The sequence below is a fragment of the Mustelus asterias genome, chromosome 14 (genome assembly GCF_964213995.1).
Source record: "Mustelus asterias chromosome 14, sMusAst1.hap1.1, whole genome shotgun sequence".
Classification (NCBI taxonomy): domain Eukaryota; kingdom Metazoa; phylum Chordata; class Chondrichthyes; order Carcharhiniformes; family Triakidae; genus Mustelus; species Mustelus asterias.
The window spans coordinates 54,591,867-54,663,955 of NC_135814.1; the positions used below are offsets into that span (position 1 = coordinate 54,591,867).

At 41.3% G+C, this 72,089-nt stretch overlaps 1 protein-coding gene across 1 annotated transcript; it reads left to right on the forward strand.

Annotated features, from left to right (window-relative positions):
* Positions 1–16,195: 16,195 nt before the first annotated feature.
* On the forward strand, positions 16,196–57,899 carry LOC144503680 (ferroportin-like). The gene is made up of 9 exons (XM_078228401.1): positions 16,196–16,229; positions 30,554–30,658; positions 30,737–30,804; positions 31,603–31,762; positions 31,883–31,998; positions 42,853–42,976; positions 45,746–45,973; positions 49,818–50,474; positions 56,799–57,899. The coding sequence occupies exons 2-9, from the start codon at positions 30,571–30,573 to the stop codon at positions 57,122–57,124; spliced, it is 1,767 nt and encodes a 588-aa protein (XP_078084527.1). The 5' UTR covers positions 16,196–16,229; positions 30,554–30,570; the 3' UTR covers positions 57,125–57,899.
* Positions 57,900–72,089: the final 14,190 nt, after the last annotated feature.

Below are 72,089 nucleotides of genomic sequence, written 5' to 3' on the forward strand. Positions count from 1 at the left end.
TTTCCCGTCTGTAATACCACCATTTTCTGAAGGCAGTTAGGGATGGGCAAAAAATGCGACCATGCCAGCAACGCCCACAGCTCATGAAAGGCTTAAAAGAAAAAGTATGTGATGGCTTCTTGGAAGGAATTTGGCTTCCGTGCTATCTGATTAAAATTGAAACGTGATTCCTGAGTTAGACTGGCAGTTTCATGTTGATCTACTTTTAAAATTCATCAATTCAGAAGTAGCAGTATAACTCCAACCTAAGCTGACTTGCCTAATGTAATAACAGATTTTAGAAAGCTATTACAACAACTGGAAATACGATGTGCTTAACACAATTCTGCAAGTATAGACCAGAAATTAATGAATTTACATGACATGCGTAAGGAATGTATAGGTGCAGCACTCACCAAGTCTAAGCATGTTATCAATTAAACATTGCTTAACTAATGTCTCATCAGCCAAGAATGAATCTAAATAATCATAAGCCATGTTTAATATGCTACTTATTGTACATACATTTAACTAAAAATCTGTACATATTTCATAGAACCCTGCAGTGCGGAACAAAGCCATTTGACCCATCAGGCCTGCACCGACAACAATCCCACATAGGCCCTATTCCCATAACCCTATATCTTTACCCTGCTAATCCCCCTGACACAGGGTCAATTTAGCATGGTCAATCAACCTAACCAGCATTTTTTCTGCCCTATTGAATCACTCTCAGTTGTCACAATTTCTTGTGAAACTTTTGTGTTATCATTTAACATTGAAAGTGCCTAGGATAATACTTTACAATTGAGATTGCTTAATTTTTTAATGTCTCAATTTTGCTGTTCGCGTTCTAATTTTGCTTTTACCTTTCTACATATTTTAAATACTTTTATGGTCATATTTTAATTTTTAAACTTTTGTCTCTTCTAGTCTCCAGCTCCTTTTCTTTGGTTCTCTTCCCCCACCTAACCCATCCCAGCTCCCTCATGACAAACTATCCTGTTATTTCAAAGTGACCTACTTACAACTCTGCCATTCTCTCACTCCCTGTCCTCACTGTTCTTTCACATTGACAAACTCATCATTCTTGTTATGCATCCAGCTTTATCTCTGCCTTGCTTTCTCTTTTCCTTGCACATGGCTGCTACTGATATAGCTCGAGTCCCATGTCCCTAGCTCTGCATGCCTCTGATTGACTGATCCATGGTCACCTGCTGCTGTTTTTCCTGCCTGTTGTTCTGCCATGTTCTCAGCCCCGAATCCTGACTCTGTCAGCCTCTGGCCATTGCATTTTTCTGGTTCTGGCTGTTTACTACTGTGGTCAAGTTAAATTGTGTTAGTGAAAAAATTGTTTTTGCCTCAGTTTTGATGTTACATTTTGATATTTACAAACAGTTTTTTGCTGTGACCTACTTTAATAAAAAAATTTCCAAAACTTATCCCATTGTCATCTCACTTTTCCTTGCTTCTTGCAATTAAAAAGATGGGCAGGCTACTGCTACTACTTGCTTACAAGTGTAGCCTTTCCCAATGTTTTGGTTCTGTCTTGATGCCACATTATTTCTTTACCCAAAATGAAAGTAGAAGAAGACAAAAAACAAATTGGTACAGAGGCACAATTGATAATAACAGCCTGCGAACAGGAATAAGGTAGTGATAGAAACAGAGCAGCAGTGGGAACACAGTACAGACATAGAGACCATGGGAATCATTTTAACTTCCAAACACATTGGGTTTGAGTCAATGGGAAGTGAAAACATGTCAAGCTCAAGCTGCCTTAAACCTTCCCACTTCCTGTTTTATGGAAGGTGGCCAACCAATCCACTCCAAGGAAATAGGTCATTCACTAAAGCTACAAAAGAAGGCTATATGCCTTTAAATTAACATGGGCTTTTAAAAAAACCTTACATCGTCTAGCTTCACAGAAAGCTTGTCAGGTTAAAAGAAGCTGGAACCATTTGCTTAGTGTTCTGGCCTCATTCTTGTGGGCTAAGAGGAACAAACTTGACCAGCCATATAAATACAGATCAAAGGCTGGGAGCTTTGTGGCAAGTAACTCACCTTAAAGCCTGTCCACCATCGACAAGGCACAAATCAGGGGTACTCACCATTTATTTGGATGAGTGGGGTTCCAACAACACTGAAGAAACCTAGCACTGCCCAGCCTGCTTGATTGTCACCCTTTCCACCATCACCACCATAAACATTCACTACCTCCACACTGACGCACAAAATGCACTGCTGCAACTCGCCAAGCTTTCTTTGGCAACACTGCAAATCCACAACCTCATAGAATGACAAGGGCAGGAGGTGCATGGAACACCACTACTTGCAAGTTTCCCTCTGAGCCACACGTTATGTTGACTTAGAACTATATTGCTGTCCCTTCACTGTCTCGGAATCAAAATCCTGGAACTGCCTTCCTAACAGTACTGTGGTGACCCTACATCAAATGGACTGCAGTTTAAGAGGGAAGCTCACCACCACTTAAGGACAATTAGGGATTGACAACAATGTTCACATCCATTGAAGAATAAAAATGTACAAGGGCGCACAAATCCCTCAGAACAACAACTTTTAGTAGTTATAATTTTAAAAATGTTTTATATTCCTACCAAAGTGAACAATCTGACATTTCCCCACGGTATACTCCATTTGGCACCTACTTGTCCATTCACTTAAGATATCTACATTTGCAGACACTATATATCCTCAGTTTTATTCCCAACCTAACCTTGCATTGTCAGCAAACTTGGATACATTACACATGCCCCTTCATCTAAGTTATTACTATACTTTGTAAATAACTGATGTCCCACCATTGACTTTTCTGGCACTCCACTGGTAACAGTTTACCAACCTGAAAACACCCTTTTTATTTTCACTCTGTTTTCTGTCCTTCAATTAGTTGCTATCCTCCAATCCTATAAGTCCTTATCTTGTGTGACAACCTTTTGAGGGCAGTTTATCAAATGCTTTTGAAAAAACAAATATACTGCATCATTGATTTCTCCTTTATCTACATGGCTAGTTACGTCCTCAAATGACTCATAAATTTCTCAAACATAACTGCCCTTTCTTTAAACTATGTTGAGTCTGCCCACTCATTATGATTTTCTCAGTGCCTATTACAACTTCTTAAATAATGAATTCTAATACCTTTCCAATAACTGATGTCAAATTAATTGACTTGTAGTCCCTGTTTTCTCTCCTTTTTGAATAATGGTAATACATTTTTTACTTTCCAATCCACCGGGACTGTTCTGGAATCCAGGGAATTTTGCAAAATCACAACCAGTGCATCCACTATATCTGCAGGTGTTTCCTTTAGAACTCCAGGTGGTCATTCATAGGAAGGAATTTGTTGTCTTTCAGTGCTATTGATTTATCTAGTCCTTTATCTTTATTACTTAATTACTTTAAGTTCTTTGCTCTTGTTAGACCTTTGGTTCTCTATGATATTTTTGTGTCATCTACTGTTTAGACAGATATACTGATAAAATAGTTGTTTAACATCTTTGTTATTTCCTTCTTCCGCATTATAATTTCTTCTGCGTCAGCCTACACATTACTTTCACTTTTTACATATTTGTGAATACCCTTAGAGTTCCTTTATATCTTTACCAACAAACCTCAGATGTAGGTTGAGTTAGATCATCCACTTGACACTTCCGGCTGAAGATTATTGCGGACGCCTCAGCCTTCTGTTTTATAGATGCACGCTGGAATTTGCCGTTGTTGAGGATGTGCATGTTTATGGGGCCTCTTCCTACCATTGTTTAATGTCCACCACGATTCATTGATGTGGTAACAGCATAGGACTTTGATCCAATCAATTTTTTCTGCCTGGAGGAATGTTGATTTGTCAACTAATCAGTGCCCTTTTCTCAGGCAGCAGAGTTGTTGTAGTAGCTTGAAATCCTGCTGACACTGGCATTAACCCAGCAGTGGTGTGGGGGTGTGCCTCATTCAAAGGCATTTAGTGCCTGATTGAGGGACCTAGCATCAGGAAGAGGAGGGGCCCTTGCTGCCAACCCCCACCGCATAAGCTCCCTGGGCCATCACTCACCTGTGGAGTGGGATCCAGCGATGATACTAGGCCTCAGAGGGGTGTCGTACTGGCAGCAACCACGGCCTCCCTGCCAGTCAATAATGCTGCCGATCTTCAGCTGAAGAGATCACTAAACTGGAGCATGAATAATAGAACATAGAACATAGAACAGTACAGCACAGAACAGGCCCTTCGGCCCATGATGTTGTGCCGAGCTTTATCTGAAACCAAGATCAAGCTATCCCACTCCCTATCATCTTGGTGTGCTCCATGTGCCTATCCAATAACTGCTTAAATGTTCCTAAAGTGTCTGACTCCACTATCACTGCAGGCAGTCCATTCCACACCCCAACCACTCTCTGCATAAAGAACCTACCTCTGATATCCTTCCTATATCTCCCACCATGAACCCTATAGTTATGCCCCCTTGTAATAGCTCCATCCACCTGAGGAAATAGTCTTTGATTTAATGGAATCTTAATAATGTCTGCTAGATAATATTTGAATAGGTGTAAATTGAGGTGGCTACTCAGCGAGACCTTGGTGTCCTCATACATCAGTCGCTGAAGGTTAGCACACAGGTACAGCAGGCAGTAAAGAAGGCATATAGTATGTTGGCCTTCATAGTGAGAGGATTTGAGTATAGGAATAGGGATGTTTTACTGCAATTGTATAGGGTGTTGGTGAGACTAGACCTGGAGTATTGTGTGCAGTTTTGGTGTCCTTATCTGAGGAAGGAGGTCTTTGTTATAGAGGGAGTACAGCAAAGATTTACCAGGCTAATCCCTGGGATGGCAGGTCTGTCATATGAGGAGAGACTAAGTTGGTTAGGATTATATTCACTGGTGTTTAGAAGATTGAGAAGGGATCTCATAGAAACTTATAAAATTCTAACAGGGTTCGACAGGGTAGATGCAGAAAGAATGTTCCCAATGGTAGAAGGGTCCAGAACGAGGGCTCACAGTTTGAGGATAAACTTTTAAAACTGGCTTTGTGAGTGGAAAATCATGTCTCACAAATTTGATTGAGTTTTTTGAAGGGGTAATCAATAAAGTAGATGAGGGCAGTGCAGTTGATGTTGTCTACATGGACTTTGGCAAGGCCTTTGACAAGGTACCGCATGGTAGGTTGTTGCATAAGGTCAAATCTCACGGGATCCAGGGTGAGGTATCTAAATGGATACAAAATTGGCTTCTTGACAGAAACCAGAGGGTGGTTGTAGAGGGTTGTTTTTCAAACTGGAGGCCTGTGACCAGCGGTGTGCCTCAGGGATCAGTGCTAGGTCCACTGTTATTTGTCATTTATATTAATGATTTGGATGAGAATATAGGAAGCATGGTTGGTAAGTTTGCAGATGACACTAAGATTGGTGGCATAGTGGACAGTGAAGAAAGTTATCTCCAATTGCAATGGGATCTTGATCAATTGGGCCAGTGGGCTGACGAATGGCAGATGGAGTTTAATTTAGATAAATGCGAGGTGATAGATTTGGTAGATTGAACCAGGGCAGGACTTACTCAGTTAATGGTAGGGCATTAGGGAGAGTTACAGAACAAAGAGATCTAGGGATACATGTTCATAGCTCCTTGAAAGTGGAGTCACAGGTGGACCAGAGTGGTGAAGAAGGCATTCGGCATGCTTGGTTTCATTGGTCAGAACATTGAATACAGGAGTTGGGACATCTTGTTGAAGTTGTACAAGACATTGGTAAGGCCACACTTGGAATACTGTGTGCAATTCTGGTCACCCTATTATAGAAAGGATATTATTAAACTAGAAAGAGTGCAGAAAAGATTTACTAGGATGCTACCGGGACTTGATGGATTGAGTTATAAGGAGAGGCTGGATAGACTAGGACTTTTTTCTCTGGAGCGTAGGAGGCTGAGGGGTGATCTTATAGAGGTCTATAAAATAATGAGAGGCACAGATCAGTTAGATAGTCAATATCTTTTCCCAAAGGTAGGGAGTCTAAAACTAGAGTGCATCGGTTTAAGGTGAGAGGGGAGAGATACAAAAGTGTCCAGAGGGGCAATTTTTTCACACAGAGGGTAGTGTCTGGAACAAGCTGCCAGAGGTAGTAGTAGAGGCGGGTACAATTTTGTCTGTTAAAAAGCATTTAGATAGTTACATGGGTATGATGGGTATAGAGGGATATGGGTCAAATGCGGGCAATTGGGATTAGCTTAGGGGTTTTAAAAAAGAAAGGGCGGCATGGACAAGTTGGGCCGAAGGGCCTATTTCCATGCTGTAAACCTCTGACTCCATAACTGAGGTGAGGAGAAATTACTTCACCCAAAGGGTGGTGAATGCGTGGAATTCACTCCCACAGAAAGTAGTTGAGGCCAAAATGTTGTCTGATTTCAAGAATAAATTAGATATAGCTCAAGGACTAAAGGGATTAAGGAATATTGGGGAAGGGGGTATCAGGATATTGAATTTGATGATTAGCCATGATCAAAATGAATGATGGAGCAAGCTCGAAGGGCCGAATGGCCTAGTCCTTCTAATTTCTATGTTTCTATAAGTGGTCAAACTTCAGGCTACAAAATTGATTCAATTTCCTGTTGAAAATTCGGTTCTTTCACTAAAGATTGACCTTCACATTATTTTAAATATAGTTAAAAGTTATTTATTTGTTGTAATAAAATCTGGGTGCAATATCTGACAGTACAATAAACCAGAAACGTTGACTGAGAATATTCTGCATGAATCAGTACACACACTGAACTGCTGTGGAACAAAGTTAATAAATTACAAGTATTAAACAACATAATTTAAGCATAATGTCAGACAATACAATTTGGAAAGGTCGAGTTCCAAAACTTTGGCACAGTCCCACGAAAACCGAAATTCTAGGACTAGGGGGCATCATCTAGAAATCAGAACTAGAGCTTTCCTAATTAAACTAGAGTGTAATTAGGAAACATTTCTACCCACAAAAGGGTGGTATAACTTTGGAACTCTTCCCCAAACAGCAATTGATGCTGTGATCAGCTGAGGAATATGCAAGGGAGGGTGATCGGCAGTGGGGAGGGGGCAGACTGGCACAAGAGGAATCAGCAGTGGGCGGGGGAGAGAACTGGCCACTGAGTGATCCGTTGGGGGTGGGGGGGGTTGGATGGGGTGCAGGGTGGGCCACAGAGGGGATCATGATGGGGGAATCATCAGGAGAATCCTGATGCCAATGAATTGTGTTGCCATGAGTGGGTTATCCTGCTGCCGATTCAGTTCACTGGAAGATCGGGATGTCTGCACAATGGCGCTCCAAGCAGTTTGTTGACAGCTTCACCAGTGAGCGTAAGGACCCCCCTACCAGCACCCCCCCCCCCACCCCCGCAGCACCCAAACTGGTGAGAATCGTGTTTCTGTCCAGAAAAGTGACAGAGTGTCATGAGAATGCATTTCCAAATTCGCCCAAAAAAGATGTCTGAAACTCTCCTGTTTTCTCATTTGGCACTTTTTTTTAATAAGATTGTGCCCATCAGATTGATAGATTTTTGTTATCCAAAGATATTAACTGATAAGAGGCAAAGACTCATATGTGGAGTTATGTCTCAGGTCAGCCATAATCTCGTTGAATGGTGGAAGGGTTAAATGATTTACTCTATTTTTAAAAAACTATATGCCACTGAAAAAGCATGCTGAATAAAGACATGTGACCAAAACCATTACATCAAAATAACTGAATAAACTGAATTATGTTTCATGTTGGATTGGATTCTTGGTAATGTTTGGGATCGCATTCTGTGAAACCTGAAACTCAATATCCTTGTGACAAACAAGTACTGTAGTTTCAGTGAGATTGCTGTGGGACATGAACTTGTCATGACTTAAGCTACAACAGATTGAATTGTAGGGAAATAACAAAATAACATAAAGCTGCACATTTTGAGGCAGTTGGTTTAAATGTTTTTGAATAAGGAAATTTGATTGCGATGGTGAAAAAAAATATTTCCTGAAACATTTGGGGTATTTTGATATTGGACATTGTTTTGGAGCACTTGCCGATCCTCAGATGCTAACAGACCTGATGAGGATTTCCATCATTTTCTGTTTTTATTATAGGTAGAAGACACAGTGGAGGAAATTATCTCCCTAACCTTCACTACTAAAGCCATAAAATTTAATATTTAAATAATATTTGAATAGTTTGCCTATATAACTCATGTCCAAAGGTATTTAATTGTGAGAAGCACTTTAATACAATACTAATGGAAGGAATACTTTTTCATTGAATGACCAATTAGCTGCACAATTACAAATGAGGCATTCTCTGACTGTGTTGGCTCCTGTAGAACTGTGGCAGCTTCAGATTCACTGAATTTGAGTACTTGAAATGTGGTGCAATTGCTCTACACTCATTTCACGTTCTGGCAAACTAAAATAAATGAGAGCCAATACTCATGCTGATTTCTGTACAGCTGGCACTATAAACTGCTGAGTTGTTTGGCCAATCCATGGGCGCAATCTTACCGGCTGTTCTTGCCACGCTCCCACTGCAGCGAGGTTGGAGAATTTGGCACCCAGCCAAATCTCCGTTCACTGCAGCGGGATTGGAAAATCCTGCCTGTGTGAATGGCTGTAACATTCCAGCCAAAATGCTCCCAGAGTGCTTTGTAATCTTACACAATAGAATCATCAACATGCTGATTCCATTAACCACAAATAATGTAAAGGTTCAAATTATGAGTTTGATTGTGCCCCAGAATGAACTGATTTCCAGATCAATGTGAATAATAACTAGAAATGCTGACTATTGAAGCAAAAGAGTGATATGGTGTCCTAAAATACCATGATACAGAGTGGCAGAACATGTTCACAGCTGGGGGAATTACATCCAGATTTCGCTCACTGTTGTCACGGAGTTAGTTGGAATTGCATGAGAATGATCAATGGTAACTTAATCTTTAATTTTTCTCTCTGCTCTACTGGACATACTCTGGAGTTAATTCACAAAGTGGATTCACTGTGCCTAGACTTGAAAAAGATGTTGGGGGCGATCTTACCAAAAACAGCTCTTTTATGTCTGACCTTTAAACTGAATTCAGATTCTCAAATTGCCTTTGTGTGACTTGAGGTGATAATATATGTAACAGAGTCCAGATATTCATCCTGTATCTTATTTTTACAGAAAGGTCACAAGTTTAGAGAAGAATCCAGTACTCAGGACTGTCACATCACATCACTTAAAGCAGGTGAAAGTTCTGAGGGCTTAACTGAATCTAATGAAGCAACACAGTGAGTTAATGAACATGGGTAAGATACGAGTAGATCTGCTGCTTGATTGTTGGCTGGTTGCTACCTTTGCAGATGTACAATATGGTATGGGCTTTGCATGGTCAGCTAATGATTCCGACAGAATGCATTCACTAATTAAATGAAGGAACCTTCATGAGTGTGAGATGATGAATAATCCAATGCCTATTTATGTAAGATGAATCAATTTGGTCTGGTTACAGACATCCATTACCATTGGGCAGTGTTGTATGACAAGAGTTACCTGTATTATAGAATGCTATTGAGAGGCACACATTAGTGGCATCTGCAGAGACTTTAGGCATACATGAGCAATATCTCGAGCACAGGTCATTTGATGTTGAGGTACACAGTACAAGATGCAATAAAAGGCTGAATTTGATCATCTTGTAAATATACTAGGAACCTTAGCCATCAAGGAGGAATTCGGCATTCTCAATCTATATCAATCTCAAACTGCACTGCACAGCTCCATTGGACTACAATGTGCTACTTAGGAAATTAAGGCCTGGGGTAAGTGTCCATGATGGCATGCAACATGCACACACTCATTCCTCTTCAGAAATAAGCTGTTTATTGTATTATATTGGGCTGCTCTAGGGATGTTCATGGTGCACAGCTGAATTATTTAAAACACACATTAAAATATTTAATAAGAGTTGTATGATTGTTGTAGGATGCTCTTGTGAAATTCACCTGTCCCAGTAGCTAATTCGACATTTTGGCTGGAATGTTACAGCCATTCACAGAGGCAGGATTTTCCAATCCCGCTGCAGTGAACGGAGATTTGGCTGGGTGCCAAATTCTCCAACCTCGCTGCAGTGGGAGCGTGGCAAGAACAGCCGGTAAGATTGCGCCCATGGATTGGCCAAAAAACTCAGCAGTTTACAGTGCCAGCTGTACAGAAATCAGCATGAGTATTGGCTCTCATTTATTTTAGTTTGCCAGAACATGAAATGAGTGTAGAGCAATTGCACCACATTTCAAGTACTCAAATTCAGTGAATCTGAAGCTGCCACAGTTCTACAGTAACTCCTGGGACTAACAGAGAGCAAAGACCTTTCAATTATGCTATTCAAAGGGCTCAGCCACAACTGACAGGTTTGTTTCTAATTTGTCCTTTTAGACTGCTGGTTAACTTCTGGTATTTTTTGGTCTACTTTCTGATTCTGATAAACATAATTCTGACTTCTGCTAACAAGTGATTGCTGGTGTTGGGTTGCTGTTATCTACCATCAAGACAGTTTCACTGCAGTCATTGGTGGTTTGGTAAGTTTGCTTCTGGGGCTAGGTAAAGAGGGTTTGCAGCCAAGAAGATTCCAGACTACAGGAGCAGCTAGGAAGAGGGAGGAGGAGGGCACTGCACAGGAGGCACAGGTGCATCTTCAGAGTGTACATCTTCTCCCTCAACTTTCCTGAGGAATATCTCAGGCACTTACCAAGTTATCTTACAAGCTTGGAACCAGGGCAATGACCAAACTGCCTGTGGCTGTCAAGGTAACTATGACTGTTAAATTTAAAGCCAAAAGCTCCTTGTAGTCTGCATCTCCCAATTTGTTATTCACTGTTCTGTCAGAGAGATCTCAGGCTGTTTACCATCAGGTAAACCAACAGCATTTCTTTTCCAATGGACAGAGAAAAGGAGGATGAGATAGCACTAGGCTTCACCCATATTAATGGCTTTTCTGGTCTGCAAGTCAATATAGCCTTGCAGCCTCACCATCAACAGCCTGGCATCTCCAGTTGATTTGTGACCACAACAGCATGTCATGGAGGTTTGTACCTGATTTTCTGATAGCATTCACAAATCACACTCACCCACTATGCCCTCATTATTCTAGTAAGAAGTTTAACAACACCAGGTTAAAGTCCAACAGATTTATTTGGTAGCAAAAGCCACACAAGCTTTCGGAGCTCCAAGCCCCTTCTTCAGGTGAGTCAAAGCTTGTGTGGCTTTTGCTACCAAATAAACCTGTTGGACTTTAACCTGGTGTTGTTAAACTTCTTACTGTGTTTACCCCAGTCCAACGCCGGCATCTCCACCTCATTATTCTAACCAGACTGTCAGGTCACACACTGGTTATCGGATAACAACAGTGACCACCGTCAGACATAGCTCATAATTCCTGTCAAAAAGCTGGGCTCAGTTGAAGACCTGGCCTGTATCAAGCGGTTTTCTACAACAAATGTAATTACACCACCTGAGTTGCAAAAAATGTAGAAGGGAAGTGAAATGAAGAAGAGAACATGAAGAGGAGGAAGAACTTGAGCAGCATCAACTATCAGTGCTCCTGGCTACCAGAGCTCTTCAAGAGCTGCTAATCCATGAGTAATTCAATTTAATGATCCCATCCATCCTAATTACAGCAACGATCCTGGAAACTTTACCATCACCTTCCTTACAATGTCCAGCTTTTCCTCTGTCTGGCTTTATGGTTCTTGCCATCATTTCACTACAAATATTAACATCGACACCAAATCCAGAACTCAAAAGAAGTAGTTGCTGAGCTGGGAGATGCATTGGTTTTAACTTTCCAAAATTCCCTAAACTTTGGAAAGGTCCCATCAGATTGGAAGATAGTGAATATTATTCCTCATTTTAAGATAGGAGAAAGATAGAAAGCAGGAAACTACAGGCCAATTAGCTTAGCATCTGTTATAGGCAGAATGCTGGAACCTATTATTAAGGTGGTTAAAGCCAGGTACTTAGAAAATCTCAATGCAGTCATGTAGGGTCAACATAGTTTGTGAAAGGAAAATTGTGTTTGACTAATTTATTCGGGTTTTTTGAGGAAGTAACAAGCAACATGGATAAAGGGGAACCTATGGATGTGGTGTACCTAGATTTCAAAAAGTATTTGACAAGGTGCCACATCAAAGGTTACTACACTAATTAAGAGCTCATAGTGTAGGGGGTAACATATTAGCATGGATAGAGGATTGATTAGCTCACAGGAGCAGAGAGTAGGTCTAAATGGGCAATTTTCAGGTTGGCAAGATGTAATGAATAAAGTGCCACAGAGATCTGTGCTGGGGCCTCAACTATTTACATTCTATATTAATGACTTGGATGATGGGACCGAATATATGATTGCTAAATTTTCTGATGTCACAAAGATAGGTAGGAAACTAAGTTGTGACAAGGCCATAAGGAGTTTGAAAAGTGATATAAATAGGTTAGGTATAATGTGAGAAAATGTGAACTTGTCCACTTGCGCAGGAAAAATAAAAAACTGCATATTATCTAAATGGAGAGATTGCTGAACTCTGAGGTACAGAGGGATCTGGGTGTCCCGATATATGAATCACAAAAAAGTTAGTATCAAAGTATAGCAAGTGATTAGGAAGGCAAATGAATGTTGTTGTTTATTGCAAAGGGAGGAATATGAAAGTCGGGATGTTTTGCTACAATTGTAAAGGGTATTGCTGAGACCACATCTAGCATACCTTGTACAGTTTTGGTCATATTTGAGAAATGACATATTTACATGCAATTCAGGGAAGGCTCACTTGACTGATTCCTGGGATGAGAAGATTAAACATAAGAAATAGGAACAGGAGTAGGCCATCTGGCCCCTCAAGCCTGCTCCGCCATTCAATAAGATCATGGCTGATCTGATAGTGGGTTCAGTTCCACTTGCCCGCCCGCTCCCCATAACCCTTAATTCCCTTATTGGCTAAAAACCTATCTATCTGTGACTTAAACACATTTAACGGGGTAGCCTCTACCGCTTCATTGGGCAGAGAATTCCAAAGATTCACTACCCTCTGGGAGAAGTTCCTCCTCAACTCTGTTCTAAATTGACTCCCCGTATTTTGAGGCTATGCCCCCTAGTTCTTGTTTCCATTGTAAGTGGAAACAATCTCAATGTTTCTACCCTGTCTAGCCCCTTCATTATCTTGTATGTCTCTATAAGATCTCCCCTCAACCTTCTAAACTCCAAAGAGTACAGGCCCAGTCTGCTCAATCTCTCCTCATAAGCCAACCCCCTCATCTCCGGAATCAACCTAGTGAACCTTCTCTGCACCCCTTCCAAAGCCAGTACATCCTTTCTTAAATAAGGGGACCAAAACTGTACACAGTACTCTAGGTGCAGCCTCACCAGCACCTTGTACAGTTGCAGCATGACCTCCCTGCTTTTATACTCCATCCCTCTCGCGATAAAGGCCAACATTCCATTTGCCTTCTTGACCACCTGCTGCACCTGCAAACTGTGTTTTTGTGATTCATGCACAAGGACCCCCAGGTCCCTCTGCACAGTAGCATGTTGTAATTTTTCACCATTTAAATAATAGTCCCTTTTCCTATTATTCCTTCCAAAGTGGATAACCTCACACTTACCAATGTTATACTCCATCTGCCAGATCCTCGCCCACTCACTTAACCTATCCAAATCTCTCTGCAGACTCTCTGTGTCTTCCACGCAATTTGCTTTCCCACCCATCTTAGTGTCATCTGCAAACTTTGTTACCCTACACTCGGTCCCCTCCTCCAGATCATCTATGTATATGGTAAATAGTTGAGGCCCCAGCATCGATCCCTGCGGCACACCACTAGTCACGGATTGCCAATCAGAAAAGCACTCATTTATACCTACTCTCTGTTTTCTGTTAGATAGCCAATCTTCAATCCACGCTAACAGTTTACCCCCAACTCCGTGCACCTTTATCTTTTGCAGTAACCTTTTGTGAGGCACCTTATCGAAAGCCTTCTGGAAATCCAAATACAATACATCCACCGGTTCCCCCCTGTCAACCGCATTCGTCAGCTCCTCAAAAAACTCCAGTAAATTAGTCAAACATGACTTTCCCTTCCTGAATCCATGCTGCGTCTGCTTGATTGAACCATTCTTATCCAGGTGTCCTACTATTTCTTCCTTTATAATAGATTCCAGCATTTTCCCAACTACGGATGTTAAGCTAACCGGCCTGTAATTACCTGCCTTTCGTCTGCCTCTTTTTTTAAACACTGGCGTTACATTAGCTGTTTTCCAATCAGCTGGCACCTCCCCAGAGTCCAGTGAATTTTGATAGATTACAACTAATGCATTTGCTACTGCCTCTGCCGTTTCTTTTAGTACCCTGGGATGCATTCCATCCGGACCAGGGGACTTTTCTACCTTTAGTCCCATTAACCTACCAAGCACTATCTCTTTAGTAATAGTGATCGTTTTAAGGTCCTCACCCCCTACAGTCCCATGACCGTCTATTTTTGGTATGCTATTTGTGTCCTCCACTGTGAAGACCGACACAAAAAACTTGTTTAAGGCCTCAGCCATTTCCTCGTTTCCCATTATTAAATCCCCCTTCTCATCTTCTAAGGGACCAACATTTACTTTAGCCAATCTTTTCCTTTTTATATATTTGTGAAAACTCTTACAATCAGTTTTTATATTTTGTGCTAGTTTACTTTTATACTCTATCTTTCCTTCCCTTATTGCTTTCTTAGTAGTTCTTTGTTGCTTTTTAAAGCCTTCCCAATCTCTAATTCCCCACTAATCTTGGCTACTCTGTATGCATTGGTTTTTAATTTGATACTCTCCTTTATCTCCTTAGTTATCCACGGCTGGTTATCCCTTTTCTTACATCCCATCTTTTTCACTGGAATATATTTTTCCTGAGTACTGAGAAAAATCTCCTTAAAAATCCTCCACTGTTCCTCAACTGTCCCACCAATTAGTCTGTGTTCCCAGTCTACATTAGCCAACTCCGCCCTCATCATATTGTAATCCCCCTTGTTCAAGCAGAGGACACTGGTTTGGGACCCGACTTTCTCACCCTCCATCTGTATTAGAAATTCAACCATATTGTGATCACTCATTCCAAGAGGATCCCTCACAAGGAGCTCATTTATTTTACCTGCCTCATTACACAGGACCAGATCCAGGATAGCTTGCTCCCTCGTAGGTTCTGTAACATACTGTTCGAGGAAACTATCGCGACAGCATTATCCTATGAAGAAAGTTTGGCTAGGTTGGGTCTGTGTCTGTTGGAGTTTAGAAGAATGAGAGGCTATCTTATTGAAACATATAAGATCCTCAGGGGCTTGACAGGGTGGGTGCTGAAAGGATGTTTCCCCTTGTGGGAGAGACTACAACTAGGGGACACATTTAAAAATAAGGGAATTCCCGTTTAAGACAGAAATAAGGAGAAATGCTTTCTGTCAGAGGGTCATGAATCTGTGGAACTTTCTTCCCAGAGAGCGGTGAAGGCTGAGGATTTGAATATTTTTAAGGCTGAGTTAGGTAGATTCTTGATTGACGATAGAAACCAAGGGTATAGGGGGTCGGCAGAAAAGTGGAGTTGAGGCCACAATGAGATCAGCCACGATCTTACTGAATGGCAGAGCAGGCTCAAGGGGCTGAATGGCCTGATTCTGTGCCTAAGTTGACTTTTCATATGCTTTATATGCTTTTTATTGTTCAAATGAACGGCAGCAATTGAAGAGGTAGCTTATCACCACCTTCTCAAGGACAATTAGGGATGGGCAATAAATGCTGGCCTATCAACGACATCCACATCTTGTGATTGAAGAAAAGGATCATTGTCTACATAACATTAATTGTCCAGAAGGCAGACTTTGTTACGCTCAGCTATTTACTAGCTAAACTCACTAAATCATTCGAGAAGTCCAAGTACTTCATTCTTAAAGACATGTATGGACTGTACTTTGATCTTTATCAAGTTAAATTTATAAAGTTAATCTGTTACTATGGAATTCTACTGCCTTGCAGTTGACATTGCTATCTTCACCGGACTTTTCCCTCTTTATGTGAGAACTACTATTTTGAGGTTTGACTTTTTGGAGGGAGCTGCTCAATTAAACTTAATCAGAACAGCATCAATAAGAGTTCCAAATGGAATTTCATGGATGGCAAACATCATAAAATTATCCAAGAAGGAAAATACAGTATAGGTTGGATTGTGAATATATGTATTGGTAAGATTTTCTTTTTAATTATCATAATGAATTGGATCTCCATTGTAGTGTATTCTGGGTAGGCAGATATGATCGTCACCATTTTTTACTTTGCAGTTTTACTGTAAAACTGTCAAGAAAATTCGACTGATAAATAAAAGTTATTTTGTGTGTCCATAGAAGATAAAATGTTCTGTAGTGCTCTGAAATTGTAGAAAGTAATAATATCCTTCCCAGAATGTGTTGCATCAAGGAGAGCCATTAATATATTCCAAGAGGTAACAAATTCAGTATTAAAAGATGGATTTCTGGACAGTGACAGCAGTGACACTTTGCTTGAGCAATGGAAATTTAATATTTTTAGTAAGATGAAGCTTCTCTGTAGGGTTTTGATAATTTTTGCCTATTTATCGTGATACTTTAATGTAGAGTTTTTGCTTACCTTTCTTATTAAAGTTCGAATACTTTTTTCAATTGCCATTCTGAAACTCATTAAGACCGGCATAAACAATACTTTTCACTGTATACTAATACTTGTAACAGTAATAAATCGAATCAAAAATAGATATAGGCCATTTTAAGAACACATTCATATGAATTAATCAGATAGAAGAAGGATTTGCCTGATGTCTAGCTTGGTAAGGCACATACTTGTCTATGGTTAGTGACTCTGTCTAATTGAAATTGGATAAAAGCAGATGAAGAAGATTTTCATATTCAAGTTGATGTTTCTATTTTTCAAGGAATCAAACCTGAGGTCACAGAAACAAAAGTCAGCAACCTAAACTCAAACTATTGGTTTACCTAATTTAACTTTTATCCCATTATATGTGCTTCAAATGAATGATTAAAGTGTAAGGGAACAATTGAGGGTTAGATACATGGGGCAGAATTTTCCCATCCGACCCACCATGGGAATCGTAACAGGCAGGACAGAACATTTGGCGGACCATGCAAAGGTCCGTTGACCTCGGGCAGGAATTTCTGGCTTTGGGGCGAGCGCAGCCAGAAAATCCCGCCCATTGTGTAGATTGACAACAGATGAGTCCACGATAAGAAGGAAATTAAGAGACTAGGATAAAAGGAAGCAAAACAACAATCAAAAAGGCAAAGAGAAACAATGAAACAAAATTATCAAGGAACTTAAAAAACAAAATAGTAAAGTATTTTACAGGCGCATCAATAAAAAGGAAGGCTGCGATGGGAATAAGACTACTATTGTTTTGGTATTTAACAGGGTGATAGAACCAGTAGGCACGACATTAAATGATGAGATGGGTTATGAGTTAGATACATTTAAAATAAAAAAGGGGTTTAATAAATGAACTAAACATGCTTAAAGAAGGTAAAGTTCCTGGATAGATTGAATCCACATATTTTGAAAGAATCTAGGGGAGAGATAGTTGAGGTATTATTACTCATACTTAATAATCCATTAGAAACAGTTATTGTGCCAGAGGATTGACAGATGGCTAATGTAATTGCTATATATTTTTTAACAATGTTTTGTTGAGAATTTTCAATTTTATATTCAATATGATACACAGCAAATTCCCAGGATTCAGCACAGATCAGAATGATCATCGTTTCACATATATACATAGAAAAAACCAGCAAAGATCAATACAAATAATTCAAAGAATCAGACATCACAAACCCTGCCATTACAGTCAGCACCTCCTCCTGTACGGATATTGAAAGGACAACAGAAAGAATGCGGGGAATCAGGACAACAGGATAAGGCCATGAAAACATGGCCCTATCGTGCACCTCCTCTCCTGGAGCAATAAAATATAAACTTGAAACTCAAAGATCTATTAACCGTGCTCAGGCGTGTACCACTAAACACCTCCCCCACACTCCCACCAACCGTGCTGAGGCGTGCACCACCACACACTTCTGCACACTCCCACCAACCAGAAGCATCAACGGCATGGAAAAGAAGTCACGTCCACTCCAGGATATTTAGTCTGTCTGCGTCACCATAGGATAAGCACAGGATTTCTTAGACTCAGAATAATGTAACAAAAAAACAAAGAAAAACATGACACCAATAGTTCTTATGGCGGGAGGGGTCTTTCTTCACCCAAAATGAGGGCTTACAACCATACCAACCATCTCTACATCTATCTGTCCACCCACCCTGTTGTGGCACTACTCTTTTCTATAACCAAAGTGAATGGGTACTGCAAAATAATGTACTTCTTCTGTACAAATGCAAGGATTATGGCACACAAAAAAAAATCAAACATGTATCGCATGACCCCCAAGACATACAACTTACTCAGAACACTCCCAGATATAAAAAGGAACAGGGCCACCAGCCAGAGAACCAAGCACACCCCCACTTCCCCAAAAGCATGATTACAAAGCATGGTAGCCAGCCCTCAAAATCACCCAGAATCTCACCGCAGCTCCTCCTCTCCCAGGGGGATTAGCTTACAGTTGGTCTTCATCTGGCCATGTCCCCCGACTTATCTAGGATGTTGGACATATCATGCAGCACCATTTCCAAGATCGAAGATGAGCCTCCACTGAGGAAACCTCCCTCTTGACTGTAAGGACCATCATCTTGGCAAATGGAGTTTAACCCTGACCATCATCTTGGCAAATGGAGTTTAACCCTGACAAATGCGAGGTGATTCATTTTGGTAGGACAAATTTAAATGTGGATTACAGGGTCAAAGGTAGGGTTCTGAAGAATGTGGAGGAACAGAGAGATCTTGGGGTTCATATCCATAGATCTCTGAAGGTTGCCATTCAAGTGGATAGAGCCGTGAAGAAGGCCTATAGTGTGTTGGCGTTCATTAACAGGGGGTTTGAGTTTAAGAGCCGTGGGGTTATGCTGCAATTGCACAGGACCTTGGTGAGACCACATTTGGAATATTGTGTGCAGTTCTGGTCACCTCACTACAAGAAGGATGTGGAGACACTGGAAAGAGTGCAAAGGAGATTTACCAGGATGCTGCCTGGTTTGGAGGGTAGGTCTTATGAGGAAAGGTTGAGGGAACTTGGGCTTTTCTCTTTGGAGCGGAGGAGGTTGAGAGGAGACTTGATAGAGGTTTATAAGATGATGAGGGGGATAGATAGAGTGAACGTTCAGAGACTATTTCCTCGGGTGAATGGAGCGGTAACTAGGGGGCATAACTATAGGGTTCATGGTGGGAGATATAGGAAGGATGTCCGAGGTAGGTTTTTTACTCAGAGAGTGGTTGGGGTGTGGAATGGACTGCCTGCAGGGATAGTGGAGTCAGAAACTTTAGGAACATTTAAGAAGCTATTGGATAGGCACATGGAGTACTTCGGGATGATAGGGAGGAAATAGCTTGATCTGGGTTTCAGACAAAGCTCGGCACAACATCGTGGGCCGAAGGGCCTGTTCTGTGCTGTACTGTTCTATGTTTATGTTCTATCTCCCATCTCCGCACCATTCATTCCTTGCAGTTCATCATGGTGAGGACTCAATCTGCGCTGGGCAGCAGAATACCTCTTGCACATTATCACTCATAAATGTGGTCTTCATCTTGGTGCCAACAGCACCACCCGAGCATGGGCCTGCTCACCAATGACATTGCCACTGCGAACTGGGCCCTACCCAGCTCTGACTGCATCACAAGGATTTCTTCAGCTTAACTCGGCTCTCCGCAGTCAAAAAGGTTAACCAGGATCTTACAAACATCGCACAGATTATTTACATCAGGACTAACTAATTACATGTTGTGCATCAGGATAAAAGGACTAAAAGATGAATGGCACCAGAGCTCACAAAGACACAGCCGTTCCCACACTTAAATCATGTGACACCCCCTAAAATCCCTATATTTAGGAAGAGGGGTAGAACATGTCCAGGGAATTATCAACCAGTTGGCTTAACATGGAAAAATAATGAAAATTTTACGAAAGGAGAATAGGAAAGCATCTAGAAATGAGAAATGTAATAATGAATAGTCAACATGGATTTCAAAAGGGAAAACCATGCTTGGCCAACCTTATTGAATTTTTGAGGAGGTAACAAAGAGAATAGACAATGGTAATGTAGCAAATGTAATTTATCTGGATTTTGAAAGGCCTTTGACCAGGTCCCTTTGACTAATGAATAAAGTCAGAGAATGTAAAATCAGGGAACAAATAGCAGAAAGGATTGCCAGTTGGCTTCAAAACCTAAAGCAGAGAGTGGAAACGAAAGATAGTTATTCAGAGTGGCAGAAGGTGGGAAGTGGTGTTACACAAGGATCAGTGCTAAGATCAGTGCTATTCATAATTTATATTAATGATTTGGACTTTGGAATCAAAAATCACAATTTCTAAGTTCGTAGGTGAGATTAAAGTGGAGGTGGGAGTGTTAGTCAATAGTAAGGAGGACTGAACAGATTACAGGAGGATATTGATAAACTTACAGAATGGGGAAATATTGACAAATGAAGCTCAGCACAGATAAATGTGAGGTAGTGCAGTTTGATAGGAAGAATAGGGAGGCCACTTATTACTTGGAAAGTACCAAGTCCTCCAGATGCCTCAAACCCTGATTTCAAACACTTAGAAGGGGAGATGGGGCACTATAAACTCTGTTAACATGTGCTGTTAGTGTTCTCGTTTTAAACACAAAATAGTTTCAAGTTGGAGTAGTTAGTTGCAACACTGCAAATTAAGTACATAAGCTTTATGACAACACAACTTGAATCAAACTGTAAGGAACTATGGTCATTCTTTGTCCAGGGATAAAAACTTTTGGGAGAGGTGTAGTAGAAGGATCAGGTATTTTAAGGGTAAACCTGGGACTGAGTACAGAAGCACCTATCCATGATAAGGAGATCTACTGATGATCCCCTATGGCCATCATAACAGAGTGGTTGTATTTAATCCTACACTGTCACCTTTGTCCCCAGCCTTACATGTTCTTCATCTTCAAGGTTCAACTCAGCTGCCACCACCTTTTCCATTAGAACTTTCCAAATCCCAACAACTGAGTGAAAAAACAAATTCCTATCTCCCCTCTAAATCTTTTCTCAGTTATTTTAAATCTATAACCTCTGGTTACTAACCCAAATGCAGCAAAATCTGGACAATATCCAAGCTTGGGACAAGAAACATTTGTGTCACACAAGTTCCAGGCAATGACCATCTCCAATAAGAGAAAATCTAATTGTGGTAACTTGAGTCCACAAAGAAGTTGGTTGAATGTTTTAAGGAAGGATCTTCTATTTATAAATAAATAACAAGGTTTAACCAATTAGTAGTAAACAAAAGAAAACAGGAGCACTGGGACTCTCTTTAAAACTGAAGGCCCACTCATAGCCTGCACATGCTCAGAAAGGCTTACAAGAACACTGACATGAATCATCACCCTTGACGTTCCATGACATTACGGCATTACCATTGCTGAATCTCCCACTGTCAACATCCTGGGAGTCACTGTTGACCAGGAACTGAACTGGATGAGCCATATAAATACTATGGCTACAACAGCAAATCAAAGGCTGGGAAATATACAGCTCCTGGCTCCCCAAAGCCAGTCCACAATCTACAAGGCACAAGTCAAGAGTGTTATGAAATAGTCTCCCCTTGCTCCAGCAACACTCAAGAAGCTTGACACCATCCAGAACAAAGCGGCTCGCTGACTGGCACCCAACCCACGAACATTCGCTTCCACCACCACCGACACACAAAGGCAGCAGAGTGTACCATCTACAAGATGCACTGCAGGAACTCACCAGTACCTTCCAAACCCATAACCACTACCATCTAAAAGGACAAAGGCAACAGATACATGGGAACACCACCACTTGGAAATTCCAAGCCACTCACCATCCTGACTTGAAAATATGTATATTTTTAAAATTCTATTCCTTTCCCTGCCAATGCGCAGATTGAACGGGACAAACCCCTATTCAATCTTCTTGCTTGTTCCAAAAAACATTCAGATTGAATCCAATTCATGGTCTCCACAAAAGGGACATACCAGATCCAAGCTGAGAAGAATAGGCATTACACCTGATGTTGGGTTTGGTCTTGCCATTCGTTCACTGTCACTGGGTCAAAATTCTGGAACTCCCTCCCTAACAGCATTGTGGATGTACCTACACCACATGGACTGCAGTGGTTCAAGAAGGCAGCTCACTACCACTTTCTTGAAGGTGATTAGGGATGGGCAGTAAATGCTGGCCTAGCCAGCAAAGTCCCTTGAATAAACTTAAACTCGCTGGAGGCAACAGCCTTTACCTACTTTATCCAAACTCTTCATCTTAAAAAGAGCTGTTGGTATTAATCTCCACTGTTCCAAAGAGGACATTTCTAACAGTTCCAACATCTCAAAACTGAAGTCCTGCTATCAGTGCTAAAATCCTGGTAAATCTCCTCTGCACCTTTTAGAAGGCCCAAGACTTGCATATGATATACACGCGTTTTTGAAATTCAGTTTTAGCCCAAATAACCATAACTTCACTAGACCCCTGGCAATATGCTTGGCTAGTTCTGAGTCCATAGCCTACCCAAAAGTAAGTTACTAGGCGCTGTCACTCAGTATTTAACTCTTGTTCTGCTTTAATTGTCCTGCGTTGACAATAAACGGTCATAGGACACTTTTTCCGGAAGAGCTGGAGAAGATCGAAAAGTTCTGAGACGTCGCTTGCTCAAAATTGTCCCTACATTATTGACGGTAATCAAATGTCAATCGCTTTGGAAGAAAATTAGTGCGAGTCAATCGATGGCAGTCTGAATTTTGGGGTTGCGATAAAAGTTCTGGTGTTTGTGGCAGTCCCGGAACCTGTAACCAGCGATGACCTCGAGTAGTGAGTAGTGAGGCTGGCCGCTGCTAATCATTGACAGGAACATCTAGTTTCTGCTATCATGTAAAATCTTTCTGCTTTACATACCCGTGGGGTTATTTGAACTGCCGGTCAGGTCGAACAATGTTTACAGTTGACTGTTTACACAACGTCAGAAAATAAAGTATTTGGTAGGGAAATTCCTTGTAGCCCAGCAATAAGGAGGAAACACTTGGCTGCTCCGTCCTCAACAACGTGGCTCTGGGGGCTTCTGGCGTTCAGCCTGTGAAAACCTAAAAAAGCGCCTCCAACTGGATTCTGCTTTTGTATTTTTGCCGCTCTTGATTTTGATGGGTATGTGCTGCCTCCAACAGCCCAAAATCATAATTTATTCTATAGGCTGGCATGACATTTGCACAGCGAGGTTTCTAAACAGAATACTGTTTGAATCTTTCACTTGTCAATTCTCATTCTCAAATGTGTTTTTTAAATCCGATTTTACATCAATTCACTTGACCTTCAAATGCCAACGGCGTGTGTTGCATGTATTTGGACAGGAAGGCTTTCGGGAGGAGCACAGCAAATCTAATTTCAAAGTACAGATGGGAACAGGTGACAGCAATGTGCAAGCAGAATATTCTGTATGGAAACATCTTTGTACATTTGACTTACCAGGCTATATAATAGCACAACTTCAAAAAATAGGTTTAGAAACATAGAAAAACTACAGCATAATACAGTCCCTTCAGCCCACAAAGTTGTGTCGAACATGTCCCTACCTTAGCGAATACTAGGCTTACCTATAACCCTCTATCTTACTAAGTTCCATTTTTGCAAAAAATTTATTTATCCCCTTTATTTATTTATCCCCTTTTATTTATTTATCCAAAAATAAGCTTAAACAAGAAAATTAACCAGCAAAGGTGCAACAAATACCTACATTCCTGTCAATATTTTAAACTAAAGAAACAAGTGCTTGAATTTTTATAATTTTTTAACTGAGTCCACAACATAATAAATACTGTAAATGGTTAAATAAATTGCTGCTTAGAGATACCCTTCCTGAAGAAGTGCCAACCAGTTTCTTGAAGAACGGTCCTGGTTCTTTTTCAACACACTTGACAATTAGAATTATTATAGCTCCATCGGTGTTTGGAGCTAGGTACACTAGATGAGATCTAAAACAAAGTTTTTTGGAATTTTAGTTTGATGGGCACTGGATTCTTACAGTGATCCACAGTCCATAAGATGTGTTTCTTCTCACAGTGGTAGACTTGGCCATATTAGCATCACACAGACTAGAGGTATTAATAGGACAGTTTTGACCTGATTAGGTTGTCTTTATTGAGAATAACATAAACAATGTTGAGCTAAACCCTTGCAAAACAAAAACTGGCAGCCATTCTTTACTGAGTCTTGCATATTGCTTTACCCAGGCTCTGAGATTTCAGAGTTCCTTTCAGAATGTAGCTTATGGGTTATATGGGTAATGGATTATACAGTTGGAGAGACAGGTTGAGGTGTTGGGGCAGTATAGAAGGACAGGGATAGGCCGGAGCAAAGGAGAAATTGACAAAGGTGTCATAGACATAAGACAAAGGGGATAGTTAATGGTATCATTAAAGACTGAAGAGTACAATAATGGCAAAAGATAAGAAAGCAGAATGTGTTAATAGAACAAAAGTGAACAGTGGGAGCAAAACTGAACAACAAGGGACAGGTGACCATGTGGGGAGAGGGTGAGGTTGTGCTGGGCAAGCCAAGGGAACCGAAAAACAAAAAAGTGGGGGTCAAACTGGAGGGGAAAGTTGACAGTCATAAATGGTCGAGTTCAGTGTTGAGTGTAACGTGCCTAATCGGAAGATGATGTGTTGTTCTTCCAGTTTGTGTCGGGCCTCATTGGAACATTGCAGCAGGCATAGGATAGACAGGTGGCATCATGCTGGAGTTGGCGGAAACAACAGAGGCTGATCCTTTGAATGCAGAGGCTAGTGGGGTGAAAAGTGTGGACAAGAGAGTCCTGTCATGGTTCTGGGAGGGAGAGGAAGGGGTGAGGGCAGAGGTACAGGAGGTGGTTGGACATATTCGAGTGCCCTGTCACAATTGGGGGGTGGGGCAATACCTTGACTGAGGAAAAAAGCAGATATGTCTGAAGCGCTGTTTTCACAGGTTGCATCATTGAAACCAATGCAGCAGAGACAGATAAACTAGGACAATGGGATGGAGTCCTTATGGGGAGCAGGGTGTGAGGAGCTGTAGCCCAGGTAGCTGTGGGAGTCTGGGACTGTAACGAATAACGAATCTATCAGCAGAAATGGAAACAGAAGTTTTTTAGATAACTACAAAGGGAGTGCAGCCTATAACATTGAAGTGGAGATGCCGGCGTTGGATTGGGGTGGGCACAGTAAGAAGTCTCACAACACCAGGTTAAACATCAGACTCACCTGATGTAAGAGCAGCACTCCGAAAGCTTGTGATACCAAATAAACCTGTTGTACTTTAACCTGGTGTTATGAGACTTCTTACTATAACATTGAACATAGACATGGTCCACAAACTCCGCAAAATCTCAGAAGGGGCAAGTTTCTGGGGAGCCCATGAACCAGTGCAATTTACAGTTGTATGGTACTGTTGCATGCACTAGCCTCCACCCCAGGACCCTGATGTAGTGGGGGAGGATCCCTCTGCCACCGGACGGCAACAAGGCACACCAAGGTGTGTCTGGGTGATGGGCGAGGGCACGGTAGTGGAAGGTATGCAGCAGCAGCCCATACAAGAAATCCCTCCATGGAGCGGCAAAGGGCACAAAGGGAATTTCCGTGAGGCGGCTTAAACTGTTGGTCTCCAGCTCCAGGATAGAAGGTCTGGGTTTAGGGCCAATGTGAAATTCCATCTGAGCAGGGGTACACTCAGACGGGAAGAAATGGAGATAGAGAAGTCAAGGAAGGGACCTAATAGTTAAGACTGAGTTTGATCGAATAGATACCATAATCATTAATTATGCCATGCATCCATCCCAATCTGCTCGATATGCACTTTTCATTCATTGAAATCTATATCTTATTCTAATTGCTTCATCTGACCAAGCTTAAAAGCAGTATTCCAAGTTTGTCTTATCCATGCCATTTATTTTTTACCTCTGAAAGTAGGCTCTCTAGAACTCAGTGCTCAAACAAGCTCAAACATAAAGTACATTGTCTTCTACTTAAGCATATTTTTGTTCCCTGCTCCTTTTTCAATATCAAATATCAAAATCATTCCATTGAAGTGTAAAGTCTCAGCATTGCCTCTCTAACCTTATTACATGGGAAGGAACCTACAGCATAGAAACAGGTCACTTGGCCCAACTGGCCTTTGAAGCTATTTATGCTCCACATGAGTCACCTCTCAGCCTACTTCATCTAACCCTCAGCAGCATAATCTGTTCCTTTCTCTGTCATCTAGCACTAATACATCCATGTTATTCACCCCATGTGACTAAATTTCTACATTCTTGCCACTGTTTGGTTAAAGGAATTTCTCTTGAATTCTTTATGTGATTTGTAAGTGGCTGTTTTAAATTGATGAGCCCTTATTTTGGTCTCCTCTGCAAGTGGAACTGCACACTTTCTCCACATCTACTCTGTGCAGTCTAATAAAGTTCAACCTAATTTCTCTTTTAAAGGATTGGAATTGAAAAGCATTGACTCCTGTACATGCTTTTGCATTTTATATGGTCTTGTTTACCCATGTTGTTACTTTTGGCAATTTGTGAATCTATCCTCCGATCTCTTTGCTTCTCTACTATCCTGAGACTCATACTTTACAAGGATCATGTAGCCTCAGTATTTCTTCATCCAAAATGCATGGCATCACATTTAGCCTTTTTGAAATTACTTTGCCATTTGCACACTCACTCAGGGTACCACTCACTGTTCTAGCTAAATTGCTTTTCTTCAACTTGAAAATGCCGAGTCTCATATCATTGGTCCCTTTCAAAATCTCCCAGTGCTCATTCTTTGTCCTCCATTTTCGACCTGTGAGGCTTATTCTTTGTTCCTCTACTTTGCAATTTAAAATGAAATTTGATATTTATCCACCATTTGCACAACAGACCTAATAATTTTACAAGCCCTAACTTCATCCTCCATCCCTCTCGCAGTCCTTAGTTTAGTACCGTCTACAAATTGAACAAACAGACCACTTATTTTAGCATCTAAATCTTATATAGATGAGCACAATTAGAAGTCTGACAACACCAGGTTAAAGCCCAACAGGTTTATTTGGTATCACGAGCTTAGCGAGCACTGCTCCTTCATCAGGTGAGACTTATTACTGTGGTCCACCCCAGTCCAATGCCGGCATCTCCACATCATTATATAGATGAGGTATACTGATGTTCCAAGCACTGAGTTCTATAGTAGTCCATTTTGGAGGTCCACTATCCATTTGCTGATTCTCCAGTGCTATGTTCTACCCTGAATTTTAGTCTATTAAGTAGTCATTCATTATTCAAAACCGTTTGGAAGTTAGAATTGTGTGAAGTATAGAACAAATCTGTAAAAAAAAAAGATACATTCATAATTTATGTGTATTTTTTTCTGAGGAAGGATATTGATCTGCGAGTAACTACTTTGGTTCAGTGCTAGCACTGTTGTCTCTGAGTCAGAATGTTGTACATTCAAACTCTGCAAACCTTATTGAGCAGAGCTGGATTATTTGGTTCAGCTGTCAATGCTGGCGCTTTGTAGAGCAACCTAATACTTAACCCAGTGTACTGCTCTCAACAGAGCTATATACATTCCTCTTCAACCTTTACCTTAAAAAGAGTTCTCTGTAAAAATTCTTCGTTCTCGCTTGCTGCGGGTCACCAGTATCAGAATCGGAGAAACCCACCCTTAGAAAAAGACAAAGAAAATTAGACAAAGTCAACATAGATTTATGAAAGGGAAATTACGTTTGAAAAACCTAGTGGAGATTTTTGAGGACATAACTAGCAGAAGAGATAAGAGCAAATCAGTGGATGTGGTGTATTTGGATTTTCAGCTTTTGATAAAGTCCCACATAAGAGGTTAGTGTGCAAAATTAAAACACATGGGATTGGGGGTAATATATTGGAATGGATTAAGAATTGGTTAGCAGATAGAGAGTAGGAATAAATGGGTCTTGCCCCACAGGGATCAGTGCATGGGCCTCAGCTATTTACAATATACATCAATGATTTGAACGAGAGAACCAAATGCACTATTTCTAAATTCGCTAATGACACGAAACTTGATGGGAATGTGAGTGATGAGGAGGATGTTAAGAGGCTTCAAGGTGATTTAGACAAGTTGAGTGAATAGGCAAATACATGGCAGAGGAAGTATAACGTGGATAAATGTAAAGTTATCTAGTTTGGATGGAGAAACAGAATGGCAGAGTATTATTTAAATGGTGCTAAATTGGGAAATGTTGATATACAAGGGGAACTGGGTGTTCTAGTACACCAGTCACAGAAAGCAAACATACAGGCAAACAAGTAGTTAGAAAAGTAAATGGTATGTTGGTCTTCCTTGCAACAAGACTTGAGTATAGGAACGAGGATATCTTACTGCAGCTGTATCTGGCATGGTGAGACCACACCTGCAGTATTGTGTGCAGTTTTGGTCTGCTTATTGAAGAAAGCATAAACTTGCCATGGAAGGAGCGCAGCAAAGGTTTACCAGACTGATTCCTGCAATGTCAGGAATGCTATATGAGGAAAGATTGGGTCGACTGAGCTTGTATTCACTGGGATTTAGAAGAATGCGAGGGGTTTGAATTGAAACATAAAAAATTCCGACAGAGCTGGACAGACTGGATGCAGAAATGTTGTTTCCTCCAGCTGGGGCATCTCGAACAAGGGGGCCACAGTCTCAGGATACAGATAGACCATTTCAGATTGAGATGAGGAGAAACGTGTTCACTCAGTGGTTGGTGAACCTGTGGAATTCTCTACCAAAGAAGGCTTTGGAGGCCAAGTCACTGAATATATTTAAGAAAGAAATTGGATTTGTAGACTCTAAAGGCATCAAGGGGTGTAGGGAGATCACGGGGGGGTATGGCATTGAGGACCAGCTATGATCATATTGAATGACAAAAGAAGGCTCGAAGGGCTAATGGCCCACTCCTGTTCCTATTTTCAATGTTTCTAGGAGTGCTTTAACTAACAGCTTCCGATTCCCCTTCCAAACACCGGTTTCAATCCTACTGCTATTGTTCATACTGCACACTACTTAAACATCAAAGGGTGGATCTTTCAATCAAATGGCTGCCTGCTTAAAATGTACTCATCAAACGTAAGAACACAAGTAGGCAATTCAGCTCCTTGAACCTGAACTCTATTTGCACATCTTTATTGTATATCCCTTGATACCACCACCAAACCAAAATTTATCAATGTCAGTCTTAAAAAATTCAATTGAACAAAAACAGTCTTTTTGGGGAGAGCTCTAGATTTCATAACTTTATATGTGAAAAATTGTGTCCTGATTTCACTTTTAAATGGCCTGACTATAATTTAAAAATTATGTGCTCTTCTTCTGGATTCTCCCATCAGAAAAATGGTGGATGGGACTTTCTGACCTCCCTGTGGCGTGTTCCCCGCAGCAGGATCTTCTGGTTCCTCACCCCTTGCTGCCGGGAAACCCACAGTGGGGTGCACCATCAGCGGGGATCAGAAGATCCTGCTGGCGTGAACAGCTGCAAAATTCCAGTCTCATCTCAATATCTAACCTTTCAAACCCACTTATCAGTTTAAACATCTCAGTTAGGTCAGCCCTCAAATATCTGAAATCATGGGAATACAAGCCAAGTTTATCTTTCCCAAGAGCCAGTAGTCGACACTGAATCCAGTACCCCGACTGGTGTCAGGGTACTGGACTAGCTTTGCACAATTCCAGCATCTGTGGTATTTGCCTTTTGTGAAGCACCACTCCCTCACTTATCAGTTCCTTGAGATAAAGGCCAACATTCCATTAGTCTTTTTGATTACATTTTGGTATCACTGTTTGTAACTAATGGGCTTCTTATCATTAATGAACTTACAAAAATTTGTAGTTCAATTATGCCATATTTATTCACAAATCTGTAATATTGCTGGCGGTAGCTTAACAGGATATCCCAAGGCTAACAAAACCAAACCGCAATTCAGCCAAATATTCAGTAAATTAATTACAATATAAGTCATAAAATAATAATAATGTGACTTATTGATGGATAGGCAGAATCGAGTAGTGGGCCATCAAATAATATAAAATTGACTTCTGGAAATTGTGAACGAATTGCTCTTTTTTTATATTTGTTCTTGCGATGTGAATACCAGCAAGACCAGCATTTATTGTCCTTCCCTAATTGCCCTTCAGAAGATGGTAGTGAACAGCCTTCACGAACCATTGCAATCCATATGTTATAGCTGAGGAGTGAGTTCCAGGATTCTGACCTGCATTTATATTCACTATGTCCAGTAACTAACGGCAGTGTTCATTTTATTTACTTCTGGGACTGGTTTGTTACAAGAAAAACAAGCAACTTTAGTTTTTGAATACATAATGAACAGTCTTTGGTCTTTTTGTGCTTAAGGTGCTTGTAAGCTATCCATGGATATTGAAATAGAGGAAGAGCCCTCTGTTAGCACGAGCATACATGATAGCAGTAATGAAAAAGGAGGATGCATGAAGAGACTAGGTAAGACAGTTAATTATTTCTTCACAATGAAACTCAAAATATGTTTTATGTTATTAATAACTTTTTTAAAATATATAGATTCTACCTGGAGGTTCTTGCAGTCGGCTCACTTTTTTATCTATCTGACTCATTTATTATCCTCATGGGTGAGTTACATTATTTGACTCTATTGTACGTTTAAAACTTTGTGGTAATTTTAAATTTTTACTTCTATGGATTTATAATACATAACTATAATTTTCAAATGTTAATCAAAAATATAATTAATTTTTTTCTCAAATCAGTATTGATTCTTTGTTATGTTTTAAAGGGAATCTTTTCAGCAAAACTGATTTTCTGATCTTTAACTGATTCAATATCAGCACCAGTTATTATTTGACTTGCTGAAGCCTTCAATTTTTAAATGTGCAAGTAAAGTGAAAGAAACTACACAATTGTTCTTTATAGATATAGTTTAAAATGCCTCCCTATTTGTACATCACCGAGAAGGATTTGCCATTCAGTAAAATGCAGTTTGAAAGAAAATTCACAACCGCTCTGATAAGGGAATCTTATCAAATCTCTTTGAACGTTGTAATTCTTTGCTGCAAGTTTATACTGTGCATACCCTGAAAATGGGTTTCAAACATCTTAAAATGCAACAATATAAAAGTTACTTGTCAAAGAATGCTTTGCTTTATCTTGCAATCTTGTGGTCTCAGCATAAACATTCTTTGCCATAGAATAATGAGATAAACCTTCATGCCCACTATGTGCCACTGGCTGTGCCTCTCTTAGCCACTTTCAGATAGAGCAGCGTTGGTAAAGGATAGGAACAGGCTGGGTTTTTTTCCCTCTTGTGGTAGGTGAGGGGCAGATCAGTGTCTTGTTCTCTCTTCACTCCTACTCACCAAGAAAAATATATTTTAAAATCTATGAGTATTACAATGCACTTTGTTCTTCAGGGCGATCGCATGTGGCATTTCGCTGTCTCACTTTTCCTGGTAGAACTTTATGAAAATAGCTTGCTGCTTCCAGCTGTGTTTGGTTTGGCTGTTTCTTCATCACTTATTCTGTTTGGTGCCTTAGTTGGAAATTGGGTTGACAACAATACTAGAATGAAAGGTACGGTGGTTTGTTACACAGAAAAACTATAGTTACACGGTGAAACATGATTTCATCATTCTGCAGTTCTACATGTTGCCATTTTAAACATTTATTAATATTTTCTTTTTTGAATTTCAGTTGTACAAGTTGCACTGGTCATCCAGAATCTTTCAGTGATCTTATGTGCTGTAGTACTTATGTTGTTATTTGTTTATAAGACGCAGATCACTATCCTATGGAATGGTTGGATGAAGGTAAATATGATTTACTAGTGTGAATTTTGCTTGTCAAGGAAAGCTTTAATATTTTTGTGACAAGATCATATACCTTATTCAGTTATGTGTGTAATTATTATTCATGTTACTTTGTCAAAGTATACCAAGACCACATATAAAATCACTGCCACGGGAGGTAGTGGAAGCAGATATGATAGTGACTTTTAAGGGGCGTCTTGACAATTACATTAATAGGATAGGAATAGAGGGATATGGTCCCCGGAACGGTAGGGAGTTTTGGTTCAGATGGGCAGCATGGTTGGTGCAGGCTTGGAGGGCTGAAGGGTCTGTTCCTGTGCTATAATTTTCTTTATTCTTCGTTCTAAAATGAGTGTTTAATTGATGGCAAACTTTGGATGCATTGTGAATTTGTCGAGGATTTTTTTTATCTATGTAAATTGTCTTTTGCTTAAACACCGCAAAGTTACAATCCATCGAATTCTATTTAATTGTGTAAATCAGCTTTGTAATTGGCTCTGGCAGTCAGGATTATTAATAATATGCTGACCGTTAAACCCACTATCTTCCAGAATCATCAAATTTACAATTTCAGTGGGCGGCACGGTAGCACAGTGGTTAGCACTGCTGCTTCACAGCTCCAGGGACCCGGGTTCAATTTCCGGCTTGGGTCACTGTCTGTGTGGAGTTTGCACATTCTCCTCATGTCTGCGTGGGTTTCCTCCAGGTGCTCCAGTTTCCTCCCACAGTCCAAAGATGTGCGGGTTAGGTTGATTGGCCATGCTAACAATTGCCCCTTAGTGTCCTGAGATGTGTAGGTTAGAGGGATTAGTGGGTAAATATGTAGGGATGTGGGGGTAGGGCCTGGGTGGGATTGTGGTCGGTGCAGACTCGATGGGCCAAATAGCCTCTTTCTGCACTGTAGGGTTTCTATGATCTAATTCTACAATATTCTGCTGGTATATGGTGCATCTTTTATTTAATATGAGTTTTACTTCATTTAATATTGGAATAAATTAGAAAAAAATAATAATATTGGGGTGTTGAAGAAATAAAATTACAATTTTAAAATAAGAAATTTTATTGGCAAAAATGCAGAAATGTCCATGATTTCGCAGACACCATAGGATTGAGCAATCAAAGCCCCAGAAATTCTGTTGTGACACAATGGATTATACATCTGTTCATTGTAGTTTTGGTTTAAAATTAAGGAATTATGTTCTCAATGTGAGATTTAAAATCAGTGTTGTTTGTTATTATGTAGAAGTACATAATAAATGTTACATTTTTTGATATCTAGGAATAGGGGAAGATATCACAGGTAGATTTGAAACATGGAGAAGTACTGATGAAGTGAGGGGTAATATGTATTGTGGTAGCGGTGGGTAGATTCTGTCTGAAATTCTGTAGTAGATGAACAGAAATTTCCTCCAACTAGTAATTGGGAAAATGAAAGCCACTACCTTCAGTCCCGTCACTCCATTCCCTCACCATGAACTCCATCCCTTTCCCTGGCAACTGTTTGAGGCTGAAACGCAGTGTTTGATATCTTGATCCATATTGGATCTCGAAATCTTTATCCAACCACATAGCTGTTCCAATACCACCAGTGCGTATTTGTACCTATGTGTCCTTGCTTCAGCTAATCTGCTATTATCTCGCATCCAAGCCTCAATCATAGAATCCTACAGTGCAGAAAAAGGCCATTCGGCCCATCGAGTCTGCACCGACCACAATCTCACCCAGGCCCTATCCACATATCCCGACATATTTTTACCCACTCAATCATCCAGACTTGAATATTCCATTGCTCTCCTGGCTAGCTTCCCATTTCCATCTCACATGAACTCATCCAAAACTCTGTGGCACACATCACCCCTACATTAGCACCTGACCCTGCAATGTTTCAGTTTTAAAATTCTCAAGTTTGTTTCAAACCCCTCCATGGCCTCACTCCTCCCTCTTTCAGACCTCTTCCAGCTCCACAACCCACAAGGTCTCTGTGCTCCTCTACTTCTAGCCTCTTGCGTATCTTTGATTTTATCCCTCCACAGTTGGACTATGTCTAGGCATTTTGATTGAACTGCCTTGGAACATTGTACTGTGTTGAAAGTGCTAGATAAATACAGATTATCATTAATTAAATTACTCTTTGTCATTAAAATAAAACTTTTAAACTAAAATAGAAATAATTTTGTAATAAAGAATGTGTTTGGAGAATTAAAGAATTTCACTTGGATTTTTTTGTTTAAAATGTTATGCTGCATGAAGCAAAACAGTGAATATATACGGCACCTTAGCATGTCTCAAACATCCTGAAGAATTTCACAAACTGAGATAATTGAAAATGTACAGAGCCTCACAACAGTAGTATGGATGGCACTTAACTCGTGATATTACTTATGTTGCCAATTTGAAAATATTGTCTTGCCCTTTATCTGCTTTTTTGAATAGTGCCATAGTGCGTTTAGTATGAACCTGCAGTTATAAATCAAACCATGTTTTAACATTTTAATTGGGGGTTGGCACCTGAAAGTTTTGAACTATACAGGGGTGACAATCTACTATGTCCTCCAGGGAGTTTAAACTATTGACCCTTGGAACTTGAAGGAGTGCTATCAGCTGCCCTAGGCTAACATTGAATATTTGGATATTTGGGAATGTCACATTACGACCAGCTGTAGGTTGGATAGAATGAGAAATTAGCAATGTATAAATAGTCTGAAAATCTGCATCTGTTTCGCTGTGAATGGTTGGAAATTTTAAAGGCAGTAATTTAGCTCTTTTGGCACTTCATTTAGGCAGTCAAATAAATTGTGGGTCAAATAAATTTAGGGAGAATAATTGGATGATGGAATGGTGGAAGCACAGCTAGGAAAAGAATAGCAGAATAAGGAGGAGAAGTGATAAGGAGGGAGAGACGGAAGGGTTGATCGGGGTGGAAAACAATGGACTCTAAAAATACTATGGAAATTCCAGACTGGCTGTCTCCATGTTTCATAGTGAACAAAAAGGAAGATTGAAACTCAGTTTGTGACTGGGGGAAGTGAATGGCCACTGTCACCATCCCATTGTATCGTGATATGACTGTCTCAAACCCTCAAAGGTGTTAACCCATAAGACCATAAGACATAGGAGCAGAATTAGGCCTCTTGGCCCATCGAGTCTGCTCCGCCATTCAATCATGGCTGATATTTTATTCATCCCCATTCTCCTGCCTTTTCCCAATAACCCCTGATCTCCTTATTAATCAAGAACCTATCTATCTCTGTCTTAAAGACACTCAATGACCTGGCCTCCACAGCCTTCTGCGGCAAAGAGTTCCACAGGTTCACCATGCTCTGGCTGAAGAAATTCCTCTCATCTCTGTTTGAAAGGATCGTCCCTTTAGCCTGAGGTTGTGCTCTCTGGTTCTAGTTTTTTCTACTAGTGGAAACATCCTCTCCACGTCCACTCTATCCAGGCCTCGCAGTATCCTGTAAGTTTCAATAAGATCTCCCCTCATCCTTCTAAACTCCAATGAGTACAGACCCAGAGTCCTGAACCGTTCCTCATACGACAAGCTCTTCATTCCAGGGATCATTCTTGTGAACCTCCTCTGGACCCATTCCAAGACCTGTACATCCTTCCTCAGATATGGGGCCCAAAACTGCTCACAATGCTGCAAATGGGGTCTGACCAGAGCCTTATACAGCCTCAGAAGTAGATCCCTGCTCTTGTATTCTAGCCCTCTCGACATGAACACTTACATTGCATTTGCCTTCCTAACTGCCGACTGAACCTGCACGTTATCCTTAAGAGAATCTTGAATAATGATTCACAAGTCCCTTTGTGTTTCTGATTTCCTAAGCATTTCCCCATTTGGAAAATAGTCTGTGCCTCCATTCCTCCTTCCAAAGTGCATAACCTCACACTTATCCACATTGTATTCTGTTTGCCACTTCTTTGCCCACTCTCCTAGCCTGTCCAAGTCCTTCTGCAGCCCCCCTGCTTCCTCAATGCTACCTGTCCATATCTTTGTATCATCAGCAAACTTAGCAACAGTGCCTTCAGTTCCTTCTTCGAAATCATTCATGAATATTGTGAAAAGTTGTGGTCCCAGCACCAACCCCTGAGGCACACCACTAGTCATCGGCTGCTATCCTGAGAACGACACCTTTATCCCCACTCTCTGCCTTCTGCCAGTCAATCAATCCTCTTTCCATGCCAGGATCTTACCATTAACACCATGGGCTCTTAACTTATTTAACGGTCTCCTATGTGGCACCTTGTCAAAGGTCTTTTGGAAATCTAAATAAATCACGTCCACTGGTTCTCCTTTATCTAACTTCCTTGTTACCTCCTCAAAGAACTCTAACAGATTTGTCAGACATGACCTCCTCGTGATGAAGCCTTGTTGACTCAGTCCTATTTTATCATGCACTTCTAAGTACTCTCCGCCTGCAGCCCCCGCTTTTGTCCATACAAGCTACAGGAACCTCAAACCCGTTGAACAATTGCATGGTCTCAGTCCTCCACTTGTATGTTCTCACTCCACATACCTCCCTCATTTGCAGTTTCACTCTCCTGTCCCTGAATATAAACTAAATCAGATGATCCTTTTGTAGGGGGTGTGACTGCCTCCTGGAACAAAGTGCGCAGGTAACTTTTCTACTCCCTGATGTGATGCAGCATCTGCAGCTCAGCAGAAGGGAAGCAGAAGTCTTGACAAGGGATGAGTAGAGGAAGAGAACACAATGGGTTTGATTTGATTTGGTTTATTATTGTCGCATGTATTAGTAAACAGTGAAAAGTATTGTTTCTTGCATGCTTTACAGACAAAGCACACAAGAAGAGAGGGAGAGGAATGGGATGAGCAATACAGAAGAGAATGAAAGAAGAATAGATGAGAATAATTGGAGTAAATGATGAGAGAGAAGCAGATGAAGAGAAGAGAATGGAGGAGAAAAAAAACTGGAAGGGAATGGGAAGAATACAGAAATAGGAGATGAGAACAGAATTTCATCATTGGAAAGTGCAAGATGTTGCAGTAGGGAAGGGGCTAAATTTTATGGGGCAAACTCCAAAGTTTTGTTTAGTAGGAGGGAGTTCACAGAGGCCGGAATGTTTTTCAGCTGAACATTGTGGAATTGTGCTCCACTTCAGTTGAGGGTAAATTTCATGCTTGATGGGGTGGGGATGGCTTGGGTTTGGGGAGGCAGGGAACACTACCAAAGTCCTCAGTGTTATTTACTGGGAATTAGTTTGAATTGATGATAGTAACAATGTTACACCTTTAATTCCAAGTTTATCTGTTTCTTGGTGTAACATAAACTTGTATATCTTAAATGTATAAAGAATTATGAAAGAAAACTTCACAGTTTTGGTAAGGGCCGGGATTCTCTGATCTTGTTCACCCGGCCATCGCTGCCATTGAGAATGAAAAATTTGATACTCAGCCAAAACTCGATTCACTGCAGCGGACCAGAGAATCCCAGCTGTGGGTGACCACGGTTGGAAAATTCTGGTCAAAGTCAAAGTGGGAAATTTGCAACTTTTATAATATTTGGCTTATGATTTAAAATTAATAAAGAGCTCTGCAATAAATGCCATCTCTGTAATACAATCATTATCTTAAGACATTCAGAATGACAATTTGAGAGCTAATGATAAAGTTGATCTATAAATGTTTTTTGATTATTTATACAAATTCCTGAGCAAGTCATAAAACACAATCAAAGAAGACACTTGGTAGAGTGCATACCTCTGCTGTGCTATGTTAACTCAGTAAGTTAACCATGTACACGGTACATACACTTGCAACTCGGTCAGCGTTGTCTACCTGATACGCTGCAAGAAAGGATGCCCCGAGGCATGGTACATTGGGGAGACCATGCCGACGCTACGACAACGGATGAATGAACACCACTCGACAATCACCAGGCAAGAGGTTCGCTTCCTGTTGGGGAACACTTCAGCGTTCACGGGCATTTGGCCTCTGATCTTCCGAGGAGGCCTTCATGACACACGACAACGCAGAGTTGCTGAGCAGAGACTGATAGCCAATTCCGCACACATGAGGACGGCCTCAACCGGGATCTTGGGTTCATGTCACACTATCTGTAACCCCCACGACTTGCCTGGGCTTGCAAAATCTCACCAACTGTCCTGGCCGGAGACAGTACACATCTCTTTAACCTGTGCTTAACCCTCTCTCCACTCACATTGTCTGTATCTTTAAGACTTGATTATCTGTAAAGACTCGCATTCCAACCATTATTTTGTAAATTGAGTTTGTGTCTTTATATGCCCTGTTTGTGAACAGAACTCCCACTCACCTGATGAAGGGGCAGTGCTCCGAAAGCTTGTGGCTTGTGCTACCAAATAAACCTGTTGAACTTTAAACTGGTGTTGTGAGACTTCTTACTGTGCTTACCCCAGTCCAACGCCGGCATCTCCACATCATGGCTAACATCAACACCACAAACTGCCGGCTCCAAGTGAAGAGGATCTCCAAGAAGATCGCACATATCAACACAGACATCAAGTTTCTACAAAGATGCAAGAAAGCAAAAGAGATACCGAAAGGACTGCAGATCACGAACCCACTCAGGTCAACCTATAACACAGACTACGCTGAGAGACTTTGCCGTCGCACCTCTCTCACACTCCTCAACCACCTCATACACCAGCTCTACAGCAAATGCTGCATCCTGGAAACCAAGATAGAGTCCATATTCTCAACTTGCGCTCAGGACTCAGACCAGTTGCGAAACTCTGCCAAGCAGATGAAACAAAGGAACTACGCCATCTACATGCACACCAAGAACCGGAAACCTGAGAAACTCGGCATCACCATCAGCAGCAACCAAGCCTCCCCTGGTACCACAGTAGAAAATAGTACCATTGCAGGGAAGTCCATTGTCAACTTGTCGGACTACACAAGTTGTCTTCAACCAGACAAAATCGAAGTTCTTAGCCAAGGGCTCAATTTCTGCTCCACCACCAAAATAGACCCCATCAGTCTCGCAGCAGATACAGAGGAATTCATCAGGCGAATGAGGCTGCGGGAGTTCTTCCACAACCCCAAGAGGCCAACAGCGAACACAATGAGACAGCCAATGAACTGGAACAGCCGACAGAGAAATCCATGGTGCATCAACCGAAGAGGAAAGAGTCGAATTGGACTCCTCCGGAAGGCCGCTGCCCTCAACTCGACATGTATGCCCAAGCCATCAGGAGGAGCAGCAATGCCAGATTCATCAGCCGCACTCACAAGACATCCCCGAACATTACCCAAGCACAATGCAACGCCATCTGCGCTCTCAAGACCAACCGCAACATTGTCATCAAACCAGTAGACAAAAGAGGGGCCATCGTCATACTGAACAGGATTACTGCAAAGAAGTGTACCGACAACTGAACAACGAGGAACACTAGAGACAGTTAGCCGCAGATCCGACCAAAGAACACACTCGTCAACTCAACAGACTGATCAAGACCTTTGATCCGGACCTTCAGAGCACCCTCCGTGCTCTCATCCCACATACTCCCCACGTTTGAGATCTCTACTGCCTCCCAAAGATACACAAGGCCAACACACCCGGCCGTCCCATCATATCGGGCAATGGGACCCTGTGCGAGAACATCTCCGGCTACGTCGAGGGCATCCTGAAACCCATTGTAAAAAGAACCCCCAGCTTTTATCGCGACACTACGGACTTCCTACAGAAACTCAGCACACATGGAGCAGTTGAACCAGGAGCACTCCTCGTCACAATGGATATCTCAGTACTCTACACCAGCATCCCCCACGACGATGGCATTGCTGCAACTGCCTCAGTACTCAAAGCTGACAACTGCCAATCTCCAGATGCAATTTTACAACTCATCCGCTTAATCCTGGACCACAATATCTTCACCTTCAACAACCAGTTCTTCATCCAGACACACGGAACAGCCATGGGGACCAAATTCACACCTCAATACGCCAACATCTTCATGCATAGGTTCAAACAAGACCTCTTCACTGCACAGGACCTTCAACTGATGCTATACACTAGATACATTGATGACATTTTCTTCCTTTGGATTCATGGTGAACAATCACTGAAACAACTATATGATGACGTCGACAAGTTCCATCCCACCATCAGACTCACCATGGACTACTCTCCGGAATCGGTTGCATTCTTGAACACACGCATCTCCATCAAGGACGGTCACCTCAGCACTTCACTGTACCGCAAGCCCACGGATAACCTCACGATGCTTTGCTTCTCCAGCTTCCACCCGAAACACGTTAAAGAAGCCATCCCCTACGGACAAGCCCTCCATACACACAGGATCTGCTCAGATGAGGAGGATCGCAACAGACACCTCCAGACGCTGAAAGATGCCCTCATAAGAACAGGATATGGCGCTCGACTCATCGATCGACAGTTCCGACACGCCACAGCAAAAAACCGCACCGATCTCCTCAGAAGACACGGCAGACAGAGTACCCTTCGTCGTCCAGTACTTCCCCGGAGTGGAGAAGCTACGACATCTTCTCCGGAGCCTTCAACATGTCATCGATGAAGACGAACATCTCACCAAGGCCATCCCCACACCCCCACTTCTTGCCTTCAAACAACCGCACAACCTCAAACAGACCATTGTCTGCAGCAAACTACCCAGCCTTCAGGAGAACAGTGACCACACACCACACAACCCTGCCACAACAACCTCTACAAGACGTGCCAGATCACCGACACGGCTGCCATCATCTCACATGAGAACACCATCCACCAGGTACATACACTTGCAACTTGGCCAACGTTGTCTACCTGATATGCTGCAGGAAAGGATGTCCTGAGGCATGGTACATTGGGGAGACCATGCAGATGCTACGATATCGGATGAATGAACACCTCTCGATAATCACTAGGCAAGAGTGTTCTCTTCCTGTTGGGGAACACTTCAGCGGTCACGGGCATTCAACCTCTGATCTTCCGGTAAGCGTTCTCCAAGGCGGCCTTCACGACAACGCAGAGTCGCTGAGCAGAGACTGATAGCCAAGTTCCGCACACATGAGAACGGCCTCAACCGGGATCTTGGGTTCATGTCACACTATCTGTAACCCCCACGACTTGCCTGGGCTTGCAAAATCTCACTAACTGTCCCGGCTGGAGACAATACACATCTCTTTAACTTGTGCTTAACCCTCTCTCCACTCATATTGTCTGTACCTTTAAGACTTGATTACCTGTAAAGACTCGCATTCCAACCATCATTTTGTAAATTGAGTTTTTGTCTTTATATGCCCTGTTTGTGAACAGAACTCCCATTCACCTGATGAAGGGGCAGCGCTCCGAAAGCTTGTGGCTTGTGCTACCAAGTAAACCTGTTGAACTTTAACCTGGTGTTGTGAGACTTCTTACTGTGCTTACCCCAGTCCAACGCCAGCATCTCCACATCTATGTTAACTCAACATTGTTGTTTTTGCAGCTTTACCTTGAGACTTTTTCCACCTAGTTGATGCTTTGCAAGTACAAATCTAAAGCAAAAAATATTTTTATTAAGAGCTTCCATCTCAGTGAGGAGGCTTCATGCTAATCCACATCTAACAAACTGCTCTGAAAACTCTGCTCACATTTTGATAGCTGTGATCAATTTCACCACAGCAATTAAGACAATTTACTACATTTTAAAACAATCAATAATATTTTAAATTAAAAAATAAACAGCATTATAAATAGTCATTTCCCAATCTTAAGAGATCCTTTGAAAAATTCCAGGATCGGGATATAACTGATCAGTTCTTCCTCAGGCTATAATATGGCAGGATGTTCTGCTCAACCCGCCACATGTTTCACAGCAGCGGAGGCAGTCCACCATTGGCCGGCAGCAGAATCCTGTTTCCTATTGAATGTATCCCTTGCCAACAGGAAGCCCATGGCAGGGACGTGCTGTTGGCAGAACTGGAAGATCCTGCCATCATGAATGGCTAGGAAATTACAACCCTTATCTCTGTACCATGTTTTCTTGGAATCTGTCCATTAACTTTTGAGATATATTGTTTACAGACTAACAAACAATGGCAGAGATAATAAGTAAAAACTGAAGTGGACCATGTGGCCATACAGGCCTGCTCTGTATTCAATACAATAGTGACTGATCTTCCACTTTCCCACAGTATTCCCATATCTTTTAATTTTCTTCGTGTCCAGATGATCTAAAACTATCCAAATTGTCTTGAATATATTCAACAACTGAGTGTCCACAGCTCCCTGAGGTAGAAAATTCCAATGATCTACAAACCTTTGAGTGAAGAAAATTCTTCTCACCTCAGTCCTAAATGGCTGACTTCATATTCTGACACCGTGTTCCCAGGTCCCAGATTCCCCAGCCAGGGGAAATATTCTCCCAGTAGCTACCATATCAAAGCCCTTGACAATTTTTTATGTTGTAATGAAATCTTCGGCAAGTTTTGTAACTAAAAATGCATCTGTTCACCTAGCAGTAAGTCGGAACTGTTTTTAGCCAATGGTCAGGTTTGCTTTCTGAGGTAATGGTTCTGTTTCGGCAGATAGCAAATAGTTTGGCCTTATAGTCCATGACACCGGGTTACACTACTGGCTTTCTCAAGATTGTGGCAGCTGTGTAGGTAGCAGATCACACATTACTTAAAGAAACTCGGGCATCTAGGTGTTTACACATCCTAAGTGATTGGCTATATGAAGGACAAACCATTATTCCTTCTACAAATATGATTTTATTTAAGAAATTTGTCCTGCATAAATTGAGTACTTCCAAAGTATTATGTGGTTATATATGGACATGAAACCATGTTGTAGACACTGTCAGGTCAATTTTCTTGGCTCGATTTTAATCAACTTATTTCTTGTTTAACAGATTATTTGTTACACTTTGGTGATTGTGATTGGTGTGATTGCAGACCTGGCTAGTACAGCTATGTCAATTGCTATCCAACGCGACTGGATTATAGTGATTGCTGGAGACGGTGACAAACTATCAAGTAACTATCATAGAACTTTTGGAAAATACAATTTCCTGGTCAATGAACAGATATGAATTTATTTTTCCATCTCGGTGGCATTGATACTAATTGCAGAAAAGTCTGCAAGTCTTTTTTAACATTTCCATTAAATTATTCTGCTTTCAGTATTAATTTTTGTCTTTCAGTTAGTGTGATAAAAAAAAACTTGTGTGCATTCTTTAATTTCACTTCCTTCCTCCATGTGCAATGTATTGCAACTACACCATCATCAGTGCTTAGTCTACATACCCTACATGTTGCATACTATCCTGTGTATTCTCATTTTCCCCTGTTGTATATGTTTTCTCATATGCAGCATGTGTTTTCCTCTTGCCCATATGCCCAGTAAGCCTCTCTATCCCCTGCCACCTGTCTACCATAAGCTTTACCTTTCCACCACGGCTTTGACGTGCGTACTTTCATTTCCTGTGTGCATGTTCTCACTCTCTCATGTATTTTGTTCGCTATGCCATTGCTCACTTGCTGACCCTTACTATCCGTAAAGTTCTCTCTTTCGTGCTCTCCCTGACATAACTAAAATTTGCCAACAATCAATCAAGATAATTTTTATTATAAACTTTATTGTAAATTTCCTGAAGGCATTTCTCCATCCACCATGCTAGCTAGTTGCGATCGTATTGTAGAAAGTATAACACAAATAAAGATTATGCATTTATTTTTCAACATATTGGATCTTTATTCAAATAATCTACAGCCACTTTGGGTGGAATTTCAGATTTCCTAGAAATGTTAAATGATATCTAGGACCATATTCTTGACTTTCGTCCTCATCCTCCTTGTCTCAGGTGGGACATAGGGCCACAACAATCTTTCTCCATCAAGCCCTGTCTTCTGTTATGGCCTGTGCCTCACCCCATGTAAGCCCCATCACCTCCAGTTAAGTCACCACAGTACTATGCCTGCCCCATTTACGTTTCCCAGCTGGTGTCCATCTTAGAGCAACCTTTGGAATTTACTCTTGGGCCATCCTTATAACGTATCTGAGCTATCTTATCCGGCGCTTCTCGATCTTAAGGACAAAGCCATGGCAGCCAATCTTCTTGTGCAAGTCCTCACTGGAAATTTTATTTGGCCAATAGGTGTTGCAGGTCTTACATAGGCAACTGTTATGTTTTATATCAAAACAGAATGGGACAAGATTTTCCTCATCGATATCAGATTTGGGCTATTAAAAGTATCGATATTAAATCTATTTAAAATATTTTTATAAATCGCTTTACTGCTAAGATTTGCTTAAACAGCCTGTTGATGAGTACGTACCTTAACTGACATAACCTGTTATTTTACAGATGCTGATTAATGTGCTATTTTTCTTTTGGTGTGGTTCAAACCATGTTAATAATGCTGTTACAGTGCACATAATTTTGCTTCTAGATAAGGAATTGCTAAATTATGGCTTCAGAAAAAGATTCTCTTGTCTGTGCCGAGCCCGAAACCTCATCAATGCCACATTTCGTAAAAGGGTTGTCATTTGCAGATTTTTTTTTCTTTGAAAACCTGGGGATATTCCATTGATAAAAATGGAATATGCTTTCCTTTCAGCGAGGTTATTACCAGGGAGATTAAAGAAAAATAAAACTGTAAGTACAAACTACCCATCACCATCTATAAAGGTGGAATAATGTTTTGAGTAGAGACATTTTGTTGGAACTGATTTAGGATCATCAACCAAAACATTATTCTGTCTTTTCTCATTTTAGGCAATATCAATACAGGCCACAATCTTTTCATTCCAAACATTTTGGGTGGTTTTTCTAGAATTGTATCCCTGAGTTATTTCCCACAAAATAATAGGTGGGCAGATGCTGAAATCAGCAGTCTGATCATCTTTCTAAAATAAATAATCACGGGTCAACTAAACTTGTTAACAAACTAATTGACCTGGATAATACGCTGCTCATGCAATAAAACATTGGCACGGACAGGCGAGTGGGAGTGGGCAGGGTGGTTTTTAAAGAAATCTTTGTAAACACAAAAAGACCTCCGATTTACCTGGGTCTGCATGTCATGACTGCCTTCTTTGTAGACCTGCATGCAGTCCCAACAGCATCCACTACTCAGATGTGGCATTGCTGGGACGGTTCGAGCTACCAGTCAATCTATTTGGCCAGCAGCTTTCGAGGGCTTCCTCCCACTGAGGGACAGAAGTCCCGCGCTCGGCCTGTTTAGCCCACTGGCAGCATGTTATGACTGTGGGCCGGACAATTTTTAGGTGTGTCAAATGCTGGCCAACTCTTGTAATGGAGGGATGAACAACATGCCCCCCCTATAAAATGCAGCCCATATTGTTGTCACATTTTAAAACATTTTACATTATAAGTCTTTCACACACAGAGTTTAATGTTGAGCAAAATTTTAAAAACTGCAAATACTGGAAATCTAAAACAAAACAGAACATGTTGTTTATATACAGCAAATCAGTCAGCACCTGTATAATGACAAGTGATGACATTTTATGTGTATACTCACCAATAGTATGTGCAGGCAAATCTTACTGGTAAAGCAGTTTTATGCAAATATTTCAAATAAATTTAATATCCATGCTTTTAGCAGTCCAGTGCTGCAGTTGATGAGAAAAAATTTGCTTCATGAAGGGCAGGAGTATGATCCTAAAAATAATTTCACATTTTTAGGAAGTCTGAAATCTGAATTTAGTTGCTTTGAAGTGTGAAATTGTATACGTTACCAAAGATTATTGAAACTGAAACAATGCTTTTGTTTTTATAGATATGAATGCTACATTGAGGCAAATTGATCTTCTCAGCAAATTGCTTTCACCAATGGCTGTGGGTCAGATTATGACTTTCAGCTCCTCCGTGGTTGGTTGTGGGTTTATAGCTGGTTGGAATTTGTTCTCAATGTGTTTTGAGTATTTGTTGCTGCGGAAAATTTATAAAATGACTCCAGCACTAGCAAAAAAAGGTGATAAACAGACCAAGGAGGAGGAAGTTTCAGGTATGACATACCATTTAAAGTTGTAACTAAAATGTTTCTGTCATCAATTGTATTTGAACACTTTTTCTATTGGGTTAACTAAAAATATTAATCAGAAAATACTGGTGTTAGTTTAAAATCAGGCATTGATTGAATTGTTTAAGTAAGAATAGTTTGTTGAAAAACATGTGTTCTGTACACTGATTGCTTAGTTGAGTTCCGAGCTACGTAAAAATGGCTATTTTGTCATTATGACATTTAAAGAATCTATGCCTGAATTGCAATTGAGTTGTGGTGTTTAACAACACTTTTGGATTACATTTCCAGTAATCCTATGCTGCATTCTTAACTAAGATGATTGTCAGCCCCAAATCAGGAATAGGAACCAAATTCCTGTTACAGAACTGGGTTCTCCAAAACTCATGCCATCATTTTGGTAATGATAGCCGAAATCTATTTTTTGCCATTCCTGTGGTAGTGTGGGTGTTATGCTGACTTTAAAATGTGTATAGAACCCAGAATTTCTATACATGTTTCTTCAGTTTTTGTTGTCCCTTAATAAATATTATTTGTAGTTTTCTTTTTGCATGTAGTATTTGCATATTTATCAGTTCTGCACTGTCCTACCCCCCTTTGCCCAAATCACCTATTCCTTCAGAATTATCTTTTGGAGGGCAAGAGTCCCTCAAGTTCGTTTATTCCATTATTGTGTTCTGGAGCTCTTCTCCCCATCTTATTGGTCTCCAGGGTGAATATGTGAGCGAAAGTATGTCTCCTACTCCTCTCTGCCTCATGATGATGATGTTATCAATAAAACCCACCTCCTACTCTCTGAATCCACTGGCTACCTAAAGTCCTCTACTAGCCCTCATGCTGTCTCCTATTGTTAATGGTTCCCTTACCTCAGGAAACATCCAATGCTTTTCAAAACCACTTTGCTCACCCCCTACATTAAATCAATCTAGCCTTGATCTTACTTTCCTTTTCAATTCGAATTCAATTTACAATCTCTGTTCTCTTGAGGTCCTCAACAACTAATTGACTTTGACTCCTAGTTCTGTGCCTGTCCCTCCCAAAATTCCTATTTGAATCTTTCAGTCCAACCCAACGTTGAATTATCCAAAGTCTAAAAAGACTTCTAATACTGTGCTACACTGTTCCTCCTTCACCTTTCTGCACGTAATATGGTTGACCACACCATCGTTGTCCTAAGCCCATCTTCAGTTGTTTCATCAATGAACTTCCATCATAAGGTCAGAAGTGGGGATATTTGCTGACAATTGTGCAATGTTCAGCATTATTCGCAATTCCTCAGGTATCAAATGAGTACATGTCCAAATGCAGCAAGATCTGGACGATATTCAGGACAAGTCATATAAATACAAAGCAAATCAGTTGCTAGGAATCCTGTGGTGAGTAACTCGCCTCCTGACTCCCCAAGTTATCCACCATCTACAAGGCGCAAGTTAAGAGTGCAATGGAATGCTGTCCACTTGCCTGGATGTGTGTAGCTCCAACAACACTCAAGAAGCTAGACACCATTCAGGACAAAGTAGCCTGCTTGATTGTCACCCCATTCACAAACATTCACTCCTTCCATCACCGATGCACAATGGCAAGTGTGTACCATCTACAAGATGAACTGCAAGAACTCACCAAGGCTATTTAGACAGCATCTTCCAAACCTCTACCACCTAAAAGGACAAGGGCAGCAGATGAATGGGAACACCATCACCTGGAGGTTCCCCTCCAAGCCACACACCATCCTGACATGGAAATATATTGCCGTTCCATCTCCCTAATAGCACTGTGGGTGTACCTACACCACATGGACTATAACAGTTCAAGAAGGCAGCTCACTAATACCTTCTCAAGGGCAATTAGGGATGGGCAATAAATGCTCACCAAGACAGTGACACCCACATCCAATGAATAAATAAAAAAATAAAGAAATAGCCATGTCTGTTCTCCATTCTCTAGATCCACAGAATTAGTTTGAGCAGTTTCATCTCCATTAATGGCTTTTGTTGCTTTTTCTGTGCCATCACCTTAGGAGGCAACAGGGTCTAACCTTGGGACCTTTCTGTTATCTAAATGCTGCCTCTGTGACATCTTCCACAGTGTGGGTGAGCTTTCATATATATGAATTCATCACTAAGACCTTCATATTGGTTGCTTCTGTCTCTCTGCAACTCAATCCTGCATGATTTTCAACTTGTTCAAAGCTCTCCATGATTATGTCCTACACTAAATCCAACTTTCCATAACTCCAGTTTGTGCTGATTTACCCTGTCCCAGTCCCCAGTGTTAACTTCAAAATCTTTGTCAGTTAAATCCTCTATGGCCTTTCCCCACCCTGTGTAATTTGCAACAGCACTATATCCGAAGAACATTGGAACAGAATAGATTATTCTGTTCCTTCAGCCTGCTCCACCATTCAGCTAGATCATGGCTGACTTGTACTTCAATCCCTTAATATCCTTATCTAACAAAGAAGTCCACTTTGTAAGCTGACCCAGCAGCCCCAGCCTTTTCAGGAGATAGTTCCAGATTTCTGCTCTGCTTTTTGTGAAGTTGTGCTTCCTGATTTCAGTCCTGAATGATCTATTTGAATTTGTGCTGGATTTCTCCCATGAGAGGAGATACAAATTCCACTGATGCCAACCCAAAATACTAAGACCAAGAATGGGGAAACTAGATTGGAAAATTGTGGGTGTGATTGAATTTGTGATATATATAAATGATTTGGAAGAAGGTGTAACTGGTGTAATCAGCAAGTTTGCGGATGACACGAAGATGGCTGGACTTGCGGATAGTGAAGAGCATTGTCGGGCAATACAGCAGGATATAGATAGGCTGGAAAATTGGGCGGAGAGGTGGCAGATGGAGTTTAATCCGGATAAATGCGAAGTGATGCATTTTGGAAGAAATAATGTAGGGAGGAGTTATACAATAAATGGCAGAGTCATCAGGAGTATAGAAACACAGAGGGACCTAGGTGTGCAAGTCCACAAATCCTTGAAGGTGGCAACACAGGTGGAGGTGGTGGTGAAGAAGGCATATGGTATGCTTGCCTTTATAGGACGGGGTATAGAGTATAAAAGCTGGAGTCTGATGATGCAGCTGTATAGAACGCTGGTTAGGCCACATTTGGAGTACTGCGTCCAGTTCTGGTCGCCGCACTACCAGAAGGACGTGGAGGCATTAGAGAGAGTGCAGAGAAGGTTTACCAGGATGTTGCCTGGTATGGAGGGTCTTAGCTATGAGGAGAGATTGGGTAAACTGGGGTTGTTCTCCCTGGAAAGATGGAGAATGAGGGGAGATCTATAGAGGTGTACAAGATTATGAAGGGTATAGATAGGGTGAACAGTGGGAAGCTTTTTCCCAGGTCGGAGGTGACGATCACGAGGGGTCACGGGCTCAAGGTGAGAGGGGCGAAGTATAACTCAGATATCAGAGGGACGTTTTTTACACAGAGGGTGGTGGGGGCCTGGAATGCGCTGCCAAGTAGGGTGGTGGAGGCAGGCACGCTGACATCATTTAAGACTTACCTGGATAGTCACATGAGCAGCCTGGGAATGGAGGGATACAAACGATTGGTCTAGTTGGACCATGGAGCGGCACAGGCTTGGAGGGCCGAAGGGCCTGTTTCCTGTGCTGTACTGTTCTTCGTTCTTTGTTCTAATGCATAGCCAGTCATTCAGAGACAAAGAATATTTAAATATTATTGCAGCTATTACTGTAATAGCTTTAGTTTTAATTGTTTTAAAATTTAACACATACAAAAATTCACATTTATTTGCACTTCCTCAATTTTTCAAAACATTCCTCTTTGCCTTGCAACTTGTCCTTTGTGCTATTTCAGAAGGAAATGAGACGGCTTTTAAAGATAATATTGCTGCTGCTGTTTCAGTCGAAGGTGAACTGATTAATAATTCTACAAATCACAATCACAAGGAAACTGGCTGCATTAAAGGCATTCTGGTTCCTGGAATCAGGACATTCCGAGATGGCTGGATTATCTATTATAGACAACCAATGTTTCTTGCTGCATTGGGTCTTTCATTTCTTTACATGACAGTACTAGGATTTGATGGAATTACGATGGGATACGCCTATGCACAAGGAATAAGCAGTTCTGTGCTTAGCATCATGGTGGCATTGTCTGCTCTCACGGGGCTAATAGGAACGATGGTTTTCACCATGTTGAGAAAATATTGTGGCCTTATTCACACTGGATGTTTTTCAAGTATTGTGCAGATTACTTTTCTTATGCTCTGCATCGCATCTGTGTTTGCTCCTGGAAGCCCACTTGATTTGAGTGTACCCCTTTATTCAAGTGCATCAGATCAGCTAGAAGCCCGTACAACTGGTGTTTATCCTACTGATGTTGCTAATGCATCCGTCATCAAACAGTCCGATGTGAATTCACAATTGCCAAGCAACCTGACGAACTCCACAGACATAAAGGAATATATATCTATAGCACTCTATTTTGCTGGTGCTATTTCTGCAAGAATTGGTAGGTAATATTAAGAAAGTAGCTTATTTAAAGCTTTATATGCATATCACATTATAAAAGTTGCATGTACTTAAGCACATCAAGGATTTACGATGTATTTATCAATCAGGCGAAATAACAGTATTACAAAATCACTTTTAACATAACGAGAGCATTTTCAGGAAAAATGTGTAGCATTATTGCAACAGTATTTTACAATATAAATGTATATTTTAATCATCCCAGTAAAATCAGAAAATAAGGATTGTGTACATTTATAAGAACATATGCGCATGTCAAATCTATAATCTGTTTGATGTTGGCAATTTGAACAGCTATCATCATAGGTTCATTAAACTTCCAACCATAGAATAAGACAAAGGGTCTTAACTTGCAGCAGCATGGATATTTTTATAAAGCTGGTCACAAACTTGGATTGTCATATTTTTGCAGCTGTAATTGTCCATTACATTCATCTTAAAGGTACAGGTCTATTTGATTGGCATTGTCAAGAAAATTCTTCTGTAAGTTTAAGATCAACTGTGTTTTGTAGCGTGTAGAAAATCTCCCATTGCTGCTCAGAGTAGGTCAGAGCATGTAGCTGTTCCCTTGATTCCTCATATCTTACTTTCTGGGGTTCTTTTGCATTTTTAGTCTTTTATTCGATGATATCTATTATATATTTTACTCTTACAGTTGTTTAACATTGTAATTTTCCTTTGTTCCTTTGTTAGATTTTTTCCGCCACAAATAGTCATATTTGCAGAATCATACCTGTCCTAAACTCCTTAATTAAGATCCTTAGATATGTCTTGTCACATTGCCAAGATACCAAATGTACTGTGGAATACGGAAAAGGGATGTCCCTGGGAGTCTTAGATATTGACTCCAGACCACATGAATCTTAAGACATCAGGTCAAACAATGGCAAGGAAACTTTCTGATGAATACCACCTACTCCTCCCTTAGCTGTTGAATCAGTACTCCTCCATTTTGAACACCAGTTAGAAGAAGCACTCGGTATAGCAAGGCCACCGAATGTACTCTTGTGGGAAACGTCAATATCCAGCACCAAGAGTGACCTGATAACACCGTTATTGACCAAGCTAGCCAAGTCCTGAAAGATATATCTGACAGACTGGACCTGTAGCAGACAATAAGAGAACTAACAAAAGAGGAAAATCTACTTGTCTACATCCTCCAATCTATCTTTTGCAGATGCATCTGTCCATAACAGTGTTAAGAGTCGCCACTACACAGTTTGTGGGGATAAATTCCAGTGAGGACACTGTCCTTTATATTATGTGGTAGTAACACTGTGCAAAATGGGACAGATTCAGAACAGTTCTAACAACTCAAAACTGGGCATTCATGAGGCACTGTGGGCCATGAGCAACAGCAGAATTGTATTCAACCACAATCTAACCTCTTGACCTGGCATACCCCTCAATTTACAATTACTGTCAAGCCAGAGGACCAATACTGGTTCAATTAATGTAGGAAAGCATGCCATAACAGCACCAGGCACACCTCAAAACGAGGGGACAACCTGGCGATGCTACAATACAGGATTAAATGTATGCTAAACAGTTGAAGCAGCACGCTGTAGAACTCAATGATCCTAAAATGAACAAATCAGATCAAAGCTCTACTGTTCTGTCACACCCAGTGGTAAATGGTGGTGGACAATTTAATAATCAATGATGGAAGCGCTCACCGCAATAATTCAAAAGACGTGGTTAAACCATTTGCAACAGTCTTCAGCAGAAATGCTCAGTGGAAAAGGCATGAAAGGCAGAACAAATTGAATCCAGCCTATTAGCGCACCATGAGTCTACTTTCAATCATCAGCACTTATTCACCAATAACCTACTCACTGGTCGTTAGCTTGGGTTCTGCGAGGAGCACTCGGCTCTGGGCCATCGCAGCAAAAAAGTTGATTGCAGAAGTGAGATGAGATAGGCTAGCCTTGGCATCAAGGCATCATTTGATAGAGCGTGGCTTCACAGGAAGAGTATCTTGAAGTTGGTAAGGATTGGGTGAAAACTCCCCACTGGATGGAGCCACAGCTAATACAGGGAGGTTGAGGCTACTGGAGGTCATCCATCTTACTCCCAGGTTATCTGCAGGACACAGGCTTCCAGGGTTCCTCATGTCTGCATCCTGAGCCCGGGCATAAGTATTTAATAAATGTTGGCCTTGCCAGTGATGCCCACATCCAATGAACAAATTTAAAAAACATATAAAAAGCAGCACCGAAGAAGCTATATGAGGCTCACCTCAGCCTGATATTTCCCTGTTGGCTGTGTCTTAGACATCCACCATCACAGCTGCTTTTCCTTTTCAATGAAAAGCCAGTGGCCCCATCATCAGCCCGGCCATGTTATTTTCTACTCAACATTTTCTCCACTCTAGGTCCATAGAAAAAGATTCTACTGCCCCCTTATGAAGTTTTCAGCCTTGCTGTCTCCTCTTTCTCTCCCTCCTTCACAAAAGCTGTTACTCATTGCTCTTTTAAGTCCTGTGATATTATTCTCTCCTTCAGCTTTATTGCCCATGTCTCTGTTTGTGTACCAGCTGTGGCTCAGTGGGTGGCACTCTTGACTCTGAGCCAGAAAATTATGAGTTCAAGTGCTATTCCAGACCTTAGCACCAAAATCTAGGCTGTACTGAGGGGCACTATTGGAAGTATCGTCTTTGGGATGAAATGTTAAACCAAGGCACTATCTACTCTCTCAATTGAAAGTAAAAAATCACATGGCACTATTTCAAAAAAGAGGAGAGTAATCCCTGGTGTCCTGATAAATATTGATCCCTCAGTCGGTTGTCTGGTCATAATCACTTTGCTGTTTGTGGGAGTTTGTTTTGTGCAAATTATGACATAAAGGAAAAATAGTATCCTACTCCATCTGCTACCTCCTCTTCACGCTCCTGTACAGATGCTTACAGACTTTGCTTCTTCTCTATATGGGACCTTCATCCTACCTTTCTCTCAGTCTATTTATTCATCTTTGTCCCTACTATTTCTGTAGCAGCAGATTTTTGTTTCTCACCATTAGGATAAAGGAAGAGACATAGCAGTAGAAACAGGGCAGGATGAGAGCAGAGAAGATTATTATTCATCACAAGATGTTTATGTTGCAGGTGAGGCCAGCACTTATTACCCAACTCTAACTGGCCTTGAGAACATGGTGGTGAGCTGCTTTTTTCAATGCAACTATTGCAACTGTTTTTCATGTTCATAGGTCAAACCTCCTGCTGATTACCACTGACCACACTTTCTCAATTGCTGAATCAGTATTGCTCCATGTTTAACACCACTTGGAGGAAGCATTGGGGGTAGCAAGGGCACAGAATATACTCTGTTTTGGAGACTTCAGTGCCCCGAGTGACTTGCTAACACAAGTTAGCAAGATGGCTGAGTCCTGAAGACAAATATTTCAGACTGGCACAAGTGGTGAGAGAACCGATATAGGGGAAAAACCGAATTGATCTCACCCCCATCAACGATCTGTTGGAGATGCATTTGACCCTGAGTGGCATCGGTGGGAATGACCACCACACAGTCCTCGTGCAGATGATGTCCTGCGTTACTTTCTGAGGGCACCCTCCATTGTGGCAAATATGCTAAACAGGATAGATCCAGCAGCTCAAAACTGAACATCCATGAATTGCCATGGGCTGTTAGCTGCAACAGAAAAATACTCAACAATAATCCGTAATTTCATAACAAACATTTTCCTCACTCTTCTATTCCCATCAAGCCTTGGGACAACCATTGTTTAATGAGGAATGTAGAAGAATGTGCGAGGAGCTGTATCAGGCATTCCTAAAAATAGGATATCAACCTGGTGAAACTGCAGAAAGAGATAAGTAATTCCATCCTCAATGAAAGAGAAGCCCAGCACATCAGTGCAAAATACCAGGCTGAGTAGTTGTAACCACCTTCAACCAGACGTATCAAGTGGATTATCCACCTCGGTCTCCTCCTAATGTCTCCAACATCACAAAGCCAGTGTTCATCCAATTCAATTTTCTCCATGTGATATCAAGAAATAACTCAGTGCACTGGATTCAGCAAAGGCCACAGGCCCTGACAACATCTTTACTGTAGTGCTGAAGACCTCAGCTTCGGAATTACCCATATCCCTAGACAAGCATTTTGAATACATCATAGCACACTCAACAGTGTGATTTCTTGCCCAGAAATGTTCTGTCCACAAAAAGTAAGACAAATCCAATCTGGTCAAATAATGCCTCATTGATCTACTCTCAAAGTGATGAAAAGCGGTGTAAACAGAAACTCGACTTCATCCAGGACAAAGCAGCCCGATTGATCGATACCCTATTTATCACCTTAAATATTCACTCCTTCCACTGTCAGCACATGCGGTAGCAGTATGCACCATCTAAAAGAGGCACAAACTGCAACAAATTGCCAAAGCTCCATATGTTCAGTGTTGATCTCCATATTTAAGAAATAATTTACTTGCATTGGAGGCAGTACAAGGAAGGTTCACTAAATTGGTTGCTAGAATCAAGGGATTGGCCTATGATGAGAGGCTGAGTAACTTGGGTCTTTTTCTCCGGGGTTTAGAAGAATAAGAGGCAATCTCATTGAAACATAAAAGATTCTGAAGGGGCCAGATAGGGCAGATGCTGAGAGATTATTTTTGCTGGTCGGGAAATCTAAAACATGGGTGCACAGTCTCAGGAAAAGGGTCCAATCATTTAGGAATGGCGCTGCCATTCAGTACAAGCATGGCTGATCTAAAGAATTCCAAAGATTCACAACTCTTTGAGTGAAGTAATTTCTCCTCATCTCAGTCCTAAATGATCGACACTAGTGTCTGTCTTCTGTTGGAAATTCATTTACCATATAGGTTACACAAGCAAAAGCTTGGCCACAAGTGGTGCTCTTTGGGCTAAAGCCCCCTGTTCATAGAATGGTTGCAGCTCAAAAGGTCATTCAGCCAATCATGTCTATGTTGGCTCTCCAAAGGAGTAATTCACCTAGTGCCAGTTCCCTGCCTTCTCCCTGTGGCCCTGCATGTTTTCCCTGTCCAGATAATTATCTAATTTCCTTTTAAATGCTTCGACTGAACTTGCTTCTACCATACTCTCTGTCAGTGCATTCCAGATCTAAATATTCGTAATGTGAAAAGGTTTTGCCTTGTCATTGCTTCTTTTGTCAATTACATTAAATCTGTAAATCCTTCTGTTCTCCAATGGAACAGTTTTTCCCTATCTACTCTGTCTATACTCTTCATAGTTTTGAATACCCCCATCAAATCTTCTCACAACTTTCTCTTCTCCAAGGAAAACAGTTCCAGCTTCTCCAATCCGTCTATGTAACTGAAATTCCTCATTCATGAGACTTGTGAATCTTTTCTGCTCTCTTTTAATTCCTTCACATCCTACTTATTTTTCTATTCTTTTATGAGATGTGAGCATCGCTGGCTAGGCCAGCATTTATTGCTAATCCCTGATTGTCCTTGCGAAGGCGGTCATGAGCCACTTTCTTAAACTACTGCTGTCCATGTGATGTAGGTACACCCACAGTGCTTACAGTGTTGCAGCCAGAACTGGACTCAAAATTACAGTGTTCCATACAAATGTAATATAATTTCCTTGCTTTTATACTGCATGCCTCTATTAATAAAGCCTCAGTGCTGTATGCTTTCTTAACCATGCCCTCAACCTGTACTGCCACCCTCAAAGACTATGCACAGGTACACCCAGATCCCTTTACACTTGCACTCCCTTTAGAATTGTAACCTTTATTTTATATGGGCTCACCGTGTTCTTTCCACCAGAATGAATCACTTCACGCTTCTGTGCATTAAATTTAATCTGCAACTTGTCCGCACATTCCACCAATCTATCTACGTCCTTTTGAAGTTCTACAATATCCTCTTCATCTTTCAGAGACCTGCCTACCATGAGCATAATTAGCAGCTCCAGAAGTTTATAAGTACAACCCAGAGTGATGTAAAATGTTAGCTATCTGGGGTGGAGTGGTTCTTTCTTGGTTTTGGAAAAACTATCACATTTACTTTCTGCCATATTTTGGTCACCTTGCCCTCTTGGATGACACGAGACATAAAAATGTGAACCTCGCAAAATCCCTTCCTCCACTTCAACGGGGTAATATCATCATACTATCATTTCTCTTGCTTCAGCTTTCTCAAGGCACTTGGCACACACTCACAGCTTCACCTAAATAAGTCAATGTTTTTGCAGGATAAAATGGCACATAATGCCTGCAGGTGGAGGTCACTGGGTGGGGGCATCTTAAACCTGAATCACAATCACATATTAACTTTAAAATATTTTATTTTCTAGGTTTGTGGAGCTTTGACCTTACTGTAACACAGCTTATGCAAGAAATGGTTTATGAATCAAAAAGAGGAATTGTAAATGGTGTTCAGAGCTCCATGAATAGCATTATGGACCTTCTCCGCTTTGTCTTGGTCATCATTATGCCGGCACCAGAACACTTTGGTGTTCTTATTATCCTATCTGTAATCTTTGTTTCAGCAGGTGGGTTGCTTTTCTTTTGTTTCGCAAGAAGGACTTTGGGAAAAGATCTGTTCAAGTGTGTTTGTTTGAAGGAAAAAGATTCGGAGGGTAACAAAGAATCAACAGTTGTGGCAGAATCTATGCTTTGATGGTCTCTCGTGGATATTTGTGTTAGTTCAGGATGGTTTATTGCTGCCTTTGAAGGGTTATTTGGTGGAGTGACAGTGCAATGCACTCCCTATTGAGAGATAATTGAAGAAAGAAGGTTCTATTGAATCCTCCATGATATGATTTCCCTTTTCTTTTTACCTTGATCTTTTAAATTCTTACGAACTGTTTTTTTTTAATACCTCATTTGCATAATCTCCACGCTGGAATGTTTGGTTTTTCTGTTGTATAAGCTATAACCACAACTTCATACAAACCATACAAAAGCAGGAGTAAGCCATTTGCCCCCTCTAGCCTGCTTCGCCACTTAATAAGATCATGGGTGATCTGATAGTCACCTCAATGTATCTCACCTACTCCCGATAGCCTATCATCCACTTGCTTACCAAGAATCGATCCAGCGTGCCTTAAAAATATTCAAAAACTATGCTCCCACTGCCTTTTCAGGAAGAGAGTTCCAAAGACTCAAGATCTACTGAGAGAAAAAAATTCACCTCATCTCTGTTTTAAATGGACAACCCGTTATTTTTAAACAGTGATCCAAAGTTCTAGATTCTCCCACAAGAGGAAACTCCTCTTCAAATCCACCCTGTCAGAACTCCTCAGGATCTTATATGTTTCAATCAAGTCACCTTGTACTCTTCTAAACTCCAGCCAATACAAACCACCCTTGAACTGAGTGGCTTGCTTGTCCATTTCAGAGGGCAATTAAAAGTCAACCACATTGCTTTGGGTCTGGAGTCACATGTAGGCCCGACCAGCTGAGGGATTTCCTCCCCTAAAGGACTTTAGTGAACCAGATGGGTTTTTACAACAATCAACAATGGTTTCATGGTCATCGTTAGACTTTTAATTCCAGACTTTTTATTCAATTCAAATGCGGTGGTTGGATTGAAACCCGGGTCCCTAGAGCATTACCCTGGTCTCTGGATTATTAGTGCATAACAATACCATTATGCTACTGCCTCACTATTCATCTGCCATCTCCTTGTTTTCCATTATCAATTCTCCAAACTCACTTTCTATAGGACCAACACTTCGTTAACATGTTTCTTTTTTTAAAATATTTATGGAAACTATCTGTTTTTACATTTTGGCTAGCTTTCTAATTTTCCTGTCTTTATTAATCCTTCTGCCATCCTTTGCTATTCCTTATATTCCGTCCAATCTTCTGACCTTCCACCTGTCTTTGCACAATTATATGCTTTTCCTTTAAATTTTATACCATCTTTAACCTTTCTAGTTAACCACAGATGATGCGTCCATTCCTTGGACTCTCTCTTGTTGGAATCCTGTGTATTCGGAAATATCCCCTTCAATGTTTGCCACTGTATCTCTATTGACCTGTCCCTTAACCTGATTTGCCAGTTAACTTTAGCCAGTTCATTGCACTATTTTAAGTTTAAAACATAACCTCAGAGCCACTCCTCTCTCCCTGAAACGGAATGTAAAATTTCATCATATTATGGTCACCTTCTCTATGAGATCATTCATTAATCCCATCTTGTTGCACAATGCCAGGTATAATATAGTCTGCTCTTTTGTTGGCTCCAGAACATGCTGTTCAAAGAAACTATCCCAAAAGCATTCTGTGAACTCCGGATCTAGGCTACCTAGAATCATAGAATTATAGAACCCTTATGGTGCAGAAGGAGGCCATTCGGCCCATCGAGCCTGCACCAACCACAATCCACCCAAGCCCTATTCCCATAACCCCACATATTTACCCTGCTAATCCCCCTGACACTAGAGTCAATTTAGCATGGCCAATCAACCTAACCCGCACATCTTTGGAGTGTGGGAGGAAACCGAAGCACCCGGAGGAAACCCACACAGACATGGGGAATGTGCAAACTCCACACAGACGGTGACCCAAGGCCAGAATTGAACCCAGGTCCCTGGTGCTGTGAGGCAACAGTGCTAACTATTGTGCCACCATGCCACCTTTGCCAATTTAACTTCTCCCATCTATATGTAGATTAAAATCTCCCATGATTATTGCCGTGCCTTTCTGACAAGCTCCCATATTTCTTCCTTTATACCCCTCTCTACCTTGTGGTTACTGTTAGGGGACCTGCACACTGCTTCTTCTTTTACAATTTCTCATCTCTATCTAAATTGTTTCCAAATCCTGCTCTCCTGGATTTAGGTCATCCTTCTCTTTTGTGTTAATACCATCATTAACTAATGGAGCCATTCTGCCATTTTTTCCTCACTTCCTGTTCTTCCAAAATGTCCCATGCCCTTCCCAATCCATGTCCTCCTGCAATCATGTCTTTTGTAAAGACTATCAAATGATATTTATTTCTATGTGCACTCTTAGTTCATCTGTTTTGAATGCTTTGTGCATTCAGATACAGAGCCTTTAGTTTTATCTTTTTAGTCTCACCTGTTGATTTATTGTTAGATTTGTGCTCTCTATCCTTTTCTGTCACAGTCTAGTTTTTAATTTCCCGTAATAATAACTTTCTTTTTTGTCATGTCTCTCTACACTTTGATTTACCACACCTTCCCAGATTTGATCTTTTGCCATCTCTATTTCGTTTGAAACCTCACTACTTCCCTAGTTATGCAGCTCGCAAAAGTATCAGTCTCAGCACAGTTTAATTTGATTTGCTGGAGAATATTTATAAAGTTAGCCCCCGAGAACTTTATCCTAACCTTTTCAGATCTTGCTGTTGATGGTACCTATGCAGCTTTTCCTGACTGAAATTGCCGTAGAACTGTTCATGACCAAATATCTCACCAGAGCATCTAAATTACTTGGCAGAGTTTTCCAGTGAATTTCAGATTTGTCAGAAGCTTGGGTACTGAAGTATTGTACAAAGCTTTTGCCAAGGACAAAAACTAGTTTCTGAGTTGTTACACGGCTTAAATACTGAAATGATGTCAATCTTTAAGATTTTTATAATTAATTGATGTAATTTACTCCTATTATCTATCTCTTAAAACTTTGTGAATTAATTTTATATTACCTATTTCACAAATTCTTTTTCACAATCTGAATTTTGGGGATTTGACAATCGATTAAATAGGCAGCTTTTCATATCGTTGTTTAATCAAATATAGGGGCCTGAAATGGAACCTTTGTGGTGGGGTCTCACAAACACCGGCCTGCTTGAGAAAAAGCCATTCCACTAATATTCTGATATATGAAACTGTAAAACTGTAAAACTGGGCTATCTTTCCAACAGAATCAATGTTAATTACTGATTGGTAAAAATCTTCTTTTGATTTATGACTGATCAGATTGTCTAAGATCATTTTCATTGTAGCATCTGAACGCACTTAGTGTTAAACATTGTTTACTAAATTAGAAGGTATTTGAGATGGTCTTAGAGAGGAAGTGTTTTAAAGAACAGCATAAAGTTGAAAGTCACAGAAGATGATGAGACTATCTACAAAGACAGAAACCAGGACTTTACTGGCTGGCGAGGGTTGGTACAATTGCAGTGGAAGGTGCTGGGAGAAAAGTCTAATGTCTCCCTGACTTCATGGGATATGTCAAAAGGCAGGAATCACAATGATTCAGCCAGCCATTGAAAGGAACAGTTGGCTATTAAGGTAATAAATAGACAATTCAGCATTTTGCCAGCATCGAAACTGAGCCCCGCTGTGTGAGGAGACTGCCAGGTACATTGAGGCGACTTCATGGTGGGTTTTCAATGAATCTTCCTGACATCAGCAGCTGTTCCGATGGCTTCGACACCGCCACTGGAGCGTTCATCCCCTGATTACCAGAGTGTGTCTGCCTGGCACCTGCACATTTCAAAAGAATTCTCACCAACTTTTCGAAGGCACTTCAGTATGGAAGCATCCTCTCCTCCCTGCAGCCTCAGCACTGGTCACCCCTATGAGTGGCAGTGCTGAATGCAGAGCTCCAGCACTCGTACCCAGCAGGCTACCTGAATTGAGCAACAGTCTCAGCAGCTGCCTTTTAATTGGCTGCTGGTGTTAAAATCCTGTCCGCAGTTCCACTCTTTACCTGTGTGGGCTTTGGATCCACATAATGCCTGTAAAATTACAAAATAATCCAGCTAAAGTCTTGAACTGTTGAATACTCCAACTGATCTTAGCTTTTATGATTAAAAATCAAATTAGATAAAAAGTATTTTAGTATTATTTTGAATTCAGTCAGATGTATATTGTAACCATGGAATTTGAATTTTTACTGTTTTATTGTTGGCTTTAACTCTACTAATGCTGTAATACTGCAATGATTCAATAAATACATTTATTTTTGTTCTTATGATGATTTTGATTCGTGCCAACTTATTTATCATAATAATGACTATATTTCAAGTTCTTAATTGCCTACGAAGTGTTATAGGATGTTCTGAGGTTGTGAAAGTATGTTCATGTGACCACTAATATTGAAACTATTTCTGTAATTATGTTTATAATTCTGTGTGTAGTTTACACCAGTACCAAATAAAGTAGTTAGGCAGTGTTATTAATTCTTGCGCCCTTTCACATGTTAAATACTTGCAATGCTACATTATAATCATGTATACTACTGTCTGTGCAGTTTCTGTAAATGAGTGAGTATTTGTAAGATGGCTTCAGAGTCAAATAATATTACAAATAACTTCCTTCCCTCAATAGATGTCGTACATTGCAATCTAATTCTTCCTACAATATTTTCATCAATCTTGATGCTCTTATTAACACAGCAGCCAAAAACTTTGAACTCCTGCAACTAATCTGGCACCTAGATAAAACATTTAATTAGGATTAAAAGAACTTCCTTCCAATGCTGTAACCAAGAAAAAGTGTATTGGTAGAAATACACACTACAATGTTGATGTTAAAAGAATTGTTTAGAATTATAGCAAATGTGAAAATTTACGACATTGAACACCGTTTGCTCCATCGTATCTGTGCCAGCAAGAAAGTTATCCAACCTAATTCTACTTTGCAGCCCTTGGATCATGGCCTGTAAGTGCACATTTAAGTACAATGAGAGTTTTTGCCTCTACTACCCTTTCAGGCTGTGAGTTCCAAACTCCAATCACTTTCCAGATGAGAAAGTATTTCTCCTCAATTCCCCTTTAATTCTTTTACCAATTACTTTAAATCTGTGACACTGGTTGTCAATCTCTCTGACAAGAGAAGAAGACCCTTTTCGTATTCACCCTAGCTAGAGCCCTCATAATTTCATACACCTCAGCTAAATCTCCCCTCAGTCTCCTCTGGTCCAAAGAAAACAACTCCAGCCTAACTAATTTTCCCTCATAGCTAAAGTTTCACAGTTCTGGCAATATCCTCATAAATCTCCTCTGAACCAGCAACAGCATTCTTTCTATAATGTGGAGACGTGGTACTCTAACTATGGCCTAACTATTGTTTATGGAGTTCTAGCATTACTTCCCTGCTCTAATTTTCTGTACCTTGACTAGTAAAGTATCCTATATGCTTTCTTGACCATCTTACCTATCTGTCCTGCTACTTTTGGGATCTGTAATCATGCACTCCAATGTCCACTTCTTTACATTTTTCTGTATCTGACCATTTATTATGCCTTGTTTGCCATCCCCAAAATCATAACTTCACATTTCTTCAGATTGAAAAGCAGATGCCACTTTTCCCCCATCAGACCAATATTCCCATTGATACTATCACCCACACAGCCAATTTTTTTGTCATCTGCAAGTTTCTTTTTTATATTCATTCACGGGATGTGGTTATCACTGGCTAGGCCAACATTTACTGTGTTTCTATAATTGCCCTTGAGAAGCTGGTGGTGAACTGCCTTCTTGAGCTCAGTCCATGTGGAGTTACATAACTTTGACCCAACAACAGTGAAAGAAGGACGATATAGTTCCAAGTCAGGTTGGTGTGTGACTTGGATGGGGATGTGTAGGTGATGATGTTCTCATGTATCTGCTACTCTTGTTGCCTTAGTTGGTAGAGGTCACAGGTTTTTAAGGTGCTGTCAAAGGATAGTCTCAAGTATCAATGGTGAACGGGAGTGAATGTTTGAGGTGATGGATGGGGTGTTGTTCAAGTGGGCAGCTTGGGCGGGAGCTTCTTGAGTGTTGTGGGTGTCAGTGCTGGCAAGGTCAGCATTTGTTGTTCATCCCTAATTGCCCTTGTACTAAATGGCTTGCTAAGGTACGAGCATTTAAGAGTCAACCACATTGTCGTGGGTCTGGAGTCAAGTATAGGCCAGACCAGGTAAGGAAGGCAGGTTTCCTTCTCTGACGGACATTAGTAAACCAGTGTAGATTTTTAAAAATTAAATTCAAAATTCACCACCTTCTATGGTGGGATTCAATCTGTGTAGTCACAGTTTTTATATGGCTAGTCCATGTTTCTGCTCAACAGTACCTCCACAGAATGTTTATATGGGAGATTCAGCAATGGCGATGCCATTGAAGGAAAGGGGAGATGGTTAGATTCTCTCTTGTTTATGTTGCCTGTGTTGCACAAATTATGCTTGTCACTTACTAGCCCGAGCTGAAATATTGTCTGGATTTTGCTGTATATGGACAAGGACTGCTTCAGTATCTGAGGAATCACAAATAGTGCTGAATATTGAGCAATCTTCAGTGAACACCCCCACTTGTTACCTATAATGGAGGGAAGATATTGATGCAGCAGGTGAAAATGATTGTGCTTAGGGCACTATCCTGAAGAACTCCTGCAGCAATGTTTTGGGATGAGATGATTGACCTCCAACAACCAAGCCATGTTCCTTTGTGCTAGTTATTATTCCAACCAGTGGAGAGTTACCCTCTGATTCCCATTGACTTCAGTTTTGCTAGGAGGTCAAGGACAATAGAAAGACAAAAACTGAGGTACACCATATTGCAAAGGCCAGTGGCAGGCTGGAAGATTGGGAAACTTTCAAACATAAACAAAGGGATACTAAAAAAGCAATAAAAAGAGCTAAGGTAAATTATGAAAGAAAACTAGCACAAAATATCAAGATGGATAGCAAAAGCTTCTGTAGACATACAAAAGGAAAGAGTGTCATTCGGGTGAATGTTGGTCCCTTGGAAGATGAAACCGGTGAGTTAATAATGGGGAACACTGAAATGGCAGAGAAGCTAAATCAATACTTTGCCTCAGTTTTCATGATGGAGGATACTAGTACTATTCCTATAGGAACGGGCAAGTCAGAGGTAATAGAAAAGGTAGAACTTAGAACAATCAACATCGATAGGGAAAAGATACTCAGCAAACTATTGGGATTGAGGGCAGATTAGCCCCCTGGGGCTAATCCTAAAGTATTAAAGGAAGTGGCGGTGGAGGTAGAGAATCCATTGGTTATAATATTTCAAAATTCCCTGAACACAGGAAAGGTTTCAATGGATTAGAAAAATGCTAATGTAATGCTCTTATTCAAAGAGGGAGGAAGGCAAAATGTGGGAAATTATAGACCAGTTAGTTTAACATCTGTTGTTGGGAAAGTGTTAGAATCAATTATCCAGGAAGGATTATCAGGACATTTGGAAAGTCAAAACACTATCCAGAGTCAGCATGGTTTTATGAAGGCAAATCATGTTTGACTAATTTGCTCGAGTTGTTCAAGGATGTAACAAGCAAAGTGGATAATGGGGATCCTGTAGCTGTATATTTGGACTTCCGGAAAGCATTTGATCAGGTGCCGCACAAAAGGTTAATTCACAAGATTAGATCACATGGGATTAGGGGTCATTTATTAGCTTGGAAGGGCGACAGGCTGATGGACAGAAGATCGAGAGTCAGGAAAAATGGGTTTTTTTCTGGGTGGCAAGAAGTAACTAGTGGGGTGCCTCAGGGTTCGGTCCTTGGGCCCCAGCTATTTACAATCTATATTAATGACTTGGACACAGGGACAGAAGGCTCTAGCCAGATTTGCAGATGACACAAAAATAGGCAGGACAGTAAGTTGCAATGAAGAAATAAGAACCTTGCAAATGGACGTAGATAGGTTAGAAGAGTGGGCCAAGATGTGGCAGATGGAGTTTAACATGGATAAGAGTGAGGTTGTGCATTTTGGTCAGAAAAATAGAAAGGCGACTTATTATCTAAATGGGGAGAGACTTCAGGGTGCTCTGGTGCAGAGAGACCTGGGTATCCTTGTTCATGAGTCGCGGAATACTAGCATGTAGGTACAGCAGATAATAAAGCAAATGGAATGTTAGCATTTATAGCTAAAGGAATAGAATATAAAGTAAAGTTTATTTCTTAGTCACAAGTAAGGCTTACATTAACACTGCAGTGAAGTTACTGTGAAATTTCCCTAGTCACCACAGTCCAGCGCCTGTTCGGGTCAATGCACCTAACCAGCACGTCTTTCAGAATGTGGGAGGAAACCGGAGCACCCGTAGGAAACCCACGCAGACACGTAAATTTAAGGAGGAGTTAGACAGATTTTTAAATTGGTAATGGGTTGAAGTGTTATGAGGAGAAGGCAGGAAAATGGGGATGAGGAGCATATCAGCCATGATTGAATGGTGGAGCAGACTCGATAGGCAGATTGGCCTAATTCTGCTCCTATATCTGATGAACTTATGACTCCTTGATGTCATACCCAGTAAAACGCTGCCTTGATGTCAAGAGCAGTCACTCTCATCTCGCCTTTTAAATTCATTTTTTTTGTCCATGTTTGGCCAAGGCTGTACTGAGCTCAGAAGCTGAGTGGCAGAACCCAAACTATGGGTGGGATTTTACAGCCCCGCTCATCCCGAAACCGTAAAATCCTGCCCAAAGTCAACAGACATTTTCATTGTCTGCCTTTGCCCACTCCGATTCTGTGGCAGGCAGGGCAATAAAATTCCGGCCTATGTGTCAGTGAACAGATTATTGCTGTGTAAGTGCTGCTGGGTGACACTGTCGATGGGGCTTATGTCACTTTGCTGATGATCAAAGGTAAACTGACGGGGTGACAATTGCTGGGTCGGATTTGTCCTTTTTGTGGACAGGACATAACTGGGAAATTTCCCCCATTGCCAGTAGATGCCAGTTTCATCACTGTAGTCAAACAGCTTGGCTAGGGGCACAGCTAGCCAAGTCATTCCAGTACAGCTGCGGTCAATTCAGTACAGCTGCGGCATTGACATCTTAATCATGCTCCAACATTTAGGTCTAACTCATTGACTTATACCATAAAAAGTAAGGGACCTGGTACTCCAGAACCTCACTGAAAGCAGTCTTTCAGTCACAAAAACACTTGTTGACTGTAACCATTAACATCCTGCCACTGGGATAACTATGGATCTTACTTGACACTTTCCCTTGGAACCCATGGGGTTTTGCTTTTTTGACCATCTACCATGTGGGATCTTCTCAAAGTCATGCTGATGTTCAGGGAAATGGCATCAAACACTCTACCTTGATCGAGCCTCCTTGTTACTTCCATGAAAAATGAATAAAATCATAGAAGAAGGCCATATTGCATGTTGTATCTATGAGGGCCATTGCCAAGAGCACTCAGTCTGTCACACTCTCCTCCCCCTTCCCCCTAAACCTGCAAAGTTTTTCACTTCAGATAATTAACAAATTTCTTTTCGAAAACCATGATTGAATCTGCCTCTACTACCTTCTTTCAGGCTATGCATTCCTGATCATAACTACAGGATGCAATAAACATGTTTTCCCACATGTTGTCTTTGGTTATTTTGCCAGTCACCTTAAATTGGTTCCTCTGGTTCTTAATTGTTCTGCCAATGGGAACAGTTTTCCTTTTCTATTCTATCCAGACCCCATGTGATTCTAAATACCTTCCTCAAATTTCCTTTTGATCTTTTCTTTCGAAGAAGAATAACCCCAACTTCTCCAATCTATCTCCGTAACTGAAGTTCTTTCTCCATGGAACTATTCACATAAATCTTTTCTACACCTTCTCTAATGCCTCCACATTATTCTGAAAGCGTCCCAGTTAAGCAATCTCTTGATTTTAAAATTTGTATCCTTTTCAAATTTCCCCATGTCCTCTCCCCTCCCTACCTCTTTGACTTCCTCCAGCCCTACAAAAGAGAATTAAATAATTAACCAAAGAGAAAAAATTACATGACGTGGGGAAAAGGCAGGAGAGTGGAAGTAGCTGACTTTCTCTTACAGAGAGCCAGCATTGGCATGATGGGCCAAGTGAACTCTTCCTATGCTGCAACCATTTTATGATTTCAATTGCTTCTCAATTCCTTTATGAATGCCATGAATGGATCTGCCTCCAGCACTCTCTCAGGCAGTATATTCCAGATCACAATCACTCGTGTAATAATATTCTTCATGTTGCCTTTGGAAGTTTGCCTTTTGCCATAAATCTATGTTTTATGATTCTCAACAAGCAGTGGGAACAGTTTCTATCTACTCTGTTTTAACCCTACATGATTTTGAACATTTTCCTCAAATCTCCTCAACCATCCCTAAAGAGAATAATCTTGTTTTCTGCACTCACTCTGGAGTCTTCACATCCTTCTTACAGGGCCGTGCCCAGAATTGGACATAATGCTCTAGCTGAGGCTGAACGGGTTTTTCCCAAGGTTCATCATAAATTTCTTGCCTTTGTACTCTATGCTTTCATCTGTAAAGTCCAGGATCCCAAATGCCTTTTTAACCGTTTCTCAACCTACCCTGCCACCTTCAGAGATTTGTAATATAGAAACATAGAAAATAGGAGCAGGAATAGGCCATTCAGCCGTTAAAGCCTGTTCTGCCATTCATTATGATGGTGGCTGATCTACAACTCAGTAACCTGTTCCCGCTTTCCCCCTTTAGCCCCAAGAGGTATATCTAACTCCTTGAACACATACAGGGGAGAATTCTCCCAAAAAATTTCGAAGTGTCATAACAGTAAGAATAATGGAGTAATCCGCACCAGTTACTTTGGCACGCAATGCACCACAGTCCACTGACACTTAGTGCACTGAAAGAACCGCTACGTGATACACACTGTTCGTCTCCAGGTGTGTGACTTACCAGAAGAGGCCGCAGTTGTGCATTGTTAACAAGGGGGAGCTGCATTTAAATGCTCCTAGTGTTGTACTCACAGCCAGTCACGCCAGGAACATGGCACCAGCTTTAGTGAGCATGAACTCAGATGGCTGCTTGACGTCTGGGAGGAGACGCGGGCCAGGAGGGAAGACGGCCCAGGAGCAGGGACTCCAATGCGGCCTGGGTGATGTTGGCCACGAAAGGTGGTAGGGTAGAAGGTGCAACATTAGTGGGTTTTGAACTCGACCTCTGGAACCCCTCGGGGTCTCACAGCAAGCAGGGAGAATGCTCACCACATGACCCCAACTCAGCAGCGACCCCTGATCTGAGGACACTCAGCCCGGCCTGAACCCCCCTCCCCCCACCCCAGTCCTGCAAGCTGTGCAGCCATGGAGGTCCCTCGCCCTACCCCACACCATGGCAATGGTTGTGCCACCCCCTTGCACCATGGAGGTTGGTGCACAGCGGTACTCATCTCCTCTCTCCCCGCACAGCTGCTGTGCCAAAACCACTCTTTATGATGACATGCCAAAGGGGTGGACTTCCCCTTCATCAGGAACACCATGAATCTAAATTTTATTTATTACTCATTATTATTACATTAACACTGCAATGGCGTTACTGTGAAATTCCCCTAGTCGCCACAGTCCAGCGCCTGTTCAGGTCAATGCACCTAACCAGCACGCCTTTCAGAATGTGGGAGGAATCCCACATTCGTGGGGAGCATGTGCAAACTTCACACAGACAGTGACCCAAGCCGGGAATTGAACCCACGTCCCTGGCACTGTGAGGCAGCAGTGCTAACCAGTGTGCCACCGTGCTGCCCCAACCCTGTCTAGTCCCGTTAGAATTTTATAGGTTTCTATGAGATCCCCCCTCATTCTTCTAAACTCCAGCGAATATAATCCTAACTGACTTAATCTCTCCTCATACGTCAGTCGCGCCATCCCAGGAATCAGTCTGGTAAACCTTTGCTGCACTCCCTCCATAGCAAGAAAATCCTTCCTCAGATAGGAATCATAGAATCATAGAAACCCTACAGTGCAGAAGGAGGCCATTCGGCCCATCGAGTCTGCACCGACCACAATCCTACCCAGGCCCTACCCCCACATATTTACCCGCTAATCCCTCTAACCTACGCATCTCAGTACTCTAAGGGGCAATTTTTAACCTGGCCAATCAACCTAACCCGCACATCTTTGGATAAGGAGATCAAAATTACACACACTATTCCACATATGGTCTCATCAAGGCCCTATATAACTCCAGCAAAACAACACTGCTCCTGTACACAAATCCTCTTGCTATGAAGACCAACATACCATAAAGATCATTTGCCTTCACTGCCTGCTGCACCTGCATGCTTACTTTCAGTGACTGGTGTACTAGGACACCCAGGTCTTGTTGCACATTCCCCTCTCTCAATCGATAGCCATTCAGTTAATCTGCCTTCCTGTTTTTGCCAGCAAAGTGGATAACTCCGCAATTATCCACATTATACTGCATCTGCATTTGCCCACTCAACTTGTCCAAGCATCTCTGCATCCTCTTCACAACACACCTTCACACCCAGCTTTGTGTCATTCACAGATTTGGAGATATTGCATTTAGTTCCCATTTAGATATCACGTATTATTAATATGCATTGTGAGTACCCAGGGGCCTTGCACTGATCCATGTGGTGCTCTATTAGTCAATAATCTGCCGCTTGGAAAAAGACCCATTTATTCCTACTCTTTGTTTCCTACCTGCCAACCAGTTTTCTATCCACCTCAATACACTACCCCCAATCCCAGGCGCTTTAATTTTACCTGCTAATCTCTTATGTGGGACCTTGTCAAAAGGCTTCTGGAAGTCCAAATAAACCACATCCACTGGCTTCCCCTTATCAACTCTACTAGTTACATCCTCGAAGAATTCCAATAATTCAAGCATGCTTTGCCTTTCGTATATCCATGCTGTCTCTGTCCAATCTTGCCACTGTTTTCTAAGTGCTCTGCCATTAATGATTTTATCATAGACTCTAGCATTTTCCCCACTACCAATGTCAGGCTGAAAACTTAAATCCTCAGGTCTTTCTGTCCCTGCACTCCCTTTAGATTTATATCCTTTATTTTATATTACTCCTCCACATTCTTCCAACAACAATGTATCACGTTCCATTCATTTGCATTAAACCTATCTGCCACCTGACAGTCCATTTCACCAGCCCATCTATGTCTTCTTGAAGTCTATCATTAGCCTCCTCACAGATCACAATACTTCCAGGTTTTGCACCATTTTCAAATTTTGAAATGCCTGCTACCTCAATGTCAAAGCCATTGATGTAGATCTAGAAGGTGCTGGTCCAGATATTGCACACTCAGGAATCCCACTGTACATCTTCCTCCAGTGTTTCACCACTGTTCAAGTCATAGAGTCAATTCTCTATTTCCTTTCACTCTGCCAATTTTGCAGCCATGCAGCCATTGCCATTTTATTCTATGTACCTACCTTTGCTGAAGAATCCATTATATGGCTCTTTATCAATGTCATTTGGTTGACCATATCAATTGCATTAGCCTCATCAATCCTCTCTAAGTTGTCCCTATTCTAAAAGCTTTCCAACCACTGGGGTTAAACTAATAGGGCTGTAGTTGCTGGGTGTATCTTATACCTTTCTTGGCAATTCTCCAATCCTCTGCCACTAGCTTTGTGTCTAAGGAGGATTGGATGATTATGACTGGTACTTCCACAATTTCCACCCTTACTTCCCTCAGCATTCTCAAATGTATTCCAACTGGTTCTGATGACTGATCAACTTTAATTACAGCCAGTCTTTTAAATACTTCATCTCTATTCATTTTTAGCCCATCCAGCATCTCAACCATCTCTTCTTTCATTGTGGCTTCAGCAGCACCTTCTTCTTCGATAAAGGCACACAGGCATACACATTAGGAACAGGAATAAGCCATTTGGCCACTCAAGCCTGCTCTGCCATTTGGTAAGATCATGGCTGATCTGGTTGTGGCTTCAATTCCACTTTCCTGCCTATACCCTATGACTCCCTTGTTAGTCAATGATCTATCTACCTGTGCAATCCTTACCCTACCACTCTGTAAGGAAGAGAATTCTCCGATACCACCTGCAGTGTGTTTGGTAACAGGTGGAAGAGGAGAATCCAGCAGGATGTCAGAAACCCACCAGTGTAAAAGCAGTTTCCAGTTCCCCCTGTGTTGAGTTAATGACAGGTCAATTTTCCAGCTGCCTGGTGGCGTGAATGTCATTTGCATTCATTTGCATCTCATGAATGTTCAGTAAAACAGCTGCTCGTCAGCCTCAAACCCATTTGAAAAAGAGTGGCAAATACATGTTGGACCTCAGTTTGTTCAACACTACGAGGTGAGTGCAATATGTATAACCTATCTGCTTTAACACTGTGCCATTCCTGTTGTGCTAAATGCACCCTGCTGGTGTAGACTGGTTTGTGCCTTCATCTCTGCTGATCTTGATGGACAGCACTGGGCTGCTGGGCTCATGGACCCTCCCATTTCACTGACTTGGATCAGCACTGCACTGGGGTGGGGTGGAGGGGGGTGGGGGGGCGGTGTTGGAGAGCGCAGAGATCTTCTGCTCCTGGTGCTACACACCAGAGCCAGTCTGGACAGCACTGTGCTGTGGAACACATGCAACCTCCATTCCAGTGGACTAAAGCTTGACCGGAGTAGGATGTGAGGTGAGTGGAGGAGGAGACAGGGGCAGAGTGGATGCTGACGAAGACAAGGGGGGGGGGGGGGCAATGTAGAAGGCGGGCTATAAGGGTGGTGGGAGGAAGAGTGATCTAGAGGGAGGGCTGTGCAAGTCTGGGAAGAAGGGCAAACACAAGGGGGGCAATGTGGAATGAAGGCTGTGCAAGGGCAGTGGAGGAGTGAAGGAGAACGATGGCAGGCAGTGGGTCAATGAGGTGCATTTGGATGATGAATAATGGAAGGCAGAGGGAAGACAGAGGGCTGGGAAGCTGGCAAGTGTTCCTGCATGGAACAC

Excerpts from the sequence above, each read along its gene's own strand:
- LOC144503680 (XM_078228401.1), top strand. The coding sequence starts at position 30,571 with ATGGATATTGAAATAGAGGAAGAGCCCTCTGTTAGCACGAGCATACAT. Across the intron at positions 45,974-49,817 it reads CAAGGAGGAGGAAGTTTCAG|AAGGAAATGAGACGGCTTTT; the intron begins GTATGACATACC and ends GTGCTATTTCAG. Across the intron at positions 50,475-56,798 it reads TGCTATTTCTGCAAGAATTG|GTTTGTGGAGCTTTGACCTT; the intron begins GTAGGTAATATT and ends TTTATTTTCTAG.